Source organism: Rattus norvegicus, chromosome 19 (assembly GCF_036323735.1).
Source record: "Rattus norvegicus strain BN/NHsdMcwi chromosome 19, GRCr8, whole genome shotgun sequence".
Taxonomy (NCBI): Eukaryota; Metazoa; Chordata; class Mammalia; order Rodentia; family Muridae; genus Rattus; species Rattus norvegicus.
This window is the reverse complement of record NC_086037.1, coordinates 33,588,611-33,660,699: the sequence shown is the minus strand read 5'-3', so window position 1 is coordinate 33,660,699 and position 72,089 is coordinate 33,588,611. Positions and strand designations below refer to the sequence as shown.

The following is a 72,089-nucleotide window of genomic DNA, read 5'->3' as shown; positions in this document are numbered from 1 at the left end:
AACTCCATGTTCTCTGGTTTCCCTAAGTCTATATCAAAACCAAACTTCTCAAATATTGTGATGGGATTTTACATCAACAGAAGAATCGCTCCCCACTGTGGCTCAGCACCTCGCTCTGTGGTGTCTGATGGCACCTTTGTGAGAAGCCACCTTCGTTGTCAGCCTGCAATTAAATCAGTGCCAAGAGCCTTCTGTTCAGAACACCTCTCCATGGTGTTTTAAGAGATGATTGCTCAAGCACGAAGTGAAGCGAGTGGGGGAGATGTAAGCCTTGTTTGCAGGGAATTGGGCAGAAAAGGCACCAGCAGATATCTCGGGTCTACTTTCCCTCCTCAAAGGCTCGTCTTTCTACCAGGCGCAAAGTGGCCTTAACCGTCAGAGACAAAAGTATCTCTTACCCTGTAAAACACTGTTCTAGGTAAACAAGGAGCCATTTACTAGAGGGAGTGTTAAACCTCCCAGAAAGATTAGATAATGGCTCCCCAGCAGGGGCGGCCTCGCGGACTTCTGTGACCAAGAACTGAAGAAATCTGTGTGTGAGTTGATTTAAACCTCAAAGCCCTTACTGCGAATCAGGTACGAGATGCAGAGAAGCCAAAAGAATCACGAAGAGCAGGTATACCTGTGACATCTCACTAGGCCTGCCCTAGATGGCTCACAGGCCTGAGAAAAGCCAGGGGGAGCTAATGTGGATGAAATTGCAAGTGGAAGACAGCTCGAACATGATTAATAGTAGAAAAGAAAAACTTGCTCTGTGGCGCATGCTCAGAGGGACTTGAGCAAAGCTTGAGAGGCAGTATTGCCCGCTTGCAAAACGCTTTGACTCAGTGCTTGCTGAATTAAATCTGCTCTGGCGCCGATGCTCGGGTAGATGGGGTGAGTAGGGACTGGGCTTTCGGGTTGCCTGAGCCTCTGTGGCCTGTGAGCACACCTACATCCCACGCCCTCACTTTTCCAGGTATAGTTGCATCTCATGACCACGCGGGTGGGAATAACCATTCTTCATGACAGTGAGGACTTCGGTGCTATCACAGGTGTTGTGTTTTTTAAAACAAAACAAAACAAAACAAAAAAACCAACCAACCAATCAAAATGGTGGTATAATGCGGCGTAATGTGGTGGCTACTGGAACAACTTGGTGGCCTGGCCAAGGTGGTTTCTTAAACAGTCAAGCCATTCAACACACCTAATATAAAGATCTATTGGCAGTGGAAGGGAAGGGGTCTTGGAGAAAGGTAAAAGCAGAGAAAAGAGGGGAACTGAGAAGGACAGAAAGGTAGGAGAGAGGAAGAGAGGAAGAGAGAGGAAGAGAACCTAGCAAGAAATGTCCGTAAGTCAACTGTAGCTCTTCACGGTGATGGCACCCAACTTGGATTAGACACTTCCAGTTATGGCCTTTGAAAATTTCAGGGACAATGAGTGACCATATGGCTATGAGAGGTGTGGTCACCAAAGCCTGAGGAGAGAGAAAGGGATGCAGATTCGCCAGAGTCTTTGAAAGACCAAGTCTACGACATGGGAGCCATGATCATGCCCTCTTTTTCAGACTGCTGGGGACGTACAGTGGGCAAGTCTTGGGGTTACTGAACAGCCAGGGATGAGTTTGGGGTGTCGTATGTGGGGTGCCAAAGGTCCAAGATTTTATATCATACTTTACTGTATCCATGGCATGTTATGATCTAATCTGTGGGAGATAAGATTTTAGGAGTCCTTATTAAGAAAAGGTTCTCCAAGTGGCTGCGGTGTCTTAACCAGGAAATAAACAAGGCTGCTGAAGTCACAGAATCCTAGGGCTCATCTGAGTGACAAGCTATCAGTAAGTTACTGCCAGCACACAGTTTGCACTGTGTACCACTGAGGGCCTGAAGCCAACTGAGGTATTATGATTAGGCTAAGTGGGTACCAATGAGAGCTGCAGGCCATGTTTATGCTGGGTTGATAGGACTTTCAAAGACTGTAGTGTGTTTGTAACCTTGAGCCTAGGAACCCCTCAACTCTCCAAGGTGGTGGGTAAGAGGGGTCACAATGCAATAACATTCCCACTGGTACCCAAAGAAAGAAGCTGGCCTGGGAAGTGCTTGCACATTAGGATAATTCAAAACAAATCATAATTTCTTATCTTGAATTATGAAACAGCGTTCAGGATGAAATTGCATCTATGAATCGGGTTTATTTATAATAAGTGTCTAGTCAACATAGGAGACCTACTTAACATTATAATTAGAACTGATACATATCTAGTTGAAAACCTATCCAGTACCTAAAATACTTCCACAGGAGATGGCTACATACTTTGGCACAAGATCTCTCTATCCCTTCCAAAACATTTCATTTTTTCCTTCCGAAGGGAGGCTGCACATTTTCCCACAATATCATATCAAACAAGAGGGTAGTGTTATGCATTCAATGAGGCCCAGGCCCTGGCAGTCCCAGCATCAAATACACTTGTGTTGTAAGCTGAGCGCCAAGGAAACATTTATTTATTTAAAATATTTTTACCCATAAGTTAGGTAAACAGTAATATTTTACTTCACAGTACTTTAAGACAGCCCTGCAGACAGAAATCCCACAGACCACCTTATGATCCTTCTTACATCTGCAGACAGATTTCATTAATTTTTTCCTTTGAAGTCAGATATCTACTGAGGATTAAACACTTGACCTAGTAAACTTGGAATTGGGCTGTAGATACCAACTGTAGAGAAACCATGTAGAGCCCTTTTAGTGTGTCCATTTGCTCTAGGAATACGGCCAAGTGCTTCCCAATAGTGCGAGCTCCTTGGCTGGAGAGTCAGCTCAGCTGTTAGGAGCATTTGTTGCCTTTGCAGAAAGCCCTGGTTCTAGTACCAGCATCAACAGGAGGCCCACAGCCAGCTGTAACTATTTCCAGAGAATCTAACGCCCTCTTCTGAGTTTCTTTTCCGGACCCAGAGCAGTAGTAACAGGATATGGCCTTATTGTTCAGTGGCATCAACTTTAGCTGACTTGAAAATCTGGCCAGTTAGACCAGCAGTTATGGTCTAGAAGGTTCTCCAGTTGGTTCTGATATGAGCGATATCCTGTGATCCACAGGACTTCAGTATATAAGGTGAGAACTCAACCGTGGGTTCTCGGGAGAAATGTCAGTGCTTGGGTGACACTCTGCTCCTATCATTGTGGGAATACTGGCTAGGTCTCAGGTGAGAGCCTTTGCAAGACACAGTGGGGAAGACGTGAGTGCCGGCTCACAGCCTCCCCTGCTCTCCACATGTCCTTAGGGTAGGTGTGTCGACCTGTTTCAATCAGTGGTCATGGCTTAATGGTGGCTTTGGAGTGTATATGGCATCCAAATGCATGGACGCGTTAGAATTGCTTGCAGAGCACTTTACAACCGCTAGCTTCTTCCAATTTGCATTTGCTTCATGTAGGGCAGGATCATGCCCCTATAAAGTTCTTTAAACATTTTTATTTATGTGTACATGTGTCCATGAGTTTATGTCACATGAGCACATGTCCCACAGAGGCCCGAAGAGGACACTGGATCCCTTTGTGTTGGAGTTAAGGGCAATTTTGCACCACATGACATGCTGCTGGGAACCAAACTAACGTGCTCTGAAGGAATAGCAAGTGCTCTTATCCACTGAGGAGCCATCTCTCCAGTCCCGAGGGTCTCAATCTTCTTGACACTGTGACCCTTTAATACAGTTTCCTCATGTTGTGTGGACCCCCCAAACATAACATTATTTTTGCTCTTGTCTCTTAACTGTACCTTGCTACTGTTAAGAATCACGATGTAAATATTTCCGTTTTCCAGTGGTCTCAGGCGACCCGTGTGAAAGGGTCATTGAATGAACCCCCGGGTTGAGAACAGCTCCTCTTAGCTGATTTGTGTGCAGAGTCAAGGCTGAGAGTTTGGGTTCATATCGGTCCCGCCACACTACAGAACACTGTTTAGTGACCATTTTGTTCAATGGCTGAGATCTAGAGGCCTGGGATCTAATCCTAGGGAATCCCTTCTGGGCCTCAGTTTCTCTCTGTCTACTAAGATATTTGTCAAGTGATGATGCCTGTTGATGTGTTTCTAAAAGATAAAGAGAGGAGAGATATGCTCTATGAAGGTCTAGTTAGATATGGGGGAAAAGGGGTGCCTCGGAGGGCCCATGAGGGACCAGTCACACAACAGTACAGCATAGAATAGATTCAGGGCATCAGGAAGGGAGTTGAGAGGGTATTAGAGGCAGAGAAAGGCAGACAGAAAGAGAGAGAGAGAGAGAGAGAGAGAGAGAGAGAGAAAGAGAAGAGAGAGAGCAGAGAAGTAGAGGCTACCCATGAGCATGTGGAGGAAGAGGAGGGAGGGGAATGGGGAGAGAGTGGGAGTAGGAAGAAAGATCAAGACCAAGAGATGAGCAAGAGAGGGAGGAGGGGCAAGTGGCCCCTTTTATAGTGAGTCAGGCACACCTGGATGTCACCATCTAACTGTGGGGCAGAGCATACCTAGCTGTTGCCAGGTAACTGTGCGGTGGAGCTTAGACAGAATGCTAACACCTGTAGCACGAACTGCATCATTCTCTTCAGTAGACCTCAAGAACAGAGACCCTTGGAAGATGGAGCTGACAGTGTCTGTGAACGGGGACACCTAGGGAAGGTGTATTTCATTTCTCAGCCAGCTCTCAGTGTATCCATCAAACATCTGATGAACGGTTCTCATCATCCCAGTCTGCCTCCTCTGCCGGAGTGTTCAACATGAAGAATGAACGCTTTGGGCCTGGCGGGATGGCTCAACAGTTAAGGACACTGGCTAGCCGCTCTTCTAGAGATCTTGAGTTCAATTCCCAGCAACCACATGGTGGCTCACAACCATCTAGAAAGGAATCTGATGCCCCCTTCTGGGATGCAGGTGTACATGCAGATGGAGCACTTCTACATTTAAAAAACACATTAAAAATGAATGCTTTAATAAACTAGGAATCGTTTCCAGAAACCTTGGCAGTGCCTGGGCCACACTGGAGTATAGCAGTTTGGATGTAGTCCAACAAAGAGTACTGAAACCTCTGTTCTTTAAGACTACTCCTTACATAGACACTACTGAGTGCCCTCCACAGACACTCACTCTGGACTGTTTGAGGGAGTGACTCTTGTTCAGTCTCCTTTTTAAACAAATTCTCAACACAGAGAGATGATATATGGGTGTATGCTCAGGCCTATTTGTATGAAAAGGGTAAATAAAAATTGCTAGCACAGTTGAGGGCATTGGTGCAGTGAATGGATTGCCGAGGGACATTTACTTGGTAACTTACGGGATCTCATTTAATCATGACAAACCTGCGAGGTACTCTGTAACTGCTACCTGATACAGGGGAGGTCAGGGTCTTCACGAGGTTTGGGACTGGCCCACTGTCACTGAAAGAGAGTGGTAGTGAGAATCTCAGATCAGCTTCGTCTGAGTTGGGACTCTCGGCGTTCTACAATACGATGCTCCACTTCTCTCACCAAATGCCTCCGTGACATTTATTTTCTTAAAAAATATTTCGATTAGCTCTTTGAGACTGTCACACAGATATATTTTTATCATATTCATCTGACAACTCTTTCCAGATTCACCCACATCTCCCTACCCGCCCAGCTTTATGTCCTCTTGTTTTTGAAGCCCACAGAGTCTAATTTTTGCTATCCAAACAGACTTCAGTGAGGGGCCTGCCCTGGAGGGTCACTTATCTCACTACCTTAAGGAAAGCTGACTCCTTCCGCCAGCAGCTCTCACTTGCTAATGCCTCCCCAGCTAGGGATAAGACCCCTTATCCCTGCTCTCTCAAGTAGGGATTCGTCTAGCCTGAGTTTGAGTATCTCTTCTGCAGCTGTCCCAACTACTTTGAGTTTATATGTGCAAGTTCCCTGTTTTGTCTAAAATCCAGTCTCCTTATAGTTATCTACCACCCCTGGCTATTACAAACCTTCAGCCTTCTGGGAGGATTCCTTAGTCTTGAGAGGAGGGATACCTTAGAGATGTCCATTTAGGGCTGAGCTCTCCTTACCTCAGTCTCTCACCCTCTGGGTGTTGACTGGCTGTGGGTCTCCATGTTGATTGCCAACTATTGCACGAAGAAGCTCCTTCGACGAGGATTTTGATAGAATCAAATGTCTAGAAATACTTAATATCAGACTTGGGACCAGCCCCAGACGTGTGAAAGCGGTTAACTATGTTTCCGCCATCAAAGACTTCATAATCTTGTTGAAGGCACAGACATTCAAGTTATACAAATGTAAAATGTGTATGGGATGAGAGAGCAGAAGGATCTGCAGAAACAAAAGTCCGGGCGTTCTGCCTGCCTTATTTTGTGTGACCTTCAAGTAAGTCAGGTGACTGCTCTTACCTCTGCTACATTGTAAGGTGATGTTTACATAGATCAAGGTTTACAAAGAAAGGTGAGAATGCACACACCCACACCCACACCCACCCACACACACACACACACACACACACACACACACACGTAAACATCTGCATAGATGTTTACATATGCAATATCAGATGGATGCACACACCTGCCATGTTTCTTAAAATTTCCTGACCATAAAGCCTGTTTAAAATCCCAGCATAGACTGCCCGTCATCAAGGGCTCCAGGCCTTGAGTGCTAGCAGGATGAAAAGGAGAGTTCCCATCATGGCTTTGCTGTCCCTTTTCTTTGTGGGGAACTGTCAGCTTTAGGTTATCATTGTCACCGAAGCCTAACAGACTTCTTTTCTGAATTCACTATCATCTGGGATGTGACATGGCACAGGTGTAAAAGGACTCCTTGAAATACAAGTAAAAACCAACAGAGAACATACAACAGAGCCCCTGTATCACCTTTACCCAACACACACATACACACACACACATACACATACACACATACATACATATATGTGCACACATAGACACACATGCACACATGTGCACACATACACAGGCACACACATACATGCACACAGACACACGAGAGGGGGGACTTTAAATACATATAATTGATATACAAAGAGATACAGGTTCAGAGACATGCATACATGCATGCATGCACACACATGCATGTACATACAAAGAGACATACTGACAATGTACATACACAGAGGCACACAGGAACACATGCATACATACATACACATGCCTGCACACATACACAAGTGCATAGATACACATACACACACATACTAACACAATTAAAATTAAAATGAATCTGTTTTAAATGTGGATTTTGTGTCACATTTACTGAAAGATAGGATGACACTAGTGTTACAGTAGCTTTCTTGCTATGCTATCAACTTGAAAACTCCTTTGAGTCTAAGTAAGACAACAAAGGCACGGTTTTCAGGAATGTGATAAAAACTCTTCCTTTTACACACGGCAACCAAAAAGCAAGAACGAAAATCACTTGCTGCTGTAAATACATTCTGGAGTACTTGGTCTCTGGTCTTTTTTATTTTATTTATTTTCATTTATTTATTTTTATTTATTACTGTTTCAGCTCCATTTTCATCTCCTAGGTCTTGTTTCTGAACATTTCCTATCCAGGGTCAGCAGCATCTATAAACGCTTAAACTATTCTTTCCTTAAACTCAGCAGAAGAAGATTTCTCTGTTCGACCAAAATTCCAGCTTTGGGTCTCACTGATTGTCTTGCCCGGATCAGTCAGTCTCTCTCCATCTTGTGGCCTTGTGCTGGATATGACCATATTCTGGCCATGCTCATCCTTCCCCCTATGGAAATATTTTGAGCCCTGCTAGAAACACAGGAAGTAAAGCTTCGGAAGAAATGTTTGCTGTTAACAGCAGAAGAGAAAATGGGTCCCTGAGCAAAGACCACTGAGTGAAGAAATTTGCATCTGCATAACCCTGCTGGGAGAAATGCTCACCCACCCACAGCCATCAAGCGATGTGATTATAGCTCACTGTTGTTAAAAGGCAATTTTCCAAAAAAGAGAGGGAGAGAGGAGATAAGACTCTGACTCTCACACAGCTATACAGTGAACACATGTCAAAATTTTTATTTAAGTCATTAAACAAAATGAGCGAACAATACATATGTCACAACCGGTTCAGAGGAGATGCCAAAGAGCAGCTCCAGTCTCAGTTGGAATGATGAAAAGCACTTGCCAATGGTGCGAAGGCTGCTCTCTGTGGAAGGGCTCTCCGAGAGTGCTCCGCAGGGAGCCGGAGGCCCCGTGTATTCACAGCAGGGCATCGGGTCTCTGAGACCCCACACCTCACTGCCATGACGGTAGAAAAGCTGGGAAGCTGACCTCACAGCTCACATATGAAAGACCTTTCATGACTTCTTCAGGCTATTTCAAATTTCTTTATACTCTCCCCTCAAAGAAAGGTGGGACCTGATCTCAAAATCAGACTGCTCTCGTTAACTCCGGCCTGATTATTTACCTAAGGGCAGGGAGACCATAAACTTCCCACGTAGGCTTTCTTGAGTTTGCTTTTCTGGAAGTTTCCATATGAAATATTAGATTGGACTTTTAAAAAGCCTCCATTATTTGATATCCTGAGGCTAGGAAGCCAAGCCCCAAAAATGCTCTCCACCAGATTTTACCTGCGGTATTGTGAATGCCAAACTCCTCGCTTCAACATGTTCTAAAGTCCAGCAATCCAGAAAGAGCAGTCGTGGAGATTGGAGCCGCACTCCATGCCCAATGATGGCCTCAGGTACCTGGGAGGGCTTTCTTAGCTCTGGCTTTGTGAAACCATCCTTACTTCCCTAGACCAGGCACTCTCTTTACTTGTTATGGTTGTTGTTTGTTTGGTTGGTTCTTTGTTGTTGAGACTGAATTTTACATTATAACTCAATGTGATCTTGAACTTAAGGCAATCCTCCTGCCTCAGACTCCTGAGTTCTGGGATTATAAGCATGAGTCACATTGTTCAACACCATTCTTGATTCAGTGGGCAAAGCTTGATGACCCAGCCATTTTCCCTCATTTATCCTATGGCAAAATAAGAACAGATTCTTATTGGACCCTTGAAACTTTAATGAGTAATAATAAGCACTTATGATTTAGGGGGAGAGTGAGAATAAGATATTATTTTAAATGTTCTGTTCTCTTTCTGCAAAGTATTTTTAGGCCACGAGTAACTTGACAAGAGAGAGAACCAGCACTGTTATAAATCTCAAACATGAGACATTCAAATAATAGCGCATTCTGAGCAGATAACTCAAATCCCATGTTTCATTCCGCGCACTGGTCCACTCTTGTCTCATTGGATCTTGAGTTAGCAATCTCATGGAGACAGATGCTTTCACACTAAAAGAAGTCCCAGGGCCTAAGGAGATGGCTCAGTTGAAGTGTCTGCCGTGCAAACAAGAGGTAGATCCCTACTTATCATGGATCTGAAAACTGGACACAGAGGCTCACATCTGTAATCCCAGCAGTGGAGGATTGGGGTAGGGGGAACAAGTGGATCCCCAGAAATGTGGGAAATGTGGGTGAGGTGAAGGGTCAGTGTAAGAGCCCATCCCCATAAGATAGAGAAGGATCAAGGAAGACGGCTAGTATTGGACCCTCTGGTCTTGGCACATAGGTACATAAACCTGCATAGATAAATATGCATAACACACACACACACACACACACACACACACACGCAGAGTGATAGAGAGAAAGATAGGGACAGATAGACAGACAGACAGAGACAGAGAAGGTTCTGAAAGTTGTATAATCAATGGCATGAGTAGCCTTCACCAGAGTCTCTAGTCTTTGGAGTTTTAATGGTTGAAGTATCAACATAGTCATTTCCCAAGATGGGTCTTTTACTTTTTTTTCTACCACGCCCTCCCCCCTTTTTAGTGAAAATATAGACTCTATCTAGCCTAGAACTGATTACAGAAACAAGAGTTAAAAAAAAACAAGTTATCAACACAATGGACTTTAACTGGCCATGGTTAATTTATCGATAATAACTCTCAAAAGTGAAATAGTCTGATGACCACCTATAATAAGAAAAAAGAAATGACAAATTGACAAGGAATTGTGGCCATTCCTGTCTGTGTAAACGAGAAGACAGGAAGTCACTGCAACTTGTTGTACTTAAGGGCAGGTCAGTCTATTTTTAAAAGAAATCAGTAATGTCAAGTCTGACTTAAAATGAAGGCTAGGCTGATTCCATTGCTATGACAAAACGCCTGAAACAAATCAGCTTAAAAGAAGAAAGGTTTATAGCTGTTCATGGCTTCAGAGACCCTAGTCCATGGTTTCCCATTCTCTGTGCTTCTCAGTTGGTGATGAGGCAGTGCATGATGATTAAAGGTAGGAGCAGAGAGAGCGTGTGTGTGTGTGTGTGTGTGTGTGTGTGTGTGTGTGTGTTTGAGAGAGAGAGAGAGAGAGAGACAGACAGACAGACAGACAGACAAAATAGTAGAACAAAATAAGCATGCTGCATGTGAGTATATACCAAACAAACATATTGAGTAAATATATGTAATAATTATGTAACATGGGACATGGATATTCTTTTATAACAAAACCTCATAGGTAAGGCTATCGAACACGGCCTGATGTAAAACCATGTACTTAGAAGATGACAGATTCATATGCAGTTACAATGATCCAAGAATTTAAAGTAATATCAAAACCATGACAGATGGCTCCTGCCTCTTTGATGCCCAGGACTTTGTCATGAAGACATCCATGGATATCTAGAAATTGCGCACATAGCTCATACTTTCTGAATCATGTATGCTCCGGATCACTTATGCTCACACACACTTAGCAAAGGAAAGTCAATCATCTCTTCTGGCTGTGTGCTTTTTCCATACCACTTACCAGTAGCAACCTCTCAAATACATCTAATTGTTTCCAGCACATTCTCCCTTATAAGTCAAAATAACCAATCTCCATGGCTTACCACAGAGTTTCCAAGGACTCTCGGTTACCGTTTTAGATGCAAAAGATGAACATAGCCTTATTTTTTTATGTTATGACTTAATTCTGGGATGAATATAATTTAAAAGATGTCAAGGAGAACTGACTCTCGATTACAGTTGGGATTCTGGATGTCCAAGGCACTGCTCAGACAGCCTTTTAGTCAAGTCAACAAAAACCAGTAAGAAATAAACATTGGGAGATGGAATGGCTACAAAACACCCTTTGCTCTCCCATAATTGAGGATTTTTTTCCCTAATAAGCAAGGACTTAATAGCATTAAAATACTGCAGAAAGTCACTGTACCTCTGTTCCCTAAGCAATGTGACATAGACATAATACCCGTCCCCAACAAAGTCAGTAGAGACCTGGGAAAGACTCCCATCAAAACCATGAGAACCTTGGAAAAGAGTTTAGACCACTCCATGGCAATTTACTTTCATTCTTGGATCTCTGTGATCAGAAGCAAATATGAAACTCTCCTTTTAAAAGCTGACTCACCTCAGATATTTTGATAGGGCAATGAAAATCTGACTAACAGTGAACTTTTAAGTCAGCAGTAGCTTATCATCAACTGAGGCAAATAAAGTTCTTTTTCCAATGGCCACTCTCCCTCTGCTCTTTTAGCCTGGGGAACAAACTGTCAATTTAAGGCAGATCTCAGAAGGCTTTTGATGTCAGAAGCAGTATCATGGTGATATGATCTTAGTTATCCTCATAGGGATAATAACTCAGTAGGAGGTTATGTGTTCAGGATTTCTTTCTCCAAATTCATAAGGAACTACCTTCAAGTTTCTGTATATAACATTGCATGAGTACTTAAATCTCAGAGGGAAAAAAACCCCAAAACTTAGGGACCTCTAAGGCTTTAATTGGGTATTTTTCCTTTGAATGTGTATGTAGTATGTATGTACATACATGTAAGTATGTGCAGGTATGGATGCATGTGTCTGTATATATATGGCAGCCTGAGGCTGTAGCCAGCTTGCCCTGGTGATTATTCTGCCCCCTAAGCACTGGGATTACAGGTAGGTCGCCATAAAGGTTTACCTTCTTTAGTGAGTGGATTCTGAATTCAAGTCCTCAGGCTGGTGTGGGGCAAGCACTTTAACCACTGAGCCATCTCTTCAGCCCTGTGCCCAAGTCTAAAATGTTCCACTTCCCCCTAACATCATGGGGGTTGGGGATGAAGATGAGGTGTAGGATTTAGGAGACTCGATTAACAGCATGTCAACTTCTAAAGGACATACTTAGACCAAACAGGGTTCGTGTGTTCAGTTGTATTTTCCTGTTGCTATGACTTTTATTATTTTCATATTTATACTAACTGAAACTTCAATCAAATGACTGACTTGCATTCCATAGAAACAGAACTAAAGATGGTTAATAATAACTTCTGGTGCATTAGTAGTCAATAGTTAGACGTTTCTTATACAATTCCCTAAGTGAGACACTCACTCATTAACCTGCCCCCAATAGGCAACATTTCTATGGCAAACAAAGAGGAAAATAAGTGCACAGAGACTTAAAATTATGTAACCAATGTTTTCAATTTATGTTTCTTTGTTGTTGTTGCTGCTGTTGTTGTTGTTGTTGATGGTGGTGGTGGTGGTGGTGGCAGTGATGGTGATGGTGATGATGATGGTGGTGGTATTTGGTTGGTTTGTTGGATTTTTTTTTTTTTGGCATTTTCCACACATTGTGTATACCAATCACAGAGATCCCCCTGCCTCTGCTTCCTAAGTGCTAGAATTAAATCTGTGTGCCACTATGCCCAGCTACCAATGTTCTTCTTTAAAAACTACCATTTTAAAATTAAGTTTTAATTATTTGTTATTTATTTAATGTATATGAGTACACTGTAGCTGTGTTCAGACACTCCAGAAGAAGGCATTGGATCCCATTACAGACGGTTGTGAGGAACCATTTGGTTGCTGGGAACTGAACTTAAGACCTCTGGAAGAGCAGTTCTCTTACCCACTGAGCCATCTCTCCAGCCCCCTAAAACTACCATTTTATTAGGATATAATACACAATATGCAGGTTACCCAGCTAAGAAGCATAGTCGAAGGGTTTAAGTACATTTACAGAGTCAAGTGACCATCAGCACACTGATTCTGGGTCACTTTTATCACATACGAAAGGACCTCCAGAAACATTGGTGATCACTAGCCATTTCTCTCTTTTCCAGTTTCTGTCTTTGTCCTCCTGTCTTCTCCCTCACTAAGTCCAGGTAATCAGTCATCTCCCTTCTGTCTGTCCACACACACTTGTTCTTGGTAATTAAACAACATTCTTGTCATCAACTAATGTATTGTCTCTCTATCCTTATTCGCCAACCATTCTGTATTTGTGTGTGACTGACTGTCTTCAATTCCACATAAAGGCCAGGCTTGGTGGCACAATCCTACAATCCCCAAACTTAGGAAGCTGAAGTAGGAGGATCAAGAATTCAAGATCTAGGGACTGGAGAGAAGGCTCAGCAGTTAAGAAGAGCACTGTCTGCTTCTTCCCAAGGACCTGGATTTAATTCCCAGAACTCACATGGCAGCTCACAACTGCCTGTTAACTCCAAGATCTGACATTCTAGCATAGACATACATGTAGGCAAAACACCAATGCATATAAAGTAAAATAAATACATTTTTTAAAAATGAAAGGAAAAAAAGTAATTCAAGACCAAACTCAGCCACACTGGAAGTTCAAGACCAAGACTGATCTAAGCGAGACTTGACTTAAAAGGATTTATATCTGAATTTTATTATGCAATGCTTGTTTTTCTATATCTGGCTGCTCTCTGAATAACCTTTTTTTTTGAAAAGGGCAGCATTTGCTTGTTTTTCAAGGCTAGACTATTCCCTAATTCACACACACACACACACACACACACACACACACACACACACACACACACACTCTTCCTTTTACCCACTCATTGATGGACACTTAGGCTGATTTCATGTGTTATTCCAGGATAGCTATTTGAGATAGTGCTGTGATAAACAGATATCAATCTACTGGTTGCCCTACTGGCTTGGTATACACACCCAGCACTAGGATTTCTGGCTCACAAGACCATTTTGAATGCTTGGAAGATCGGACCTTCTCCACTGCTTTTCATAGTAGCAGCGCCAACTCACATTCCCACCAGAGCTGCGTGGGGTTTTCTTTTCTCCACATCCTGCCAGCAGTTCTTGCTTTTTGTTGGTAGTCAACAATCTAACAGTTGAGTTCAATAAGATCATGCTTAATCCACATCGGAATGGTTTGTCCTGGGTCTTCTCTTGTAGCATGTTAAACTACGCCAATGCTGCTCAGGCAAAACAAAATGTTTACTTAGTTTATAAATACTGTGGCTGTTGGGGAGTTTCTTCGGCCCAAACTGAGGGCTCAACATCCTTCCATTTCAGCTGAGGCTGCTCTGAGGTACAACTATGGCTTTCAGTCTAAAAGTGCATCCCCCAGAATGAGAATGAAAGATAGACTCCTTACTTCCAATTCCATGGTGACTGTGGGGATTTAAGTCACCTAGTAGAGCAGTTGAGGGACATGAGGAGGAGGTAGTGTTCCCTAGGTTTTCTCCTCTGCATGGTCTCCCAACACCCTTCAACGTGCCAATCTTGGCTTCTTCACATAGCATCAGTGCTACACCACCAAGATTGCAGCAAGAGTGTAAGCAAGCAAGACTTCTCTGTATCAGGGTCCTTCTTTTGCGGCATTTTATTGCCCAAAGCAAGAGACAAGGCCATTCCAGATTTCAGGTAGACAAGTTGACTCTACCTCTTGGTATGGAGGAGGACATCACCAGGACAAGGACACAAGAGGGGATGTGTGATTAATGCAATTAATTTACTGCAAACCTTAACATGTGGAAATCTTCTCTAGGGCAGGACAGAACCATGACATAACTACCTGTCTTACAAAGTAGACTTTGACAGATGCTGCCCTACAGGCAACCATCGGAATCTAATGGTACAATAGGAACAATCTAACTGAGAGAACCTGGGAAGGCTGTACAGGAGTGGGACAGGAAACACACTATGAAGAACAGCCATAAGGTTCCTGTCATATTCAGTGAGAAAGGGCATTAGTGGTGGTGGTGATGGTAGTGGTGATGGTAGTGGTGGTGGTGGTGGTGATGGTGATGGTGGTGATGGTAGTGGTGATGTTAGTGGTGGTGATGGTAGTGGTGGTGGTGGTGGTGATGGTGGTGGTGGTGATGGTAGTGGTGATGGTGGTGGTGGTGATGGTGGTGGTGGTGATGGTGGTGGTGGTGGTGATGGTGGTGGTGGTGTTGGTGGTGATGGTGGTGGTGGTGGTGTTTGTGGTAGTGGTGGTGATGGTGGTGGTGGTGGTGGTGGTGGTGGTGGTGGTAGGGTCATAGGCCTGTGGGCAGGACAGAAAATCCATAATTCACACACCTTTATGGTGCATATTTACAGAGTACAACCACAGACATGTATGTCCACAAGGAGAGTTTAGGATGTAACCATGAACAAACCTGATTCTGGACACTGGTGTTTCCCGCCCCCAATACAAGACAGAATGAAGTCGGACAAGTCATTCCCTCTCTGTTTTCTTCCTTCTTCATAAAGTCCCCACTCTCATTTCACTGCGTTAACCCTTACCAAAAGAAAAAAAAATCATGCGTGCGACCCTGCGAAACGAAACGAAAGTTGGACTCTGAAGATTAAGTTGAATGGCGTCTAATCAACAAGGAGTCAGTGTTAATGTGAGCCCTAGACATTAGTAAGAACAGGAGGAGTTGGTTAATATCAACATCTGTAAAGAATATGAAGAAGCAACTCAGTGAAAAGCTCAGAGTGACTGACTAGCTCACAGCAACATGCTGTTGTCCACTACTCACTGGGGGAAGACATAAACAGTGAATATTTTACTTCACTAAGCAGAAAAAATGTAAAGATTGAAATTTTTAGAGCTGGAGGTGTGGCTACTGTGCTGCATAGATAGTCGGAATGGAGCCCAAATTGGCATATAGCTAGTGGCCTATCTGTCAGACTGTCCCCCCAATTTAGGACTCTGTTTCATGAAAAACTTAAGAATAATTCTCTCCTTGCTTGTATCTTCTCACATATATCCACACATGTACAAACAGAATGTAAGTATGTGTGTGCATGTGTGCAGTCTACCCACAAAAATATTAATTCAACATTTTTTATACTGAGAGGAATTTGAAGCTATCAAAAATATCTCGATGAAAGCAAAGCTTTCTATGCCAACTGGGAAGAATATTTATGCTACTGAAGGGGAATAAAAGCAAATTGAGAAAAACTGGGCATAGCAAGTAAGTCTGTATGAGTGATATGTGTATGTGTATGTATGTATGTGTGTCACAGTGTGCTGTACTGAAATCCATGACCTGCCTCCTTGAAAGATTAGAGAGAGAAGCTTGTAAAAATGCTTTGTACGCTGCAAAGTGCGCCAGTGAGGTGTCTCCGTATCTGAATTTGACTTAAACATTTGAAAAGCAGACTGATATATTTCAAAGTTCTGTGGCTATGGATTCCACTGAAGATCCACATTTGCTTTTCGAAAAGAGATTAAGAAAATACACAAGATTCCTGGCAAAGGCTTCTGGGGGCTTTGGAAGTACAAAAACAACTGCCCCCCACTGGGCCTTTCCCAGTGTTTTCTAGGGGAGATACTCAATGGCAGTGATACTTCGCCATTTCTTCTCAGCCCTTCATAGTCTCTCAACAAACCGTTAAACTCCACAACAAACTAATAAAAAATAATTTGGAATCCAGGGCATGATTATGGTCAGGGAAGACACTGAGGATCATTTCGTGTTGTGATCTGGGAAGACCTAAAATAGAGCACTCTTCAATTACCATAATTTCTACTGTCATTGCGATTTCTGTACATAAAAGCATTTGGTCTGAGGCCCAACAAATTTATCTGTAAATTACACAATAAAGGGTAAGGGATGGACCTTCCTTTGAAAGAACAGGCAGAATCAGTCATTTATGAGGACATCTTCATGCTACCCAACGTGGGGGGAAAAAAACCCCAAATGTGTACTCCATTATTGTGCAAACTTCTGGAGACTGTCACCCCGGCCCACACCCACCCCTCTCCCAAGTTTAATTAAACCAGTATCACACTGAGACTGGAAGGAAAACACAAAGATACAACAATAAACAAACATTAATCATGATCATTACATACATTTTATTACATGAAATAAACAATACCGTGGAGCTCTCCCCAGACGACAGAGTTCTTCCCTTTGGATAACATCCGAAGGCAATTGAGGGGTAAAAGAATACTAATAATGGTAATAATAATTAGTATGAAAGGGGGGAGGGGCTTATCAACACATAAAGCAGAAATCATACCCCTCCTTCCTCTGTATTAATCTCATATTTGCTCATTTTGTCTTTTTAGGGTCTAATAAGGGTTTCTTCTCACTGAGTTAAATAAAGAAAATGTATTTCCTCATTTGTCGCCTTGCTTTAGTGTCTGTAACTCAACTCAGCTGCCCCAGGGCAAGTCAATACTCTCGGTCTGCAGCACAGAATTCCACCAGGAAAGAGGGGGAGGGGGTTCTGAGCCCTCAGGTTCAGCCTGAGACTCAAAACCAGAGCAAGAAAGAATGACAAGAATCAGGGTGACGCCTTTGCTGTGACTTGAGAAAGACCAAGTCCTTTTCTCAACAGAAGATCTTCCCCCTTGGACTCTGAATTAGGAAGGAGCCCCCTTAGGAGAAGGCCCTTTGTTTCTCTCTCCAAAGGGGCCCCTGACATTCTTTCATATAAAGAGCACACGGGGACCTACCACTAAATATATAACACGGTTGTCCAGTCCTATTGTCTCATCTCCACACTGGAAAGACAGGAAATAGGTCCTCTCCTGCCGAGTTACCCATTAAAGGCCATGACACCAGTCAGACACAAATCCTATGTAGTGGCTCCACTAATTGGCCAGTCCCGAGGTAGTTCTGTTGTGTGTTACCCATTTTAGAGACCCTGTTCCTGCACAGAAAGGCTCATCCTTGCAGGTTCTGCTATATGGGATAGTGACTCAGAGTAGGAAACAGCCTAGGTGTGTGTCTTCTTGAAGATGCTTGGACAAGTTACTGCTCAGAAAGGTGATGGAGATGCTGTTCAGACTCCTGGGGCTTCCAGGAGGAAGCTCCCCTGTCTCCCACTGAGAAAGGGGACTAAGCAGAGCATTTTCTCTGCGACCTTCCATTCCTGCTAAGAATCTGAGTGTTGATGGTTTACAGTCCAGGAGGAGACTCCGCTTCTGGATTCAAATGGTGGCTCTCAGTACAGCATGCAAGCACTCTCCGGTGGGACAGTGGCCTATTGGGTGGTCCTCTGGAACTTGTTAGAATGGCCCTCAGCTCAGGAAACAAGAGAAGCGTGCTTAATAGGGGATTGTTCTTCCTCAGAACAAGACTTTCTCCTCTGTGGAAGCTCTTGATGAGAAGGCTGGGGAGCCTCTATTGCTGCTAAGGGTTGGTCCTAGACACCAGGAAAGAAATCCTGAAGTGGGGCAGCTTTCTCTGGACATGGTGTGCATCTGGCCCTCTCTGCTGGAGATGAACTGGATGTTACATAGAACCCACAAGAGATCTCGGCCCCCATTCCTTTTGGGGGGAAAAAAGAAAGAAAAAGGTGAGCGTGCACCCTCTCAAGCCTCTTCCCTCTGTCAGTCCCTCAGGGAATGTCCCCTACCCTCTGCCTCTATCATAAATACTCTGATTAAAATGTAAATTTAGCCAACCTATCAGCTTCCCATTAAGGGGACTCTTTAAAAACGCTGTTAATCAGCTGAAAGATATGTAGTGAAATGCCACTCGTCAATTGTGACTGCTTATGACAGTTAACAAAGCTTTATATTTGTCCCAAACATGTGCTGATCCATCCATTACGCCAAGGTTCACTCTCACGCTAATTGTGCATTCTCCTCTCTAATGCATTTTTGCTGTTATCTCATAGGCTAATGAAAGCCAGGAAATCAATAAATATAAATTATACATGCAAAGAAGGACTGCTACGAACATAAAGTTTCTAATTAATTGCACTTGATTAATTTATATCCTTTAATTATCTTGCTAAGCCACAAACAACATAAATATCTTTGCAATCTGGTTATTGCTATGTCAGTCATAAAAAAGCAGACACAGTAAATCTATGAAATCTAGCAAGCCGTATTGCCAGAAAACATGAAATGGTATAGCCCATAAATATTATCGAACTCACTCAAGACACCGATGAATAATTTGAGGGTGACAAATTAACACTAAATATGTTGCATGGTTATTTGACGAAGGTTATAGTGATGTTATAAGTTTAAATGGTACATATGGAGTAAGCGGGGGGGGGGGGCGTGCATTTCTTACCTCTGGGCTTATAAAACTCTTTTCACGCTGAGGAGGAGTACAGTGTGTTGGGGACTCAAATGCAAATATCCTGTGTACTCTGGAAACAGAACTGTTTAGCAAGCCGGCCACGAGGCATATTGTTAAGGCTTTGTTTATCACTTTCTCTTGGCTAAGCTAGACCAATAAGGAATAATCCCCCTGTCTTCCGCAAAGGCAAAAGTAAAATGTGTGTTTCAAAGAGCAATTGAAATCCCAGAAACTGAATACAGTTTGGAAGAGCTAGATGCCGCGTGCTCCCATTGTCTTATGGGACTGAACTTTTACATGGAGAGTGGTTTCTTTTTTAATTTTATCTGACTCTCTGAAGCCAGCCATCTGTCACTTATCTGAAATCTAATCCCCTCTGTCTACCAAGCTCGCTCTTTGTCCTAGGCCACCGCATATTACCAAGTATCTATATCTACAAGTTTCATAAGTGTGTAAAAAGAAACTGTATCTGTCCTCAGCTACTCTCATACAAAGGCCATCTGTCAGCAACTGAAACTATTCTTTTTCTTTTTTTAAAGCATCCAAAGGGATTTGCCCTTCACCAAGTAAACCCACTTAACCCTTCCAATAAGATTAACTGTTATTTGTTTCCATTAAATAAAAATGACCACACTAATATACATTTAATAGTTCCACAACACTTGCGAAAGGATCGGCTCTCCTGTGGATACCTTTTGTAGATAAAACACACGCGCATATAAATATAGGAATTATGACAGCAATTAGATAACCCGGAAGGGTGGGGGTGGGGGTGGGGGCTGGGGGGTGCTCTCACTTCCTCCCTCCAGTCTGCAATTGTGAAAAGAAGGCAGCATAAAATATAGACGCCAGAAAGTATCGTGCCCTTCCCGCCCTCAATTTTACAGTAAACAGCACTTCTAGTTATAAAGTATGTCTGAATACACACAATTATTAAGATTCAGGGGACACCCTGTGACTCCTGCCCCTTCCCACTGTACATCCTTGGGGACGTTTTTATGATTCTTAGGCGAGGCCGTTTCAAGCCTTTATATGTGCGGTGTACAAGCAGAGTTTCACTCTGTGTCTCTGTAATTATGGGAATTTGGTCCGGTGGGGGGCGGAGGAGAGGACTGTATTTAATGGTACTAATGTGACCCTACAATAACATTTGGGAAGTTCTATCTCCTATTTCCATCCTAAAGATTGCCAACATCGTTCGGATTAGCACTTCGGAAGCAAAATAAATAATGCGTTTTCTTCGATGGAAGGGCCCCGGGGAAAGACGTTGGTCATTTTGGACTTTCAAGTCAGTTATAAAGAGATCAGTGTGCTCACACATACTCAGACAGGGAGGCCACACTCTGTCCGTGGGACAGCTGAGGTTTGAGGACAGACTCAGTTTACCTCCAGTTCCTGTAGCCTTTCTTACACCTTCATGTGTTGCAAGCTCCATGTTGCCAGCAGGACCTTGCTGGGGCAAAGGACAGGCGTTCGGGAGATGGCAGAATGGAGGTGACAGATGCCGTCAGTGGGCATGAGGTCGAGCCCACCATGGCCTCGCAATCCAGCTGTTGGTATATGCAGGGAAGCCAGGCACCTTTGTTTCTGCAAGGTGGTGGGGTGAGGTGAGAGTCACAAAACAAACAAGCAAAGAAAATGGAATTTATTTTCTTCCTCAGAGCTTCTAGACTTGTCTCCCCTAGGAAATCCTGAATGCCCGGTTTCATGAGAAGGTCCAGTTAAAATGGTTCCCCAGCCCGAACAGATACCTGGCATGTGTCAATCACAGTCCATTTCCTCTCTGCCTGGAGCTGGACCTATAATTTACCCTGACCGTTTTGCTTTTTTCAGGTGATCAGTTGGGTATCAGAACGAGCATCCATCCCAACCTGCCTCAGGCTCCTCTCCAGTCCCTCTCCTTCGAGGCCACAGCCCAGGCCCCAGACTTCAAGTTTCCCACCCGGTGAGTATCTAGGGAAACAGGAAGCAGCCTGGTGATGTGCTCTCAGCCAGAAAGGGGCACGGTACCTGCGGGAGATAGGTAAATCTCTTGACTCTGAAATCAGATCGGGTGAAGAGCTTTTCAGACCAAACTCATCCGCCTGGAGCTGGTGCTCTAAGGCAATGGTTCAGTGTGTGGAAAAGGCAGACCGTTGATAAGTATGGCTACTGTTCTTTCTCTTAGCCGAAGCGTGGAAAAATACCACGTGTCCAGCAGGAAGTATGTGTCCCCAAGGCAGGTCCCCAGCTTTGTCATTTTCGATTTAATGCACCTATGTAGCAAGCCGACTCACTAGGTTTGACTGCAATTACCTTATCTTTCCTATTTTTAGTGACAGGACCAGATTATTTTAAGTGCATTTTATAGAAAACCCTTCTTTACTGAAGTATAAAGACTGTAATAAAGACAATACAATGTTTTGAAACTGTTTTAAATCCTTCACTCAGCATTGCGTCTACAGATTTAACATGTAGGGGTTCTAATCTTACTGCTGCTAATTAGAGCTTTAGTGTAATTGTGCCAACAGGGCGCTTGGCATAATAATTACTATTGAGAGACTCTGGTGGCGAAGTAACATGCCTACATAATGCAGATATGTCTACGATTACAGTGCAGTCACCTTTGTATGTTGACTCAAGTTGGATTTTAACCAAGTAAGGGGTTATTTTGCCTTTATAATAAAGCTTAAGAGGCATATACATATGTATGATTTAGGTATCTATTTTTCCTCTCTCAGCCTTTTGAATATTAATTAGCAAGAACTTCAGAAGAAGGCAACGGGGACACATTTCGTTTTAAAGATCTCACAATGTGGGACCCGTCACTCTGCGAGTGGGATTCTCCATGCTGCTGTGTCAGAGTCTGGTTAGATGACACAGAGGCCTGCTCCTGGAATGTATGCGTGGGCGGGGGCTGGGGGTGGGGCATTCTGGAGGAAGGTATCCTATCGTTGCTTTGAGACGGACAGGGAAATGGGAGGCTCACGAAGTGGACCGGTAGAGACCTCAGAAACGGTCTGTTCTTTCCGTCTTCAGATTACAACCTGCGTTGGAGAAATGCCATCTGTTCCCAGGCTAGACCGCGCAGCTGAGTTGACAATGTCCTGAGTTGTGTACGGCTTTCTCTTAGGGGAACGTTTGAAAGGACAAGCCGAGTCGTTGCCTATAGTGTGCGTTATGTAGGTGCACACATAGGGTATGCACTGTTCACTGTCATCTTTCTCTAGGTAGGACACAGCAGAAATTGGGCCACTGGCAAAGGCCATTCTTTGTTCTAATATGTTTGTTGCTCTGAGGTACACAGCCTATTCCTGCCCCTCCTGCCAATCTGTATGCTGAAGTGGCATAATTTTTGGACAGGACGCAGCTATGGTTTTCTTTCTTTCTTTCTTTTTTTCCCTCTGTGTGTGTGTGTGTGTGTGTGTGTGTGTGTGTGTGTGTGTGTGTGCGTGCTTTGTTTTTTTGTTTTTTGTTTATTTTTTTGTATGAATGTTTTTTATTTTTGGCTCAGGTGAAAGAGTTTCTACAGAACTGATTTCTCAGAACAATAAGTCACCAGAGAGGGTCACTGGTCATTTAAAGTGCTCCAGAGAGGATTTTTTTTTAGTGTAATAAATATATTTTAAAGGTACTGCCCAATGGCCAAGAGCCTGACCCATAACTCCATTTTTAGCTCAACAGCCTTGTTTTTATCGCCCCTTAGTGCCTCACTTTTAAAGTGACAGGAAACCAATTTCTGATTACAAATCAATGGGTTAGGATGTCACCCTTGGACACTGAATGCAGCTGTAAATCCTCCAAGTTGCCCGTGATGCTGGGAAACTGGGGGTTGGGGAGTAAAGAAAGTTGCCTTGTACAAGGAGGGTGGAAATGCCTGTGTTAACGTAGTGTTTAATATCTCCATCTTGGGGAAGACCCAGGCTGTACCAGCATACGTGCAACTCCTTGCAGCCGACCAGCCCAGCGACTAACAGGGTGAGTTGACCATGCAGGCCAGAAGAGCCTGTAAATTTTCCATTTTGCTCGGGAGGCCGTGACCCTGTCCTGCTGAGGAGCAAGTGGGATCTCTGTCTCCTGGACACATTCCACCTTTGCCATATCATGTTAACCAAAATACCTGTGTTCTTGTCATGTAAGACACCTTTTGATGGTGCACCTTTTTTCCCTCTAAGCTTTTAAGGTAATCTTAGAGAAATCATCAAGCTATAAAAAGAAATCAATAAAAACAGAAAAGGTTCCCATCACCCCGAAAGAAATCCATAATGTTTGCATTTTAATAGAGACGCTACAGGGGCAGACCCGTCATTTTCTTTCTGATGTGGTCCTTTGATTTCCCTCGCAGCTCACAGGGCTCTTGACTTCTTTGAGAAAAGGGATTATTGAATTGTGTGTCTCCCTCAGATGTACTTGATCACTCAAGTATCTGTACTTACGAATGTTAGAGTCTGTTCAGCTGTTGTCTCTTTGGGAGCTCATCATGCCTGTCATCTTAATATTAATTGGGTTTTGTGTTGGAATCTCAAGCCCCACATTGAGTGGCTTTCAAGAGAGAAGATTACGCTCAAAGCCAGATACAAAGACAAACAAATTTAGCATAACAATTATCATAATTGCAGAAACATTCTGCCGCAAAATCTAAGTGAAGCTGATTAAGAGCCCTTCTGCGTTATCAAATATTAATCTGGTGTCTACAGTCTAACCTGGCTGAACCTAAGAGGCTTCGTATGGTTTTATGTATTCAGAGGCTTCCAGAAGCTGGACGGAGACAACCTAATAGCACGAGACGGCCAAGCCTGGATGGTAAAAGGATCTTTGCTGAATGTAATCCACTTAAATTGAAAGTAGTAACAGATAAGATCATAAACCTGAAATCAGAATTAAAACCTATCCTGCCAGTGAGACCTTTTTTTTTTGCGTTAATTCCAACCACATGGTCACTCTGAAATGTATTGCGGAAAAAGGATTCTTACTATGCTTTGCATCTCAAAAACAAGGTCAGTATCTTTATGGTCAGTCATCACAATAAAAGGCACAGTCACCCAAACCTTCCCTCCCAGGCTTTCCTGATACCCATACAATGTTGGAAGCTGGAGCGTTCCTGCTAAGTCGGAGAGTTCATTTTATTAGTAATTTTCAGCGGCTTTTAGTTTAATTGCACAATTTCCCCAATTATTAAAGTTCGCCCTGCGTACTTAAGTTCATTAGCCATTGTCAAATGGGCAAATTACTTTGCAATTTTAATATTTGTTGGACAAAGTACGCTAATAGAATCACTCTCCAGACCCAGCCTTCACTTCGCCACAGCTCGGAGTGCAGCTGTGATAGGTGCCTGGAATTCCGTCTCCTTTTCCTCTTTCTTTAGGACTGTCTCCCTCCTGCTCACGACTTCAGGCACACAGGTAGGCTTTTCTGTCTGTTGACTTCGGAGTAGGGGAGCCCAGGAGGCCAACAGTAGCACTGATAGCATTGTTGCCATAAATACATATGAAAAAAGTATCCAGGGTGGTCAACTTCTCAGACAGGAGAATCTTGCATAAGTAACATAGTCACGTACATGTATCAACCTATAGCAATAAGACTGGACTTGTCTGGACTTGTCAATAATCAATAAATCAGCTTTTCAGTCATGTACATTTAGATCACTGTACTAACACATCACTGTATTAGCTATGCTAACATATTTTGCATGTATGCTAACAAATTTTGCATGTTTGCTAACATATTGTGCACATGCAAAATATGTTAGCATAGGTAATACAGTGATGTGTTATATATATACACACACATGTATGCATATTTAAATTTTTCCACAGTCTAAGTGCTGACAAGACTCTCTGTGACAATTTCTCTCTCTCACACACACATTCATAACTCACTATATTACACTGAGCTGCTCAGTATGTGTGTGTGTGTGTGTGTGTGTGTGTGTGTGTGTGTGTGTGTGTGTGTAGGCTGGACTTAAATAGACATGCTTACCCTTGCAACCAAAACACCACTTTCTACTGGCTTTGCCCCTTGCATTTCTGAGAGCCCTCTCCGTGCCCCAGCACAGCTCTCATTTGATTAATGATGCTGGGTTTGCTCCCTGGCAGTGCCACCCCACCCATCCTCTAGGGATGCCGATTGTTGAAATGTACCAGTATCACTAGTCTAAAAACATGTGACCCCACCTGCTGCCGACTGTGTACCCTGTGCATAGAGACTCAACTCCAAAATATCTGGGTACTGAGGCTTCCAGCCCTAGAGGACAAAACCCTGCCAGCACGGCTTATCTCCCCAATAATTAGGCTTGTGTTTCTGCTTTATTAACTCCAATACAACAGCCCCCTGCCCTCTGTCACCAAGGAGACTAATAGATGACAGTCACTGTGATTTGGAAGCCATACAAATTAAATGACTGAAGTGAGAGGAAGGGAAGTTAAGGCAAGTGGTGTCAAGATAAGGCAGTCCATCATTTACATAGGAGTTTTTCTAACGTTAAGCGGGTGGGGGGGCGGGGCCGGGTGTGTGTGGGGGCGGGGCTTCATTTTCCACGTGTCAATGCTACAGTGTTAAAACAAATCATCCCAGCTTCCCCATTCGAGCTCAATGACAGGGAATTCCCAGATGTTTCTAGCAGTAATTGATGGTCGATGCCTGAAACCAGGATTGCCTTTCCTTCTCCCAAATATCCAGGCCTTTTTTTTTTTAAACTTTTCCCCAAGATGAGCTTTTCTTCTGTTTTCTGTGTGCGTGAGTCCATGTGCCATGTGAACCTTCTCCCACGGGGAGTCAACAGGTCTAAATCTTCATCTTCCCTGGGGCGGATTTGTGATGCATTTTTAACCTCGTGTTTTTCCTTTCAGGGATTTTGCCCCCCCACCCGCCCCCCCCATAGGGGGAGGGGAGACATCATCACACACCTTCTGTACAATTAAAACTACCCAAAACCAAAATATCGGAGGCGGTGGTGTGCATCCAGTCATGCCAGTTTCCACCAGTCTTCTTGGAGCTGTGTACAGTGATAGGATTTAAGCAGCCATGTTAGCTCTGGCTGCATAGCTGCCGGGGCTGGAGAAATCTGATGAGATGTGATTATCTCCATGCAGAAATACCAGGGTGGTTGGAAGATAATTTGAAATGAAGTTAAAAATGAAATGACACTAAAGCTTCTCTCCCTTGTGTCAAAACAATCACATCTTCTCTGTTCCTTTCTTCTTCTCCCCTTTCACTTTGATGACACCAGCTCACACTGGGGGTGGAGACACACCTCCTTGCAAACTGTAATCCTTGGCTAATTTTAAATTTCAGATGATTCTGTTTGAAAGACAGCTCTAAGTTTTGATCCAAAAAAAAAAAAAAAATCAGCTTCCGGAGATCGCAGAGAGAAGCTGCCATTCTGGCTTTACTGAGTAAAGCCTTAGACACTGCTATGACTCACAGACCCGAAATTTCCTTTCCCCATGCTAGCACTGTTCAGGTATGAATAGCATGTCTTGATAATAAATGACATTTGGTTGCAAAAAATGTCTCTGAACTTTAGCTTAAAGGAAGTGAAAACATTTAAATAAATTTAAAATGTTAAACACTGTACTTATTGAATCATTGCAAATGGAGTTACTGTGTCAAGTGACAAGTTTTTAAAACTATGTAAATACTTCTTACTTTAAAAAGATGTATTTTAGTTCTAGATATAAGGCTATGCATTATCTAAGCTGGTAGCAATAATTCACAATTTACAAAACCAACAGTGAGGGGTTGGGGATTTAACTCAGTGGTAGAGCACTTGCCTAGCAAGCGCAAGGCCTTGGATTTGGTCCTCAGCTTTGGAGAGGAGGTGGCATGGGGTGGGAGAGACAACATAACAAAATTAACAGTGTATATTGACTGCAATAATTAATATTATGCCCCTGTGCACAGATGCAGTAATCAGATCCCTTGATGAAAACTTTTTAAAATTCTAAAGTGAGATTTCGGTCTTGTGCTTTTTCTTCCTTTCTTTCTTTCTTTCTTTCTTTCTTTCTTTCTTTCTTTCTTTCTTTCTTTCTTTTGTATAAAATGTAGCTGGGTTCTTCTGCAAGCTTCAAAAGTTCCAGCAGCATTGTGGAAAACAAAGTTTAGAGTTAGTTTGCACAGGACTATACAGCTCTGTGTTCACTACAAGGGTGGGGGTCATAAAAGCAGAATTCACTGTGGGCAGAGGGAAAGTTTTTAAAGCTCTATGCACCCAGTCGTCAGTCACTTAAGAGTAGGATCTGCAGGCCCCCCCCTGCTCCCCCCTTTTCTTTCCATTCTGCAGTGCTAGAGATGTTTATACCGATAGAGGGATGACACTTAGTTATATTTACCCGTTCTAGGTCCATTTAATCCCCCGCTGTTTTCACTCCCATCAAATCCATTATCCCAAACAATGCTACATGTATCTTATTGGAGTTGCGTGCAGACTGGCCTTGTTTACTCTGAGAAGACAAATTTTATGGCAACAATTAATTCATAGTCCAACCTCACCAACGCAGGCCCTGGGCTAGAGAAGCTGCCCCAGTGGTTCCTCCCGTCTGCTCATCTCACTGCTGCTTAACTTGGTCCAACTCTGGGTCTGTCTCCCCCACGTCCCCAATTTTTCTTCACAGTTTTACATTTATGGTCATGGAGCCCATGTGTTTCCAGAGGTCACACAAAGGAGCCCCATCTTCCAGCAGCCAAAGGCTTTTTCTCTCTCTTTTCTTGAAAATGGCTTGATTTTATTCCTAATACAATTCAGGCTTTCTTTTAAGCCCAATTTTTAAAAAGAAAAGTTAAATAAATGAATTAAAAAATAAAGAAAAGAAAGAGAAAAGGAGAAGACATAATAATAATAATAATAATAATAATAATAATAATAATAATAATAATAATAGGGGAGGGAGAAGAGAAAGGGAGAAGGAAGAGAAGGAAGAGGAGGAAGGGAAGGAGGAGGAGGAGGAGCACTCCCTTGTTTGTTTAGAAAGAAAATCTTAGGTGATCTTCCTACTTACTTTTTTTCCTTTTCAGCACTTCTTTGTCTCCCAGAGCATGTTGTCTGCTAATATGGAGGCTGAACAAGCGATTTGATCAGAAAATGCAGACCTGCGCTAGCTCACAGCCAACAGTAAGGGTGAGGGTATCATGTGTGTTTGAAACTCCTGGTTTCACTAGGAAAAAGAAAGATGCCGTGTGGTAAACTTTAACATCGACGCCTTAGCACAGCCAGAACTAAGGCTCAGACTAAAGGAAATCACCACTTAATTCCACAAACATTGTTGCAGCCCAGGAATGGCACACAGACACACACAGAGACACACACTGAGACACACGGACACACACTCAAAACTTTTGAGAGGTCCCCTCCCCAGCGCCAGCCGAGCACACCAGGATCATAACGTGCTGCGCAGCGCCATCTGCTGGCGGCGGGTGCGTCACCTAAATCGCTCAGTGTCGCTGCGGGCTGTACTAGGTAAGCGTAAGGGTCTCAGAACCTTTCTCCCTCGGGGTTCGGGCTACCGGCCAGTCCTGCCCGCACAAAACCATAAAGAGCAGGCAAGCGGCGCTGTGTAGGAGAGAAAACTGGGCAGGAGAAGCCGTTTCTCAAGGCCTGTTGAGTGTGTAAACCCGGGAAGATGGATAGGTTTGTAAAAGGTCCTCAGAGATTTTGCCCAGGTTTTCAGCATCCAAGAAGCGAGATTTCTTTGCGTGCAAGCACAGGATGCCTCTCCCCTTTTGTTTCTGTCTGTCAGCAAGGTATCCACAGGCCTGTCTTCACGTGTACTGTGTGCCCCAGAGTTGCTGAGCAGTTCCCAGAAACAGCTTTGGGATCTAGGCCGTTGCTTTCCTGTTGCCTTTAGAGGGGAAAGGGGACATCAGGCTGCCTTCACTCATCCGGCTCACGAACCTCTGCAGGAGAGTCCTCCCCAGGGGCAGAATCTGAGCTACAGTGGACTCCGCACTCATACCTGGACTACATGGACCAGCAAGCAGTCTCTCTGAGGAAGCCCCTACTCCCACCTCTGAAGATGAGTACCATCTTATCCACGATGGCTCTTTAAGGCCCTCATGTGGGCAGGAATCTCAGCAGGTCCCCCTTGTCCCTCTCTCTCCTAGGTCACCCCAGGCACACAAAGCAGGTTTAGAAGCAAGGGCAGGAGCAGCTCCTTTCCCACCTTCCACAGGCCACTTGTTCCTACCCTGGCTGGGGTTTCTCTGGGATTCCTGGAAGACAGCGTTAAATAATTTCCCCAGTTGCTCTCACTTTCGCCCCAAACCGAGTTAGATTTTTTAGAAAGGAATACAAGGACTTTAGCCTAGGTTTAACTGATGAAACAAGCTAGGCAAGCAAATTTGAAATGCAGATGAGGAGCGAAGGTGTTTTGCTGTCACGGAATGTCCCTCCTGTTTTCCTTTCTCCCTCCTTCCCTTTCTTCTCTTCTCTCTCCTTTCTCCCTTTTTCCCTTTCTCCTTCCTTCCCTATTCTCTCTTCCTCCCAGCTTCCCTCCCTCCCATCTTTCCTCTGTACCTCTCTTCCTCCCTCCCTCCCTCCCTCTCTCCTCCTCTCTGCCTTACTCCTTGCTTGTGTTACTCTGCTCCCTCCAGCTCCCTCCCTCTCATCTTTTTCTATCCTTTTCTCCTTTCTTTCTTTGCCTCCAGCTCTCTTCGTCTCTCCCTTTTTTCCTCCTTCCCTCTCTCCTTGTCTCTTGCTTTCTTCCTTTTTTTTTTCCCTTCTTACCTCAATGCTCTGTCAGGGCCCTGTAGCACAAGTCTTTAGATGGGAACTGGACTTGACAGAGACAAAGTAATTTGCCCTGCTACACAGTGAGGTCAAGGTAGCCGAGCCAGAAATGAGTTCTCTAAATTCAGTCTGGGTCTTGGTCGCCAGTATTAGCTCTTCTCCTCTAGAACAACCCACAGGGTAGGACACCCAGTCACAGAGCCAGGCCTTACAGAGTCATCCCAGGGACCGAGAACCATCAAGAAAAATGGCATTCCTTTGTAAATACCCATCTGGTCACCTGAGCAACTTTACCACAGTGAGTTGTCCCATGGTGGCCCCTCTTATGGAGGAGCTCCAAACTTTTCTGTGACCGTTGTTCCAATTTATTTAAAGGATTTGTCTATCAAGTGATTCTAAACGCTTGCCTTACAGGGAAATGCTAACTGCCCCCCCCCCCCGATCAAAAGTCTTGTTTTCTTGGATTTTGTAGGTAGATGCTATTTGAATTAGACAAATTAGTTCATGTTGCTAGATACTATTCCACAGGCCTGCAATTGTTTCTATCTTGAGACTTCTACACGCGCAGCAAAGCTTGGATCTGTGTCAAGTGAACCCTGGGGCTGCAGGCTCGGTTACTTCCACACAGCCTTGCCTCTGCCACTTACTATGGCTAAGCTGTGTCTTCCTTCTTTTGAAATTGGAGGGATCAATTCTTGTATCTAATCCGGACCTAAAATGCTAGGTTTCTAAAAACCGTCCCCTTGCACTACCATTTGTTGATGTTCTACCTGGCATGGAGCAGGGAAAACTGCACCCCAGTCCTCAGTGGCACCGGGGACAATGGCCAAGCAGCCTGGGTTCCCCAAAGCAGTGGGCACTGAAATCGCATTTGTATTTAAAGGGAGAAAAATGGTGCTGATGAGGCTAAGTTAATGGAGGAAAAGGTCTGCTTCGCCCACAACACTGATGTCTACAAGGTAAGAACGTAGCTAACGAAGGCTCCTGAGAAGCAGGGACTGTGTCCTGGCTGCTGTGCTTGAGCACAGACTCTGGGGCTAAATGGGCCATAGCGACAAGAAGTTCCAAGATAATGGGCTGGGTCTTTTACAGCCACATCCCAAAGGCCCAGACATGGCTCCCCACACAAGGTTCTCCCGTTCTTCCCAACAGGAGAAAAGGAGCAGGGAGAGACGTGACCCCTTCTGCATCTGAAAGCTGAGGTCTCACAGTTTTCTAACACACCAGAAAGAGAAACAATCAAAGGTGTGGAGGAGGTGATAAAAGTTCGCTTCCCTCACTCGCTCTCTTTTTTCGCTCTTCTTCCTTCAGTCTCTCTGCAGGTGTCAGCCTTTATAGGGAGCGGCCCGGTAAAACAAAGATGGCGCCAACATCCAGCCCCGTCTGGATATAAACAACTTATCGCGCATGCGCAGGCTTGTCCCCTTGCCAGGGCGGCCATAGGTTATCCGGCGCCCTCCTGTGGTGAACAACAGTACTGCGCATGTGCGGGTTTGTACCTGGTGTCAATCTGGCCGGGGCGGTACCATGCTAATGGGGTGGTTCATGCTCTGCCAATCCCTGGAGGACAAGTAGCAGGGGTGCTAGTGCGGTGATTCGTGCTCCGCCAATCCCTGAAAGACAATTAGCATAGCCCCAGCCTGCTGTGTATATAAGGCGAGCGCTTTTGCCGCTCGAGGTCCCCATATCAGCAATGAGGTGGTCCTGCAATAAAGGCTGTTGAGAAGAGTCAGACCGTGTTGCATCTTCCTTGCAGGCCGAGGTGGGCGCGATAAGCCTTGAACTTCCTTCTGTGAGAAAATCACAAGGGGCAGTGGGGAGCCGGAAGGCTGGAGAACACAGGTTGCCTTTGCAAAGGGTGCCGCCTGTTCTTCGGGCCTGGTTTCCCAAGCCCAGACTCTGTTCATATCCCTGACTCCATAATGCATATCAAGCACTTGAGTATGTGCAGCACCTCACTAAAGGGGGCCCATGAGAGTGGGGTCCTTGCTCTGCAACATGGCAGCCGCACAGAGTATTTCTTCTGCAATGTCTTCCAGTCACTTGGAGCTGGTTCTCTAAGTCAATGGTTCCCAACCTGTGCACCACAACCCCTACAGGAGTGGCTTGTCGGACATCCTGCACGTCAGATATTTACACTGGGATTCATAACAGTAGCCAGACTATAGTTATGAAGTAGCATCAAAGTAATTTTACTTGGGGGTCACCACAACGCGAGGAACCGTATTCAAGGGCTGCAGCATCAGGAAGGTTGAGAACCACTGCTTTAAGGAGGGACTTTTGCTTCTTTTCCTGTTCCATTTGGAGAGGCTATTGGCCAGGTCTGAACTTAACTAAAAATGCACGCAGGGCCGGGCAAATGTTAACTATTGAATGACTACAATTCAAAGAACTCACTGAGAAGAAAGAAGCGATTGAACAGCTCGACCAAGGAGACGCATAAGGTTGCTTTCTTGAAGGTTAAAACTCCCTCTTGGTGCCGTTGGTGAGTATTTGAAAGACCTCACTGGGCAAGATGGGGTCTGCATTCAGACCGGATAGTGCTTTATCCCCACTTTAGGGAGGAGTAAATTGAGGCCTAAGGAAATTTAGAAACTAGAATAATCAAAATGCTTCTAAAGAGTGAGACAGAACCGGAAAGTCACTTCACTAATTCAAACATCTCCATTCTCAGTGAGCTCTGATTAGGGGCATTCGCTGCTGTGTGACATTCGCATTTACTCTCTGCTGTGGTTGTGGAGTGCTGGGGTGAAACTCGGTCTTTCATATGAGAGGACAACACTTTACTCCTGAGCTACCTCCTGTCTAGCTTGCTGTAGAGCATCTTAATAGCTCCCCAGGGAGCTAATGAAGCTGTCCGATCATTAGGCCCATTTTATGGATTCAAATTATGAAGGGCAGGGATGAAAGGGCTGGGAACGCCAGCCGCTAACCTGTTCATCCTACAGGATTCATGGATGTTGTTGCTTTCTCTTTCCTCAGTTCGTAGTGAAATCCTAGCTAGTCCATAATCTCTCTTTTTCTGTCTTCTCTACCCCTCTTCATTCTTTCTTCTCTTGTCTACAAACAATACACACACACACACACACACACACACACATACACACAGACACACACGCTCACATGAAAAAGAATGAAGGATGGATGGATAGACAGACAGACAATATTAATTCTTCATTGGTCATAGAGTCTTGCAGATGCAGTTTTGGGAGCTGTCCATAGTTTTGCAAGTAGGGGGGGCAGTAGCAATGTCAGTAGCAGCATTCCATTTCAGGATAAAGACACCAACAATGGCTGTTGGAGAGTGGAATCAGCTCCAAGTTGAGTAATAACATCCAGGCTGGCTGGCTAAGTCACCACCTTAAGCGGTTGGTGTGTACCGCAATCAAGGTTCATCACTAGCATCGTGACAGAGAGAAACCCGCGGACCTCCCATAGAACTTTTCATGTCAGAAAGCTACCTACTTCACAACTATTTATTTGCTACCTCCTATCACGCTTGTTTGCCTCATTTCAGGGGATTCACTCCCACCTCCATCGACATCTCAATACACTGGAGAGGGCAGGATACCAGTCTTGGGAGGGGAAAATCATTTCCATCCCAGAGAAGCAAGTAGCTTCTGTACAGGAGACTGGTGCCAGACAGAAACACTTTAGGAAAAGGCCCAAGATCTTTCTCATGGGTTTCCAGAGCCAGGGAGCAACTTAACAGTGTGCCAAAGCCAGGGTCTTGTAGGGTCCATGAAGGAGGTCTCTCCCTGTAGACAGGCTCCTCACTCTCCAGTGTGTACAGCCCCGTTGACTTTTTTTTTTCCGAGCTGGGGACCGAACCCAGGGCCTTGCGATTGCTAGGCAAGCGCTCTACCACTGAGCTAAATCCCCATCCCGTCCCCGTTGACTTTTGACAGCTACTCCCAACTATCTATCTCTCTCATCAGGGTACTGGATGGGTATAGAAAGTCAGGGTATTCCAGGAGCAAGCCTGAGCCCCACATTAGCCACTCAACTCCAGTGACTAGTGAGAAAAGAAAGGGGAATCATGTACTCACCTTGCAGAGGCACCGGGCATGGAGTGTGGACTGTGAGAGCAGGTTCCTTGTACCCAGCTTCCAAGACAACCATTCTATTCTCTTGGCTACCCAGTAAGGATAATAACACACGCATCACTGGGGATTTCTAGGACAGGTGAAGGCAATCACATCCAACAATTCTGCGCAGACCCTGACATACCATAAGCCACAGTCACTGAGCACTTTCTAAACATCCAGATGGAAAATATTTACTTGTTGTGTGCCATGCTGTGTTGGCCCCAACTGCTGGGAGCAGCCATTGTCTATATGGAAATCAATGTGACAGTGTTCTACTAAGTCTTTATTTACAGGAACAAGTAAGTGGCTGGCAAGATGTGGCTGTCATGTGTAGCTTTCTGACACTTGCTTGTTGGTGTTCCTAATGGCTAAATGTTGGCAGTGTCGATGATGGGCATCGTGATAATGAGCCATTATACACAGAGAATTGTGGGTAAATAACAAGACATGGTCTCTATCTTCTGGTAACCTGAAAGTGTCAGGGGAAGGGAAGCTTCTCTTCAGAAACCTACATAAGGTCCACTCTACCCAAAAGGGATATTAAAATTAACAGCTGTAAAATGGAGAGCTGTAGGAGTCACTGGAGTTACTCATTTTTTGTTTTGTAAAATCCCAACTTCACCCTAGGAAAAGTTAATCAGAACGACGTCCCACTTTCCAGATGTTATATTCCATTTAGAAACTTTTATTTAGAAACTTTCACCTTTTCCCAGGAAAGATCCAAGTGGACAGTGCTGTCACACACGGAAAGCAACTGGAGTAGCCCTCCGTGAAATAGAGCATCGCAGAGAAGGAAGCTGGGCTGCTTGGTCTGCACTCAGCCACTTCGCTCAAGTCAATGCTGGGGCAGTCAGAAGAGCAGCTTGATGTGTTCGGAGAGGGCTCTTGAACTCAGTCAGCAGCCTTGAGAAGTCACAAGTGGAACAGATCATCCATAATGCCAAGGCGGAACTCCAGAGATGTCTCCAGCAGCTGAGGGAGGGTGAAAAGTGTGTTAAAGACCACCTACCACCATCTGCCTGGCTATCGTCTCTCTCTCTCTCTCTCTCTCCTCTCTCTCTCTCTCTCTCTCTCTCTCACACACACACACACACATCTATACCAGTCAATATCAATTTATCATCTATCGTCTATGTCTATTACCATATCCTCTCTCTCTCTCTCTCTCTCTCTCTCTCTCTCTCTCTCTCTCCTCTCCCCCCTCTCTCTCTCACACACACATCTATACCAGTCAATATCAATTTATCATCTACCGTCTATGTCTGTCTACCATATCATCACTCTCTCTCTCTCTCTCTCTCTCTCTCTCTCTCTCTCTCTCTCACACACACACACACACATCTATACCAGTCAATATCAATTTATCATCTATCATCTATGTCTATTACCATATCATCTACCTCTCTCTCTCTCTCTCTCTCTCTCTCTCTCTCCTCTCCCCCCTCTCTCTCTCACACACACACATCTATACCAGTCAATATCAATTTATCATCTATCATCTATGTCTATTACCATATCATCTACCTCTCTCTCTCTCTCTCTCTCTCTCTCTCTCTCTCTCCCCCCTCTCTCTCTCACACACACACATCTATACCAGTCAATATCAATTTATCATCTACCGTCTATGTCTGTCTACCATATCATATCTCTCTCTCTCTCTCTCTCTCTCTCTCTCTCTCTCTCTCTCTCCTCTCCCCCCTCTCTCTCTCTCACACACACACATCTATACCAGTCAATATCAATTTATCATCTACCGTCTATGTCTGTCTACCATATCATATCTCTCTCTCTCTCTCTCTCTCTCTCTCTCTCTCTCTCTCTCTCTCTCTACCTGTGCCTCTATAGCTATATATTATCTACCTCAACTAGACTTCAACATCAGTGAGATCAGTTACATGCTAGGTGTTAGACAGTTGCATCACCTAGCCCTTCCTCTTCTGAGAAGACCTGAACCAAGCTTGATTTAATAGGAGGCCAGCTATTTTCCAAACTTACTTATCTCTCCCTGGCTGAACAGGTAGTGTCAGCATTTCCTGGACACACCTGCTAAGAGACACAAATGTAAGTTAAAAGTGGAGCTCATGCCCACTACAGGACACTAGCAGAAGTTCCATGGAAGGTTCACTGTGTGGCTGTCTCGGAGGGCCTGAGAAAGCAGCTAGACACGCTGAGTTCCGGTCAATGACTGGTATTTACCAAATTCAAATTCTTTAGGAAAGGACATTAAGGTTGGGGGTATAGCTTAGTGGCAGAGCCTAGGTTAAAACAGGCCACACTTTGGTTTCAGAAACTCACAGTAGCCAAAGTAAAAGGCAGTGACTCAGAAGACCAAGGCACTTTGCATGCACTTCTGGTATGTATTCCCCCCTTACTTCCACCTCTTCTGGTGGACTTTTCCCCTTGGAAACCGCCTAGGCTGTGCCTTTGCCCCGCCCCCAATGCATATCACCATTTACCTCATAGGGCTTTGTTCCTCCTCCTGCTCCATTTCCTCTGAGAGATGCAGGCCTTCCGTTTCTCTCTGTCACCCCCACCCTCCAGAACAGTACCCAGGTTCACCAACATGACTAGGTGTCCTGTACTCTCGATCCCTCCTCCCTCCTCTCCTGATGTTTGCCATTAAGCAGGCTTCTGGGAGGTGGGGGTGGGGGGGGCGGACTTGGGGCTTGGAGTTCTAAGCCCCAGCCCAAACTTAGCCAGGACTCTAATTTTCAAAGACAACCACAAAATGAATATCAAAGAATCTGCAGAATCCACATTGGGAAACCTGTCAGAAAATTGTTGGGAAAATAAAGTGAATCAATAGAGTGTCAGGAGACTCAGATGGAAAAAATATTGAATATTCATTTTCTCTGTTTCACAGGGAAGAGGATTTAGCAGGACCAAGGCAGCTGGGGGGATTTCCGGCTTCCCTTGCAATGGTTCAAATAATTTTTTTTTTCTGTGCTGCGCATTGGATTAGTATTCAATTAACTCTTTTAAATTATAATGCGCGACTTCAACACCATTGTTAACGAGTCTACAGTACAATTAGAGTATTTAATAGCCACCAGGTAAAACAAATGCATACGGAATTTCTATAAACAGAAATCTAAATCAAATCCAGCAACTGGGCTTCCATTTGCATACCCAGTCCATGTCAGATTCAGTGATAATGGCAGACACCAGAGAGAAACTACGGAGGCTCCTGTTATCCACATTTAGTTATCTGAAAACCTGATATCAAATCTATGCAGAAATTATGTATTGGGGCCTCTGGAAGTTGCTCAGTGGATTAATCACTTGTGCAAATGTGAGTGAGATCCCTGAATTCCACATAAAATTAAGGCAGGAGTGACAACTGACTATAATTCCGGCACACAAGGCAGAGACAGCAAGCTGTCTAGCTAGACTATCCAGAATTAGTAAGTTCCAGGTTGAGGTAGAGACTCAGCCTCAATAGACAAATTGGAGGGTGACTGGGGAAGACAATGAATGCCAACTTCAGACCCAGACACACGCATACATTTGCACAACATGTGCTCCCCTCTGCGTACTCTTAAAAAGAATGCTTCTTTTTGATGTGGTCGCAGTCCAGGAAATCTGATACACGACTAGAGCTAAGTAAGGGAAGTAATGGGTCCAGATTGTAACTTGGCATTGGCAGGGGTGGCAACTTTGTCTCAATATTGGCCCAGTGTTTCAAGTGTAAGCCTTCCATGGCTAGGCCAGTTCGTGGGTTTAAAATGCAGTGATTGGTCATCTGCATGCTGCACCAGACTGAAGACACAAATAGATACACATGCTGGTGTCTCTGTGAATATCTTACACACTTCAGATATCTACTCTCTCCCAGAGAAAAAGAGTGAATGGAAAACCCAAAGGAGGGCTGGGAAATTGTGGGAAGAAGATATGTGGCTTCATCTTCATGGAAATGTGTGAGAAAGTCTCTGGCAAAATAGAGCTACCAGCTTTCTGTACGTGTCTGCGGTCATTTATTGATTTAGGTTTTTAAGGGTCTTTTTGGAGACAGCATTTCTCTGTATTGTAGCCATTGACTGTCCTGGAGCTCACTCTGTAGAACAGGCTGGCCTCGAACTCAGAGATCCACGTACCTCTGCCTCCTAAGTGCTGGGGATTAAAGGGGTGCCCTAGTGCCACCAACGGGCATGTCTGAGGTTATTTTGTTTTGCTTTTGTGACCTGACACTCCAGGCTGGAGCTCAAACTGGCCCCACATTATAACAATCCTTCTGCCTTGATCTCCCACAGCATTTGAGTCATCAGCCCTGGCTTTGCTATTTTTTTTCTTTGATTTTTTTTTCCCTTGCAACATACTGCTTGCCTCACTTCTGGGGTGCAGTCATCACCGGCTACACCACCATTTGTCCCTCCAGGTTCATTTCTGAATTTCCACAGTTTGGACAAGCACATTTGAAGACGTTTCAGTATTTGCTTCAGTGTTAAATGAATTGTCTCCAGTGAAGAATTTTGCATCTTGATTTGATATATTGTAAAATATCTATGAAAGCCAGATTTAAGCTTAGACCCAATGCTCTCCCACATTCTATTCTTTGTGGTACCTGGTGACCTTTTATGAAAGAGTTTAACTGTGTGATGGAGTTATCATGGGGAACACATCTTTGTGCATGTCTTGGAGCATTCCCCTGCCGCTCATCCATGCAAACTCTCTTATGTCCCCTTCACAACACAAACCACAAACACAGCCACAAACCCGAAAGCACCATGTGGCTGTTTAAGCAGGTTAACTGCTCCTGATACTTTGCAATAAAGATGGGACATCTCTTTTCCACACCACTCTAAAATCTTCTCACCATTAACAAGTAACCACCCCAATAATAATAAAAATCAAAGGGAAAGAGTATTATTTAAATTGGTTTTAAGATCTGGTCTTCTCTGTTCTTAGGTAAGTTTTCAAACCAATGGTCAAGTCATTGAGGTAGGCCTTTTGAAGTCAAAAGGAAAAAATGGTGCCATTACTACATACTAAACGTTTGTTTGCAGCATAGAAAGTAGGAAGGAAGGAACCAGGTCACCATGTTTGAAGAACAAAGTGCTGTCTAGGTAGCTGTCAGTTAAACAGGATGCCTATCTTTAATTTTTAGTTCAAGTTTTCTTCCCTAAATTAAACTTCTTTTCTCAGTTACTCTTCCAGTGATGTCAGCTGCCATTCCGGCACGATTTGCTACATAAAATTTGCAAAAAAAGGGGGGGCAATCCGAAACATCTCTGAACCCACAGTTTATCTGACACTAAACATGTATCAAAGGGCTATTCATCAGAAAGTCATTTGGTTTCTGAATTGAACAGAATGTCTAACTATGTGATTTCAGAAAAAAAAATGCTGCCCCATTTCTCACAACTGTAGACCATAACTCCGTCATACTAACAATTCTACTGTCTCCAAATTAGGGTGTAAATCATCCCAGTTTCTCGTAATGTTTTTACTGTATAAAAGAATCACAATGCTAACGAAGGAGAATTGACCCATACCAAAATCACAAATGCTGGAAAAATAATAAAGATGTAAGCTTTTATAGGACAGATTAGAATGGTTTAGGAAATAGTGTGCCAATAAAACAAATAGACATCCCTGATAGGTTATTTCTCTGGTGCTGGTGAAGTGATCCAATTCAAACCAGGTAAGATTGCATTAAAGGCACGTTTATCAAGAAGCTTCTCTCGGACAAGTTCACTGGCCCCAAGGATTGAGGCCAGGTGAGTCACCGTGGGGTGTGGAGAAAGAAAGAAAGAAAGAAAGAAAGAAAGAAAGAAAGAAAGAAAGAAAGAAAGAAAGAAAGGAAGGAAGGAAGGAAGAAAGAAAGAAAGAAAGAAAGAAAGAAAGAAAGAAAGGGTGTGCACACACAGATGCAGAGAAAAATGAGAGAGAGAGAGCAAGTAAGTAACATTTGTCCATGGCCTCTGCATCAGCTCCTGCTTCCTGACCTGCTTGAGTTCCAGTCCTGACTTCCTTTGGTGATGAACAGCAATGTGGAAGTGTAAGCTGAATAAACCCTTTCCTCCCCAACTTGCTTCTTGGTCATGATGTTTGTGCAGGAATAGAAACCCTGATTAAGACAAATGAAAGAGAGAGAGAGAGAGAGAGAGAGAGAGAGAGAGAGAGAGAGAGAGAGAGAGAGAGAGAGAGAGAGGGAGAGGGAGAGAGAGAGAGATCTTTATGCCTTTCATGGTTTATTTCATGAAATTGAGAGAGCTGTTATCTTCTTTATTGTTTGTGCCCTTTCTTGGTGTGCAATGGCATTTCTCTCTTCTGAGTGGTTTTCCTTTGAAGTCAGTTTTAATCAGATATAATAATGCTGATGTTTGTTTGCTGCCTACATTTCTGGGTTAGAGTTCTGTGCACTGACTCAGGTGCTTTTGCCAGCCACGTTCCTTAGCTACGGCAGATAGTTGGGTCTTGTTCTTATTCCAGTCATCCTGTCTGTGTCTTTTTGCTGATGAGTTCAAGTCATTTGCATTTAGGGTTCTTATAAAGAGGGATTGGCCATTCCTGCAACTTGCCACTTCACATCATGGTTGCTTGTGCTCTTGTCCTCTCTTGTTAATATTAGGGCTTTGCAGGGCTGGAGAGGTGACTCAGTGGTTAAGAGCACCGACTGCTCTTCCAGAGGTCCTGAGCTCAATTCCCAGCAACCACATGGTGGCTCATATATGTAGTGGGATTTTATGACCTCTTCTTGGTGTGTCTGAAGACAGCGACAGTGTCCTCACATACATAAAATAGATAAATGTCTTTTTAAAATATTAGGGTTTTGCTGTGGTGGGTGCATTGGATTCCGTTTAGTCTGTCCTTCATTCATCGTTTCCTCTTATGGAACGTTCTCCTTCCATGTTTTTATTTGTCTCTTGGAGGTCTAATTTCCCTCTGTTTGGATCTGTCTCTACATTTGGGAAACTTTCCACCATTTAATTTGATAAGTTCCCAAAGACTTTAGACTTTTCTCTCAGCTTCTTACGACTCTTAGGTTTTGTTTCTTAAACATATATCTTTGACTTCTTGGAAGCCTAGGCCATGCTTCCCATCTTAACGTCTTTTCCCGATAAAAGCATTATCTAAGATAATTTGCTTACTTGTTCCTCGAACATTTCATAACTTTATAAGTGCATTTTAATTATATCCATCAGCACTGCCTTCCACAGTTCTCCCTGCTATTCCTCAACCTGTAGTTTCCTCAAATTTATGTCCTTTTTTAAACTGTCACTAATGTAACAGCCCTGGAATCCAATTAGTGCTACCTGTATGTTTGTGCACAGCTTTGTGGCCTTCCACTGTGGCAAGGACAACCTACCAGCAGCCATATCCTCAAAGGAGAGTGACTCTCCCTCCTTCAACAGCCACAAACTTCCAACGACTCCTCTGTTAGGAGTGGGGATCCCTCCCATCCATGCTGTATTTATCGAATGTAGGTCTTACAGCTACTATAGGGTGACATGTGTAACAGCCACACAATTTCCAGAAGTCTGCATTTTACCGCTCTTCTGCCCCGTCTTCCATAATATTAATTGAGTCTTGGATGGGACAAGGATGCCCTGTCTACAACTAAGCCCTCACTTTTCCTAAGGACTTTGACCAGTTTGGAATCTTAAATTAACAAGTACCCAAACAAAGAGAAGTTTTCTGACCGAAGTTGAGAGCAACACAAACCTTTATGTATAAATATAAATATTTAAGAGGTCGATTGACAATATGACCATTTAACAGAACACCAGTAGGTTGCCTGCTAGAATCTATGATACCTTCAGTCATGGACTTTTGACTGGGATTATAGTAACAAGCATATAATCCTTCCTGTGGCCAGACATTGTAACTAATCAGAAAAGCAGTTGGTTACTTCTATAACTGCCAGGACATTATCAACAGCAGTGGGCACATTTTTCTGGGCAGGTTAGTGTTGTAACATTCAGAATTCCAAGTTTTCACTCTTTTCCTACAACCTTATTTTGTAGGTTCCACCCTTATCCTCTTCTGACCCCAGTCTCCCAATCCCAATTTTTAATCCCAACTAAGCCCCTTCTTTCATGGTGCCTTTGTTCTAGTAACCTCTCTAATTAAACATTTTCTTTTTGGAAGAGAGTACGTTTCTATATAGCTTTTCCACACAACCTTCATATTTCTTAAGACTTGCCTAACATTATAGCAGTTTTTTAAGTTTAAGTTTTTTAAGTTCTCTGTATATTCCTGACATGAATCCTCTGTCCTATTGTACAGCTGGCCAAGGTTTTCCTTCATTCTGTGGGCTTTATCTTCTTTTTAAAGTTAACTGCCTGCAAAATAGAGCCATTTGAATTCAATGAAAGCACATCTGTGAATTGGGGGGTCTTAACTTCCTGTATTACCAAAGTCCTATTTATGAATTGCTTGCCAGTGACTGTAAGTTGAAGTGTATTGCCCAATTTAATTCATATTTTATCAGTATCATGTCCTATGTTGGGAACTTTTATCCATTTGGGGTTGATTTTTGTGCAGGGTGAGAAGTAAGGCCCTAGCTTTCATTTTTCCGCATCCTAAAATCCAAGCTTCTTAGAACCTCTTGTTGAATACACTTTCTTTTGTCCTATGTATGTTTGTAACAAATGTAATAGCCGTAGCCATGCAGCCCATGATCCTCAGCTCTATTGGGTTGATCCACGTGTTTGTTTTATGCCAGTGCCATGCTGTTTTGATGATAGTGTCTCTGTAGTATAGTTTGAAATCAGGTAGAGGGAATGCTGAGCATAGTCTTCTTCTCATCAATATTGCTTTGGCTATCTTTTATTTATACATTTTGAGATTTTTTTGTATCTGGGAAGAATAGCCTGGTATTTTGATTTGGGTTGATTTGAATCTTTAGATTGCTTTTTGGTAGGATGGCTTCTTCACAAGATCAGTTCTTCCAATACCTATGAATGGGAAGTTTTTATTTTTCTGGTATATTTTTGATTTCTTGTATGACTTAAATATTTTATTGTAGAGGTATTTCACTTCCCTGGTTAGGTTTATTTCTAGATATATTGTTGCTGCTGCTGCTGCTGTTGTTGTTATTATTATTATTACTATTACTACTACTACTACTACTACTACTACTACTACTACTACTACTACTATTGTGGCTATTGTGAATTGAATTGTTTCCCTGCTTTCCTGTTCAGGCAATTGGTATAGGAAGGTATATAGAATAGGTTTATAGGTATATAGGTCATTGATATATAGGTATGTATATAGAATAGGTATATAGGTATTTAGGTCATTGATATATAGGAAAGTATATGGAACAGGTATATAGGTATATAGGTCACTGGTATATAGGAAGGTTACTAATTTGTGTGTTTTAGCTTTGTACCCTGCCACTTTGCCAAAGGTTTTTTGTGTTTTGGGGTAGAATCTTCTGTAATTGATTGTCAGGCCCATTTAGTTAATGATGTCATTTAATTTCAATGTTTCTCTGTATATTTTTTGCCAAGATGACCTGACTGTTGGTGAGAAGGGAGTATTGAGGTCACCCACTATCACTGTATGAGTGGATTCTATGTTTGATGTGTACATGTTCTATTCTCTCAATAGATTGTTGTTTTAATGGGTATCTGGGACGGACTTACATGATCTCTTCTGGCTTGATTTGCTTTAAGTCTCTTTTACCAGATATTAGACTAGCAATGCCTACATTTTGTTAGTTCTATTTTCTTGGGATACCTTTCTCATCCGTTTACTCTAAGATGAAGTCTTAATATTTATTAGTGATAACGAAATTTATTTCTTAGAGGTAGCAAACAGATGGATCCTGTCTTCTAATCCAATCTGATGTTCTATCTTTATATTGTGGAAATTGTGACCATTAATAGGATTATGAAAGTTGGGTCACATGGCCATATTTGCCTATGTATGTGTTGTTTCCTTAGATATCTTTTGATTAATTATTCTAATATTTATTTGTGCCGTAGCCATCTGAATGTGTTTATTCTTCTCTTTAATCCAAAGTATTTATTCCAGTATCCTAAGTGGAGATGGCGTAGCCATCTTAACTTTCTTTATTTTATTTTATTTTATTGTGAAAAGTTTCTATCCTTCAATTTTACTAGATAATCTTGGTAGGCAGTTACAGTCTTTCACAACTTTGGATCATCTTTCTAAGAACTCTTAGTCTTCAATTTTCTAGCCCACAGTCAGCTGTTATTCGAATGGAGCTGCCTTTATAAACGGCTTGACCTTTGTCTTTTGCAGCTTTTAATATGCTTCTTCTATTCTGTGTTTTTAGTGTTTTAATGGTAATATGCCCTGGGAAGTTATTTTTTCTTTTTGATCCTACTTGGTGTTATGTAAACCTCTTGAACTGTACATTTAGGAAATTGATTTCTATGATTTTCACTGAAAACATTCACTATACCTTCTGAATGTGTTATGTTTCTACTTCCATAATTTAATATTAGGCCTTTTCACTCCTTCCCACAGTTCCCTATGCTACATTCTTTTTTTTTTCTTTAAAATTCTCATCATTGACCTGGAACAGTGGCAGGGTTTTGAGGAAAGAGGCTAGGAGATGAGAAAATAAAGAGGAAAGAAAAATTTGGGACTAGGAGGTCTTGCCCAAGCTGATGGCTTCATGGAAGTTCAAGCTTAGTAGCAAGTACAGTCTGTAGAGGAAAAATAGGTCAGAGTCAGCAGAAAGTCTTCATATTATGGGATGAAGTCAGTAGGAACAAAGGAAACATAGGGTACCTCAAGTGCATCACGGACCATGAACAGAGGCTTTGGGACTAATAGTCTGATGGTGGGGGGCAGGGAGGTCTTGGCCTCAGACCCAGGCTGAACCTCACCTATCCGGGCAAGAACATAGAACTAGTGTTCTCTTTTTCTTATCATCAGGACTTCTGAGAAAGCTTTAGGTCAGTCTAGCTCTCACCACTTGACCTTTCAGGTTCATGGACGCTGAGAGTTCCCTGTACTGCTTTGCGGGAGCAGGCACCTGTACATTTTACTTCTGTCCTCCAGAAGCAACAGAGACACTGGTTGAGGGCAACATAGTTTATAGATTTCTTAGAGCTATGAGTATCAACCAGCAACGGGCAACACGAGGATGAAATGGAAAAGTGGGAAGGGGGAAAGGAACTGTGATTGAGAAAGAAAGTATGTGGATTGGGGGAAGAGAGAGAAGCTACTGTAGATATTAAACCAAAGGGAAGAAGAGCTTCAGAGACACCTCAGAAAAGTAAAAATCAACCCCTAGAAGTTAAAACATGGCAGATTAACTATTAAAACATCAAATTGTGAGTAGTAATGAAACAACAAACTTTGAAGAAAAGCACAATGCCATTCTTTAAAGGTGGTGACATGGAGGTGGATGCTCTCAGCTCAGCTTTGTCTTCAGTGGGACAGGACGCCCCCTCCCCTGAGACTTCCATTTGTAATGGTGGCCAAAGGCAGTGGCGATAACCTAGGATTAGTAGTTCTGATACATTGTGCCTGTGTCTGAAGGGGATTTCTTGCAATATAGGCCACTTTCTGGTGGAATTTTCTGGCCAGAATCTCACGTTGTACCTTGTCACAGCAAATATAGTCTTAGGCTTAGTGATTCAGACATGCAGTGTTCGAAGTCAAGGCCTATGTGATTCAGGCTCTGAGGGGGTGTAGCAGGCACACCCATCCAAGCCCCTTTGTTTGTTGGCCAAGTTCTGGGCTCCGCAGAACAATTCCTGCACATGCCTTGCCTTGGGCAGTGTCAAGGAAGGGGAATCTTTCCTCAGACTGTCTGTCTGTCTTGTGTTCAGGTCCCTGGCTGTACTTTGCTGGCTGCTCTCGTTCTTGGGCTTCCCCTGCTCTGTCCACTCTCTGTGCTTGTTTTTCTTCAGCCCAGCCCTTCTCTTTCTGCAACTCCTGTATGTAGCTCAGGTGCAAAAATGACTGTCAGTGGGGTGGCTGAGGTGACTGTGGGCCCAGTGGTAACAGGAAGTCTATTTGTAGGAGAAGTTTGCTAGCGGTGTCAATCCTGTGGGCTGTTTACTGACAGACATGTACTGTTCGACAGCAGGATAGCTCTGGTGGCCACAGCCTAGAAGCTGTCCTGTGTAACAAATGCAGTGATAGAGCTCAGGGAATCTGCCATCTTACCTACATGTTCTGTTTTTAATCCTCTGCATGTTTCCCTTTATTCCAGATAGCCGTTTACTCATCACAGACAGAATTTCATTCCCTCCATCAGCCTAGGAACTATCCATTCTTATTTCCACTCGAAACACAGGATCCTTTGCAAGCCAAGATGGCTCCCAGCAAAATGGGGAGGGGCCACACGGCAGAGAAAATTTCCGTTGCAGGACAATGCTGTGCACAGTTTCTACACTAGCAAAGCTGCGTCTGGTTTTACCATCATAACCCAGATAGTGTTGATCCAGATAATAATAATTCTCTCTCCTCTCTTCAAACATCCAGCTTCTGGGACGTTGTCTTCAGAATGGGAAAAATAACACACTTCTTCCTTCCCCGAAGACACCAAACAAACCTCTGGGGAGAGTCACTCCAATTCCGTTCTGGCACCTAGACACTTTGCACAGAAATACAAGTTCCGAGGTTTCCCTAGAGCTCTGAACACACAGGATGCAGACAGTGGCTGAAATAGACATGCAATCTCTTTCTTTGATGACACGATCATCTACCTGGAGTCCTTGAGTGGATTTGAGAAAGCCCAGAATCCTTGTGACATGGGCCACATCTACATCGATGTACTCTGTGCATTGTGTGAGGGGATGATTGCTTTGCTAAGATTCTCCAGGGAGAGCTTGACTATCGAGCTCTGAAGAGCCATTTACCTGGTTCTCAGCCTTCCTATCGGTGCGATTTTTTAATATTATTCTTCATGTGACCCTCAGCCACGAAATTATCTCATTGATCTCTCTCAACCGAAATTTGCAACTGTTAGGAATTTTAATGTAAGTACCTGATATTCAGAATATCTGATAAGGGACTCCCACAGGTAGAGAACCCCTGGTCTAGAAGTTTCTCCTCCCACCTCCCCAAGCTATATAAGAGGAAAAGCAAGATCATAAGAGAGTTTGCTATGAAGTGAGGGAAAGAATGGTCATGAATAGAATATGTCCAGAAGTTGAGGACAGAAGTGAGAATCACACATTCGAACAAATGCACAAATCTTTCTTGGAGAGGGCTCACGTTGAGATCTTAATTATTAAAGGAAATAAGACATTCTATATTGAATTATAATTGTTTCCAGCTACCCCGAAGCACCACACATTTATACCTAGGAGAAGGAAATACCCTGCTGGCTAATTGAGCCCGTTTCAGTGATGCGTCCACTTTCCTATTTAACACTGCTTCTCTCATATCCACTACTCATTTCTTGCCTGAGTACACATGGCCCATTCCTTATATTTTTTAATAACTGGCCAAATTATTACTATTAGTAATTTAGGGAAGAGGAGAGAAAACATAAGTAAGGGAAATGGTTTCCATGGCAACCGGAGCCAGGTGAGACCATTTCCAGCATCTACCCCATGACTGTTTCATTAGTGTTCTCTCAAGAGCCTGCGCCCCATTAAACCATTGATGGACCACATAGTCCTTTGAAGACACCACTCACATTGTTCCCATACTTTGTGTGATGCCAGTTTGTTGTTTTTTTATAGATTCATAAATTTTGTGACCAGAGCAAACGTATCTGTGTTCCTCCCTCCTGTGTGAAGAGGCCCTGCCTCTTTCTAGCATCTTTCAATGCTCCATGAAAAAGGGTGTGTGGAAACGTGTGTTAAGACGAAATGTAAATTCCTTAACGACAGTCATGTTTATGGACTGTTCACTTCCTTTCCTTTGAGGAGGTGTGGTGCAGAAGCCTAATTCAGCAAGGGCATGGTGGGTAGTGCTGTGGTAACAGGCATTCCCTGTCATGTTTACTTATTAGCTTGCAGGGTACAGTGCTCAGCTATTTGATCAAACACCAGCTCTATAGCTGGTTCAATTCCTTCAGGTAGCCTTTTAGTAGAAAAGACTATAGTCTCCCGAAGAAGACAGTTCTGTATCCAGTCCAGGTTGCCTTTACATTAAGGCTACCTTGGTGTCTGTTGGAATCTCTCATTTGACAGCCTGCTCTGCATGCACAACTCTGAGCTGCTGGGCTCCGTAACCGTATGGCCAATCCAGCATTTATTCTTTTGCATTCTCTCGCTCTCTTTCCTTTTAACACCCACCCCCAGATAAACTTTGTTCTCCACGTTGCCTGGCTAGACCAACTTAGGACATTCAAGCCGATCAGTCGAGGGCCCCAGCTCGAAACCTCATCTCAACCACACTCCCAGGGTCAGCTCAGGTGGGGAGGGGAAGTGGTACGGGAGGTCCCATTCTGCCTCTCAACACTTCGGTCAGGAAGTGATGTCCGTTGCCTTTCCATTCGCATTCCCTTAGACAGAGCAGGTTTGCAGGCGTCTTAACATCAAATGAGGCAAGGAGCTGTAAGTGCACAGAGCGTGGCTGAGGAGAAGACAGGTATGACCACCTGCTGTGTGGACATTGCTGGAGCAATTTCTGCTGTGGATGGGTGATACATTGTCATTCTCCCTACATTTTCCAGTGACAGTGGGAGTTCACACCTCACTCCCTCCCCCTTACTGCAGAGAACACTTTCCAGCCTCTTCTCACACCTTCTCCATTTATGCCAGACAGCTATGGCTATGATTCCTTAAAAACATCCCATTTCCCATTTACCTCAGATGCTGGCATTAGTCACTTCCCTCCTGGCCGTCTGCCATAGCCTTATCCAAGGCCACCTTCCTGTCCACGCAGACTTCTGCAGTAGCCTCGGGACTAATTTTCTGGCTTCCATGTCCTGTCAGCTCCAATTTGTTTTCTCTGGTTTCCACCAGATAATATGAGAGAAGAGACAGAGCCTCATGTCTAAGGAGAAAACAGCATCTCAACACAACAATTCCTGGAGTCGAATTTCCACTCTGCTGCTTGCTACCCGTGTGGTCTTGCAAAATTGCTGAACAACTTTGCTATGCCTCAGTTATCCCTATATGAAAAATGGGAATAATATTACTTACTTTCTAGGATTATTTTTACTATTCAGTTGATTAATAGCAAATATGAAGAAGTGATTTCTGGGATGATAAATACTGATTTTTTTATTCCTACTTTAATAGGAGTTTTTATAATAATATTTTTCTTAATAGTGTATCTTTGCCTCCAAATACAAAACAGCTTTATTCAGTAGTTGTTTGATCATGAAGTAAATATATTATATTACAAAGAAATGAATTCTTAGGTGTGGTAGGCCTACTCTGGTGTCCAGGGACCTCTGCCTGCTGGCATTTATATCCCAGAGTTCAGCTAAACCTAGGATATATCTTGCAAATAAAAGTCATTTGAAGTGAAGGGATGGAGTGTCACTTAGGTCCCCTTGGAGTCTTTTACCCCTTCTTCCTTCTTCCTTCTTGTTCTCTTTCCAACCACTGTTGAGGAGTAAAAAGTTCTGTCAGCAGCCATCATTTGGACTTGGTAGTGTGGCCTCTTCCCATCTGCCTTTTGAGACAGGAAGCAACGCTAAAAGAAACCCTGATCGTAGCTCCTGGGACTAAGCCAATGGATACAGCTAAGTCGCCTCTAGACTCTTGTACCAGCATGGAAACCAAGACAGAGAACTTCCGTTTACTCTGGTGAGCTTTGGGATCATTTTTGCACAATGAGGGATAATTAGTGCACTGAGAAAGATGGCTGTGCAGAATGGCATGCACCGGGGAGTCAGGGAGATGGCTTCTTTGAAATACAGGAGTTCCAGTTCTTGGCTCATGAACCACTCTTTAGCATCTCCAGAATCATTATGCCCACCCTGCCTCCCTTGATTCTGTCTTCTCACTACTTGCTTGAGACATGGAGACAAATGGAAAAGCAATCAAAACCTACTTCATTTGATTCCCTGTATACATACAGCCAAGTTACCCTGCTACTCTGAGCAACTCTTATCACTTGAGAGATGGATGTAGAAATGTCTTCCTCACCAGACAGCAGAGGTTACTGCAGTGGCAAGACCATACACGAGACCACACAGACAAGACCCTACGAGATACACGGAGCATCTGGAGCTTAGAAGGCCTGCAACGAGTGCTGGCTTCTGTCCTTCAGAGCCATTCAGCCATGTTTTAAAAATGGAACTATAACCAGCATCCTTTTCGGTATCTTCCACAGGGAAATAAGTCCAAATGTCCTATCTTCTCACACACCCAGACAAAAAAGTTCATCTCGGAGGTCTTGCAGATTGGGTGACGAGTTGCAGCCCCCATGGAACAGCAAAGTCTAATGAGGATGTTCTAAAGTTGGATCCTATGGAACAATTTTCCACAGCCACATTCTGAGGGCTGATACACAACTTGCTGTGAGTCGAATATGAAATGTCCCCACAAGCTCACATGTTGGGTGCCTGACCATAGCTGGTGTTATGATTTCTGGAGGCTCTGGGTACTTTAGGACATGGGGCTGAGCATATAGGAAGGAAGTAGGTGCCCAGGGATGGGTTCTAAAGGGTATTTTATCCATAGCCTTTTCCTTTCTACCACCCTCTGATTCTTGCATACTATGAGGTCAGAAACCTTTGCCATATGTCCCTCAGTCATGATGTTTGTTCTGCCTCCCGTGGGCCCAAACACACCAGGCTAAAATCTATGATAGACTAAACATTTCAAAAGTATAACATATAATATATCTTTCCTCCCTTAACTTATCCATGTTCCCTCTTCTTATCACCCCATTCTCTCCTGACCAACCAGGCTGCTGTACGATGCAGAATAAAAGTGACACTCTGGAGACAAACCCTCCATTGGGGATTAGAGAGGCCATAAAATGTGTGCTACTGCCTGAGAAGCCTGGGGAAGTGTATCCTGTAGTTACCGCTCAGTCCGAACAACAAGCAAGGAAAGCAGTGTTCAATCACAACGTGAAAGTTTGCCTTTCCTGGACATCAAATACCACAGTGTAGAGTTTGCTCTTTAATAACCACAGCCTTGAGCATATAAGGGGCCAGGCATTGCTCACATATTGTTTCCTGCACTGCTCAGCTCTTATTCGTGGACTTAGGAAAGCATCAACCACAAACATGTTGCTGATAGAAATTTCCTAATGCAAGCAGTCTTTATAGATCTCTGCTATTTCAGTGTAGGTCTCTGAGGACCATTTGAATCCATATTAATTTCCTTTCTGGCAGTTATGCCGCTGACTATGAACTGCACTATTTCACTTTTAATCTGTCAGTAATTTAGTAATGTGTAAACTAATTATGCACAGATATTAATGTAATCGGTTTGGGGAGCTATAAAATCAATGTGTTTTTACAGACTGCATTAAAGGGAACTGTGGTATTATAATCACATGTCAGTTACAGAAAATGTTATGGAATTAAAAAATGGATCTTACCCACACTTCAGGGAAAACCCACAAGCCTCGCCAAATAAGGACAGCCTGGCTTCTGCAATTTTTAGTAGAACAGAAATAATTTCTTTAAAATCAGTGTCAAACCCTCTTGCTTTGCTCTGACCCTGATAACGTCATTAACGCAAACCCCACCCTCTTTTCACCCCTCCCTTTTTCTTTGTTAAATAAAATCTTCACTTCTGAATCTCAGATGATAGGGTCACATGATATCTTTCTTCAAGAAGCCATGCCGTAAGATTGGGGAATGGATGTTTTCTCCGTTGGGTGAAGCCTGTATTGGTAGATAGAGCTCAAGGAGCAGGAAAGAGAGACTGTCATGAAACACAAGGGTTAGGAAGAGTCATAGCTGTCTCGGTGGAATATTTTTGTGAGATATGGTCAGATCAATAGGACCAAAGGCTTTTGCTTTGTCCCCTGGGTGTCCAGTCACGATGTCCACATCGAATAGCAGGAAACACGCCACTCCATTGTAGCCCTGAGTTCCCCAAGAGAGCTCTCCATTGAGGGGTTGTGTACAACCTTCCTGTACCTGTGTTAATTTGTCCTTCCAAGAGTAGTACTCTGTGCCCCCTTCTGAAGCTTAAGCCACTCTTTTTCCGTAGCCTTAAATAGGACTAATGGCTCACCTCATCACTTCTCTAGGGGAACATTACAGAGGCCCCAGGTGGGTCACCGGCACTTTAGGGCACATGGGGGTAGAAAGAAAAGCAGACTGAAGTAGAAAACAGGCTCAGCTCTAGGGCAACAGCCTTGCGTGAGGCTGAGAGTCTTGCCAGGAGTCACTGTGACTCTGACAGTCCCCATGCGAGTACTTGCAGTATCAATTTGAACCTTAATTTTTGCAAATGCCCCATATTTCACAGAGGATAAAATGGAGATCGTTCTGTGCTTGAGCCAGAGTTAATACTCAGCAGATAGGACCACACGTAGTAGCGATGGGATTTGACATCCGGTACTTAACAGCTTTAGAGATAATTCCTCCCCAGTAGTCATTTTTGACTCCTGGAGGCGATGCACCCCATTAATCCACTTGCAAAGAAGATTCTCGTATGGTAGATGAAGTGGACCAGCTTCTGGCTCTCTGAAATCTTCCCACAGTGCTCCTATTTCTATCCACACATTATTGTCTTCCCTCCCCACCGCTGTGTAGCTTCATGATTTGTCTGTCCCTCCTCCAGCCTTCGGTGAGCATCCTGGGCAATGCATGTGAAGTTAGTTGGCTCATTTGTTCGGTTGTTCCCCAAATATCTATTGATATCTCTGAGGGAAGAGCAGGATATTAAGGGGGAGGGGTCACTAGATCATACATGGCTTTAGCACCTACACACTTAATTACTATTGGCAAGATAAGAGAAGTCCACAGTAAATGTTATTTATTGTGTCTTTCAAGTCCTTTGCTTCATGAAGTCTAGAACTCCCTTATATGTTGACATTTCATTTCCCATCTAGAGGAGGCTATGCCTCCCTTCATGCCCCATGCCCTTGCATGGCCACTGTCACAACACTCTTTGTTATTTCTTTTTAGTATTTCTTATGCTATTTCATACATTTTTACCTCAGCCACGGTTTATAATACTGAGATCCAAGAGTCATAGCCAGAGGGATCATGCTGGTTAGTTGTCATTGTCAACTTGGCACAGCCAAGGGCCAGGGAAGAGGGAACCTCAAGGGAGGAATTGCCCGAATCAGAATGACCTTTGGTTTGTCTGTAGGAAATTGGCTTGATTGGTGACGTGAGAGGACCCGTCTTCCTATGGGTGGAGGCATGCCATGGCAGGTGGGTCTGTATATGAAAACTAGCTGAGCCTGTAAGTGAATGTAACAGGCAGCCTTCCTCCGCGGTTGCTGCTTTGAGCTCCTGTGTTGAGTCCAAGCCCCCGGTTTTCCTGTACTTTGGACTGTGATTTGGAGGCATAAAAATCAAATAAACTCTTTCCTTCCCTTGTTTGCTTTTGGTCAGAGAGATTGGAGATAGCAACAGAACGCAGAGAAAGAAAGACAGCACTTATATTTAGGCACTGATGCATTTTAAAATCAGCTCTCTCCCCCTTTCTCTTCATTCCCCATTGTTTCAATGTATTCAACGGTCTTACTGATCCAAACATCTCCTTTCTCAGTTGTACCGAAGGTTGACGAAGCACAGGCCAGCTGCCGAGCTACTGCAGTGCTCCTCACTGAGATAATAGATAGAAACCATAAAGAACGGCTCATGGCTCTTGGTAAATACATGGTGATGTCAGTTCCGTGCTCCCCTCATTCTGTTGTTCAGAATAGCAACACCTTGTCAAACAGGAAGTTATGCACACACCAATTAGATGTGTTCTTCTTGGGGACAGGATGCTTCTCTTGTCCTAGGAGTTAAGAACAGATTTCCAGAAAGATATTTGTTATCACAGTCCATCCTTGACAGACCACCGTAGAAACTAAACAGAGCAGAGAACACAGAGTAGGGCGTACCTTCAGGCATTTGGCTTTTTATGAGAGATATTTTATTTATTTTTATTTTATGGGTGTGGGTGTTTTACCCACATGCGTATGCAGTGCAAAAGGAGACCGGAAGATGGCATTGAATCCTCTGGGACTGGAGTTGCTGATGGTTGCCAGCCATCACGTGTTACTTGTGCAGAAATTCGAAAAAGAAATTAAAAAGAAAATCCTAAAAACAGATATAAGGTCCCAACTTAATTCCCACAGTCCATCTGTGTTTTATATATGAACACAGGTTCATTAAGCTACTTGTATACATATTGTGCTGTACAGGGCTACAAATGTAGAATTACAAGAGCTGGTTCCTTTGTATCACTTAAGTGGTCTACATGAGTAATATTGGTAACGTACCACTATTATTGACGGTATTAAAATCCACCTCACATGAAAGGCATTTCCTCATCATGTGAAAGTATTTCCTGTATATTGATGAAACCCCTAAATTGTGTTAGTCAACCAGAATCAAGAATCCTCTGAATTGTTTTTCTCTTCCCCAAAGATTTCAGTAAGTCATGACACTTGACTGACCTTATTGCTATCTATCATATACTCTCTCGTTAGGAGACCCCAAGCATTACCGAGATATCCCAGTGATGTCACTAACCTGAGATGGATGTTCTCTCCCTTTTTCCCTCCCATGTCAATCTCTTTGGATGACAGTGAGGTTCTATCCCACCCATCTGACCCTCACTCCTGGCTGCCAAAAGTTTCCCTTCTCTGCAGCAGTTGCTCAAAGAAAGTTCTGAAACAATTACCAGTAATAAAGGGACACAACTAAGGCTCTCATAAAACTCGGGCTCTTCATAGCTTTCACTAAAGCAAATTATGGCAATGGCTTTTCCATCCTCTCATCAAGAATATCTCCCAGAATGGATTTTTCTGTGCCGGGTTAGTAAGAAATAAGCCCCCAAGGGTTCTGTGTTATGATTGTCAGGACATGGATTATTGAGAAAGGAATTAGAATCATCAACTCTGGCCCTGGAAATCTGAGCAGCGGAAAGGATTCATGGGCAGTGAGGACTTTTATGGTGAATGATTGGGACTGCTGCTTTGGCTTCTCTGCTCCTCTGCTCTGCTTCATTGATGGAGTTATGAACCTGGGGTTTTATCATGGATAACTCATGCACCACTGAAGTAAATCACTACTGGTTTCTCCACGGATGGGAACCTGTCGGCAAGTTAGACATTTGGAGGGCCAAGTGTGAGCTTACTCCCTACAAGTCTGCAAAGCTACAAGGCCATTGGCTTTGGGTTCCGCACAAGTAGTTTACTACAGTGGTCATGAACCACATGGTTTCTTTTGAATTTAGAGTTAAGTTTGTTAAAATCAAGTAAATTATGAATCCAGTCAGATGTAGTAACAAATACCTTCAACTCCAACTACTCTGGAGTCTGAGGAGGTTCTAAGCCAGCTTAGACAAAATACAAAGTAGGGTCTGTAAATGATTTTTTAAAAGTAATACATTTGCCTATCATGTACAAAGTCCTGGACACACACACACACACACACACACACACACACACACACACACCAGTTCCCTAGTTGCCCTGGCTGTAATTCAAGTGCTGAATAGCACCATGTGTCTGGGTGCTACTGTTTGGATAAAACAGCTCTAGTGTGAAGATAAATAAGCTTTCCAGGTCCTACTTTCCTCTAGTTAAATAAAGTCAAACAAACTCTGTCCATGTACCCTGAAACGATGACACAAGACAAGTCAACATGAACGATTTGATATAAACTGAATTCTTAGTATCGACACAGGTGTCCTGACCTTTCCTAATTATGTACATCACCACCATATTCATATTTAGGTTACTTGGTGGAGTTTTGAGAAATCTATCTGCTTCCAATTACTGCCTTCAGAAAGCTGGGAATGAGCTAACCCCTTCTAGATTATCTCCAGCCCTTGATGCTCCAGTGTCCGGAAGATGCATGTTCTGGTGTCGTCAGTGCATTTTCAGTGTCTTACTTTGGTTTTAGAACTCAAGAGCTAGCAGCCTGGGAAGTAGCAAAGTACTATTTGGGGTGCATTTTTAATCAAAAGGAACTCAGAATCCCGCCGGTCATCAGAGGCTTCAGGTGACACCCATAGGAACAATGGGGGAGGTTTAATCCAAGTAGTTATCAAATTGTGGGGGTAAGGGTGAGGGGTGCTGGTGACCCATATCCAGAAGAACTTCACAGGATGGTAGCATTTCTTTGCTTCTTCCTGGTTACTAAGGGGATGTGGTGATTTGAATGTGCTTGGCCCAGAGAGTGGCACTATTAGGAGGTGTAGCCTTGTTGGAGAAAGTGTGTCACTGTGGGGTGGGCTTTGAGAGATCTTCCTCCTTTCTGCCTGGAAGCCAGGCTTCTGTTTGTCTTCAGAACAAGATGTAGAATTCACAGCTCCTCCAACACCATGCCTGTCTAGATGCTGCCTGCTTTCCGCCATGATGATAATGAACTGACTCTCTCAACCTGTAAGCCAGCCCCAATTAAATGTTCTTTATAAGAGTTGCCTTGTTTATGGTGTCTCTTCACAGCCATAAAAATTCTAACTAAGAAATTGGTACCAGGGACTGGTATATTGCTGCGACAGACCTGACCATGCTTTTGTTTCAGGGAATGTGGAATTTTGAACGTTGGATTTGGAAAGCAATGGGATGCTTTAAATGGGGGCTTAATGGGCCATCCTAGTAGGAGTGTGGAAGATACTGGTGCTGAAGGTGGTTGGTCTGGCTCAGGATGTTTCAGAGGAGAAGAATGTTAGTAGGTGGCCTACAGACTGTTTTTGTAATAATTGGCTAAAAAAATGTGGCTGCGTTTTGACCTTGTCTGAAGAATCTGCCAGAGGCTAAGTCTAAGGTGAAGAGAATCAGATTAATTGCATTGACAAAGGAAGTCTCAGAAAAGCCCGAAGAGACGTTGTTTTCTGGTTTAGTCTCCTGAAGAGCGTTTTGATCAAATGAAGCAAGCTTCAAAAGAAAAAGTACAAAATGTACGGTTCAAAGAATAAAGGAGCACCAAGAAGTGGAATGGAGTTGAATCCTGTGTTCAAGGAGATAAACAGATTAAGAGAGTAGTGACCTCGGGACAAGATCCCACCCAGCTAAGTTTATTGTTTATGTGTTTGCAACTGGAATAACTATATAATGTTAGGCAGTATTATCTGGTTACTGTTTTCATTTGGACTTTTAATCTGAAATGCACAACAATCCAGAAATGGAGGATATAGGCTTTAGATCTGGATTTCGAAAAGCTTAGGTCCAGGCATGGTGATATACACCTTCAATTCCAGCATTCAGGAGACAGAACTATGCAGATCTCTGAGTTCAAGGTTAGTCTACAGAGTAAGTTCCATGACAGCCAAGCTTAGGCCATGAAGGAGCTGGAAAACAGAAAGCTGGTGATGATGTAATTGAACAAGGGAGGGGAACATGTTCCAGGCCCAGCAAGCAGCTTTGGCCAAGTGGCCCTGGCTTGAGAGTCAAGGATAGAAGGGACTACTGGGACAATAGATTCTGATTAGTTGGAGCTAAGAAATTAGTGACAATTAAGAGGAAACCAGTCTCAATGAGGTGAAATCTTCTGGGATGTGTTTTCTAAGAGCACAAAGAAGCTGTGTTCCAGGGATAGCCAAGGTTGTACCTCGTTCTACAGCTGGATTGGATAATGTGTAAGAGTCACCCAGCTGATGCTGGTTTTGAAAGCACGAGGGAGTCATGGGGAGCAGCTGAGAGTCTTCATACTGTGAGAGGCCACAAAAGGCCATTGGTTGAAGGTGCAGCCTCTGTTGCAGTTAATGGCCCAGGAAGTTGGGGCTTGGCACCATGAAGGGAGCCCATGAGAGGCTTTTAGTGAAGCCTAGTTGCATCAGAAGACCCCAGCATACTGGAGATGTCAGTACCATGGAATGATTACCAAGAACAGCAGCAGCAATGGAGCAGAGGCAACCAGAGTGCTATAGAGGGCAGAGCTGAAGAAGTGACCCAAGCCCTTTGGAGGAACTCAGAAGATCATACGTGGATCCCAGACACTAGAACAAGAAGCTGTAAAGTTGAAGTTTCCCTGGATACCTCAAGACATGTCAGAGGCATGGGAAACCTGCTAAGGAAAGTTGCTAACAGGGAGTGGAACCAGCCCAGGAGAAAGAAGTGTGTTGCAATCAGTAAAGCTGAAAAAAAAATTGGACATCAGACATAGAGTTGCAGAATTGGGAGTCTGCCCGGCTTCCTTTAGATCTTGCTTTGGGCCTGTAGAGCTGGCTCAGCGGTTGAGAGCACTGACTGCTCTGTCAAAGGTCCCAGCAACCACATGGTGGCTCACAACCATCTGTAATGAGATCTGATGCCCTCTTCTGGTGTCTCTGAAGACAGCTACAGTGTACTTATATATGATAAATAAATCTTAAAAAAAAAAAAGATCTTGCTTTGGTTCAGTATTTCCTCACCAGTTCATACTGAAATGGTAATTATATTTTGTATGATGTTGGAGGTATGAAATCTGTTTTTTTATTATTCTGATTTATTAGGGGATTACACTTAAGAGATTGCATGAATCTCAGAGACTTTGAACATTGTGAGACTGTTATAGGCTATAGGACTTTTGAAGTTGGACTCAATGTATTTTGCATTATACTAGGATAGATATGGCCCTCATAAACTCCTGTGTTTGAAAAAGCCTATGGAGGCCAGGGAGTGGAATGTGGTGGTTTGGACGTTCTTGGTCCAGAGAGTGGCACCATTGAGAGGTAGGGCCTTGTTGGAGGAAGTGTGTCACTGTAGGGGTGAGCTTTAAAAGACCTTCCTCCTATCTACCTGGAAGCCAGTCTTCTGTTTGTCTTCGGAACAAGATGTAGAACTTTCAGCCCATCTAGCACCGTGTCTGCCTAGATGCTGACATGCTTCCCCCGTGATGATAGTGGAATGAACTTCTGAACCTGTAAGCCAGCCCCAATTAAATGTTGTCCTTTATAATTAGAGTCACCTTGGTCATGGTCTCTTTTCATAGCAATGACCCTAACAAAGACAGAAGACAATGGAAACATTATTGAATTTGGGGTTTATATTACTTTACGGTTAACTTTGCCTCAAAACACATATCATGTTTCTTCATCTGAGTCAAACTTAATAATGCCCATCTCATTTCTGAAGATATGACAAGAGATCTGCCACTGTTTGCTCCATGGATACCAACACTTTGAAAAAAAATGACTGTAAGAAGTAAGTTCAGGGGATGGAGAGACAGCTTATCAATTAAAAATTCACTGTTTTTGCAAAGGACTTTGGCTCAATTCCCAACACCCAAATTAAGCAGCTCAAACCACTCCAGTTTTAGAATATCTGATGCCCCCTACTGGCCTCTCCAGGGGCTCATGCATATGGTGCACATAAACTAACACAGATATGAACATACATATACAAATAAATAAGTAAATTCCTTTTAAAAGTTAATGCAAGGAGAAATAAAGTGAGAAAAAGATTTCTGGGAGGCAATTTGGGAAATTTTGCCAAGAACTGAGAGGCAAAACAGCTGATAATCTCTCTTAGTTTTAAGAGGTGGGCAGTGAGCATTTCATTGTCAAAGGAAGGCAGGCAGAGCAGATGCGACCACCTGTACCACAGACCACATTCTTTTCCATTCATACCCAAGTTTACAAACTAACTCTGACATTGAACTATTATGAATATCTGCTTAGGGCAAAAGCTTTGGCTCATTCCCACTAGTTTGTGTTACTTGGTTATTCTATTTACTCTATTCTTAGTCTCTCCGTGGGCTTAGTTACCATTCCTTGAGTTTCACGTGACTGTCTTCCTTCTGAGTTTGGGGTGAATCTCACCTGTGCCTCCTATCCTAGAAATCCAAATCCTTTCAGTTTCCTGAAGCTTTATCTCCCTATTTCCTGCCTAAGCTCACAAGCCAATGGTCTTTTATTGACAGGTGAAGCTTCCACACGTCGAACAAAAGATTCTCTCTTTAGTCCTCCTCATCATTACCATTGCCATCAAACCTTGCATTGACTAGTTGGTCTGAAAATGCCTTCGTGAGCATGGCACTGCAGTAAGCTATGCAGGAAGTGCACCACACTTCTTTGGCTTTGTCTGCTTGATATTCTCTGACTTATTCTGGTCACCAACCTCATTCATTCTGGAAAACCACCCCTTCTTTCTAATCCCCACCTCTAGGTTTCAAAAAAGGTGAAGCCATGCTAAGTCAAAACATTAAATTACTTCCTAGGCCATGGAAGGTCAGGTGACAACATCTAGCTAAGTTCAGTGGTCAAGTAATGATGCGTGTCTATCCAGTGAAACATAATCCTGGGATGTCACCTTAGACTGGTAGGGAAGGGAAGTTTTTGCATTATGGGGTCACTAAACATAGGGTGCAATTGGAACTCCATGAGATTTGCTTGGTGGGAGATGTCTCAATGGCTAAAACTGGCAAGGAAGTTAGCTTGGGTTCTGAGGACATAGTCTGAGCACTGGGAAGTCTCATCAGTACAGGGTAATGTCATCTTGGACTTTTTTGTGTTGGAGCCGGTTTGCCCTTTTTTTTTTTTTTTGATAGAAATCTGCAATTAAATCAGAGAGAGAGAGAGAGAGAGAGAGAGAGAGAGAGAGAGAGAGAGAGAGAGAGAGATCTATTATTTCTGGCAGATTCAAAACTACTGACCAGGCAACACCCACTCAGCCAGGCTTTGGGCCACTTCATTGTCTTTGAATATGGATTTTCCAGAGAGTTTTCAAAGTGTGTGAGCAGGGAGGATGGGAAGGAAAGGGTTGGCAGGCTGTAGCCATGAAGAATGTTTAAGGGTCTCATTAAAAGGAAAGGGAAAAGGAGTAAGAACAGACCCAGGCTTATGACATTATAGGTCTTCTGGGACAGCAGAAATGCTGAAATTTGCAAATACGTAAGAGACAGCAGATAACCAGAGTCGAGTTCGCTAAAAGAAACAGTGTTTGAAAATAGAATGGACTTCAGCAACGGTGGCACATACATCCTCAGGGGAAATTCCCTGCCTGGATCTCTTCTGAGTATTTTATAAATAGATGTATACAGTGCAGCAACATATACAAAAGTATCCTTTAATATCCAAACACAGCATTTGTGTGTGTATAAAATCTCCAAATATAGTATTCAAATAGTAACAGAATACAGGGATGTTTCTGATGGGAAAAGTTCATGTTGCTTCTCAAAGTTCTGTTCTTAGACCATTAGTGTCTTCAGCAATTAAAAGATCTTTAAGCCACGCCCACCCAAACCTCCTGGATCAGAAACTCCAGTGGTCTCAGCATGACATTCTATGTGATTCTGACTCCTGCTAAACCACGAGTATCACTACAACGAGGGAGTTGAGCCTGCGTGTGAGAGCACACACGCGCGTCCGTAACATTATTTTTGTGTTTACCTGTTGTTAACCCTAAATGCTTTGATGAACATGTCGAGTATCTAAATTGCCTGAAATTATCCCAGAAGGGAAACCTGGATTTGTGTGCCCCACAGCCATAAAGACAAGGTGACACATCCTGGTTTGGGTGTAACTAATCTGGTTTCATCTTGTCTTAGTCATACACTGTTTTGGGGGCAGAATCTTAAAGTTACTCTTCCCTTCAAGTTTCCTATCGCAGGGGCAAGAGAACCCCCTCTCTTGTACATTATATACATGCATGCAAATGAACTTACACAACCTTATACCGTAAAGGGGGGGTGGAATAAATTTTTCTATTTCAAGGTCTTAAAAATAATCTCCATTTCCTGGTTATCTAGTCAACATTTACTTAGATACTGAGGTGAAATGAATTTTTAAATATCATACAAATCCCCTAGTCATCTAGCTTGAGGGTAGGGAGGTTACTTGGAAGGGGAAGGCTCAATCTTGTGAGTTTTGAAGAGCAGAGCTTGTTCTCTAGACTCATCATATCGCTGCTAACTAGTGAGATGGAGGAACCCTGAAGTGGGACCTCAGGCCTTCAAACACAAGAAGCTCAATTCTTTTATTTTTAAAAAAGATTTATGTATTTATGTATTTTATGTATGTGAGTATACTATGTATGTCCTCAGACACACCAGAAGAGGGTATCAGATCCCACTACAGATGGTTGTGAGCCACCTTATGGTTGCTGGGAATTGAACTCAGGACCTCTGGAAGAGCAGTCAGTGCTCTTAACTACTAAGGTCAATTCTTACCACAACCTTAACAAATGTGTTGCTAGATTTTTCTAAAAAGTCTGAGAAGAGAATCTCTGCTTGACTAGTGCTTGACTGAGGACTAATTACACTCAAAGCCCAGAGTGCAACTACGCAATAACTGACTTTAATAGGTTATTAAATTATGAACTAATTGATGGGTGTATTTTTCAGCTGTTCAGTTTCTGGTAACTTAAACGTAGCAGTAGGAATCGAATGTAGTTTGATAGAGAATATTACACTTGGAATATGGAATTCAAGGATTTAGAATGACAAGATAGCCAATCACTAAGAACTTCAAGACAACACAGTTGAAATGAAAAAGAGTGGGTGGACCTGTGGGCAAAGACCCAGCTCAGTGAAGAAGACAAAGAACATTGGGAGGAAATCCAGTCGACTATTGGCTAGATTAGAGATAGCATTGCAAGCCAAAAAGAGGACACAATTATGTAGGCTGAATGGACACTGAAGGGACTCATGCTGTGGCATGGTAGGGACTGCCCAGCCAGCTGATGACTCAGAATCACATTCCTATAGCACCCCATAATTGAAAGGCATGGCAGAGATGGCAGAGACTATGACACTTGGTTATTTCTGTTGGGCCAAGTATCAGAATATATATATATATATATATATATATATATATATATATATATATATATATATATAGTTTGACTGCAACCAAACACCAATCTGGTGCTGTCTCTGGATTCTGTAACACTTTCTGTACTAGAGCAACCCCTTCAACATGGAGAAATAGCAGTATATCTAGTTGTGGAGACTAGAAGAGAGGCCAGCAGAAAAGAGCTACACCTTGGGTGCCACAGTCTAGTGAATTAATGCAAACCAAAACCTGATGGCCTTTGCTCCACAGCTATCTACAGTTCTGTTACAAAGACAAACTCAACCAGCAAGCAGGGTATGCTTTGCTACAGAACCTCAAATCTGTTTAACAGGTTAAAAGCACAACCCCTGGAATAAGAGAGATGATACTGGGAAAGCTTATGCCTGGCAACAAAGGGGCTAAAGGATAATCAGGTTGGGCAGTGGGACAGGAGACAGGTCTACCAGGTACATAAACTAAGCTGTGTATTCTTTTCTGTCACACACACACACACACACACACACACACACACACACACACACACACACACACAGTGTCTGGACCTGCTAGGTCACTTCTCATCTATATGATTTTGTTTATTAAATAAATGATGGTTTATTAACCCCCACAGGAACACCTTCTCTCCCCCAAGAAACTAAGCAGAATTAGTCTACAAAAGAACCTTTGGCTCAGATGGAGAGAGAAGTCACCCACCGGCTGCTATCTGTTTCTGTGGCAACCAAAAATAAATATTGATACTGCGTTAATGGTCTGTGTCTCACTTAAGCTCCATTAAACTTGGAGCACTTGCAAGAAAACAGCCCATTGATGGCCCAGCTGAGGGAGGAGGAAGAGGTTTTATAAAAAGCAACAGTGTGGAAGGCACATGGGGTGCAAGCAAGTCTTCTAAGCACTTCTCAACCAGGAAGCTCTTTATAGAATTCTTCCAACCGAGAAGACCCACTTATGTGCTGGCGAAGTTGCCGGCTGAGATGGCAGCCCCTGGATGAATGGGTTCCTGTGGACTTGTCCCTTTTACATAAAGAATAGCTGTGTGTTTTGGAAAGCAGACAGTATTTTCCAGGAACACAGATACCCAAAGCACAGTGATCAGATGAGTTGAACATCCAAATAACAATATTTCTTTCTCTTACATTTTTCCTAAGTAACAGACATACAGACATTGGGGAGGGGGTCAGCATTGCCGCCTTTCATATTTGTAATCCTCCTCTTAGGGGCAAACTATTTGATTTATTGTGTGATGGTATTTTACAGCTTTAAGTACTGTTACTCCTTGGAATGAGGAACATCACAGTCTGCTTAATTTACACAGGGGATGTTAGGAGTATTTAATGGCATGTAAACATTTTATGGGGTAAGTTCGAATTGCAGGTGATATTTAATATACATTAGCAAAATGGACCACAAACAGATTCCACTTGTTATTTATTGGCCCAGTCTTTCTTACAGCATCAAAAGTGAATTGAGTTTTAAAAGGTGTTTAGAGTTTTCAGTACAGTTTAAGACATTGGGCACAATAGATATATCTGCCTTTAAAAGCAGCATGTGAATTAACTCCAGAACCAGCCAGGCTACAAGCTTTCAAATTAGATTTTATTACATGCCTTCTGGGGTGCCATCAGAAGGAGGTACCATGTCCTTGGCCCTGGGAGAGTTCAATGTCAAAGGTTTACCTGCATAGCTGCTGGAGAGAAGATGTTTCAGAGATGTAGGCTTATGGTTAGGAGAAATCACTGGGAAACAGCTTCACCATCAAGGCGGAGGTGGACTATCATTAAGGTAGATCATCAATAAAGTCCATGACTAAGTTTGACTTGAGGGTTCTCACTTATGAAGTGTAAAATGATGTGGAGTGGCCTGTACCTACTGCTTCCCTAGAACGTCTTCAAGAGCACTATCTACCCACCTTCCTTATTAGATGCGTGCTTTGATGGGCAGGACTAGAGCATGAGTTGAGGATGCTGTTATCATTGAAGGTGCAAAACAAGCTAGTGACAAGAAAGCATCTGCAGATGTGACTGCTTGTCTGGAAAGAGGTCTGTATTGGAGAGCAGGCCTTGGCCACTCTATCTGGGGAAGAGGATGCAGCCCAGGCCAGAGGATAGCAGGGCAGGGCAAGACATCACTGTAGTGTGTTGTTTCTATTTCCCTGCTTTAAGTTCTGGGTAGACCATGCTACAGGCCCTGCCCAGGTTCCCTTAGATCCACATACACACACATTAGGTTATTTTTAATATGCTTTCTAGCTCAATGGCTGGATACTTCTAAGCCTCTTGAGGCTAACATGCCCTTATCTTCACTCACAGCTCAAAACCTCTAACTCTGCCCTCAACTCGTTGCCCAGTTGTCTTCTCCAAGCTCAGCACCCTAAGTCTGCCCTCAGCTTAGTTGCATTTCTAATCTCCCTGCCCAGTCTTGGCCAATGGCTACTCCACTTGAGCTTTCACATGGCTGGTGGCTCTTTGTCCCGCCAAAGAAGAATGGCAAATCCTTTCCAACTCCTGCATCTGCTTGTCTGCCTGAGGGAACACAGAAGTCCTGCCTATACTGCCAGCCATTGGCTGCTAGCATCATTATCGATCAAGAACCAGTTGGGGAACAGGACCTTCAGTGTTCACATGCAGATTCCTGATCAAAGCATCAGAACCATCCCTGAACATCACAAGGACACTGTGTTTCTCTAATTAAGTCTTCACTTTCAACCCTGGTCACCTAAGTTCTCTGAGCCAATGCATCCTATATTTGACCATTTTTCACTGTGTTCAGTCAGGGCTTGTTACCTGCCATTCATAGTGTTAGAACAATCCTGAAGCCCATCAGTGGGAAAGGATGGGAAGACAGCTCCTGTGGTAGTAAGGTTAACTGACAGGAGAAGCTCCTTATTGTATTAGAGGTCATGTACTCTTGTCTTAGACCTTATTTCTCTTCTTATATCCCATAAAAAACAAAAAACGAAAACAAAATCCTGGATATTTCTCTCAGGCAATGACTTAGCTTTTTTAGTTTTCTTGAATCTGTTGCTGGCTCAGACAGTGATATTTAGTATCCATCAGTCCTTTTGAGCAGTTGCTTCAACTGTATATAACACATGACACCAAGCAGACAGCTCCATGTCTTCTCTAAACCTTCTCACATTCCTATTTCCAATTGTCTAGAGAAGGTGATCCAGTCACCCTTTCAAAATCAGACAGAAGCCCATCTCCAAGCAAGAATAAGGGATTGGGGGTAGGAGAGGAAATCTCTGGTTTCTTTGGAGACTCAGTTGTGTCATGTTATGTTTTCTGGAAACTCTCTCATAAGAGGATATTTTAGTTCTGGAAGTCGCCTGGAAATAGGCACAGATGCTTGATGTTTGGAAAGGATATAAGTAAAATCCAACAGACAATGGAGGATGCTGTGGCCTTGGTTTGCCTTGCTACTTTTGCTGACATTCTTTGGGCTTTGCTGATGCTGGTCTTCACTGATGGCACTGTGACACTGGTTTACCTTGCCTTCTTTGTTGATCACTGTTTGTTGTGATATTGTACAGAGAAACAAACCAAAGTTCCTGTGATATTCCATCTGCTTTTTGCTGATTCCAAGGACTTGAGATGATTGGCAGAGCCTCAAGGTTTCTTCTGGATAGAACTGCCATTGCTAATTCATGAATGGTGTTTGTGAATGGATCGAGCTACCACCACTGATTTGTGTAAATTGGACTGCTGATATTCTGACAACCAAGATTGGAATTGTCCCAAAGAACTATTTCTAAACATGTCCACATCCTTCTTTGTCTTATTCACTTTTCCTTTCCACAACCTCTGGTGGATGGTGGGCTAGAAGGAAGGTTAACATGCTTAAGATCCTTTATTAAATTAGGTTCTGAAAAATCCAAGCCTATAACAGTGGCTCAAGCAATAGATGGTGAGTTTCGTTCTAGTCTTTCCAAGCCCCAAGGAGGACAGGTCAACACATCTCTCCAGCACCCTTTTCCCAAGCTATCTCCTTAAGTCCTCGTGACAACTTCATGTCATCTCCGTGTATTACAAACAGGGAGACTGGAGGCCAGGATGAGCTACTCAGGTTCATCAGAATTTATATCTAGGTTCTTCTAGTCAACAAAAGCTATTCCACTTTGTCCTCACTGGGGAAGTGGACAGGTCAGAATGACAAAGTCCACTCTCTTTGTAAGTTTTCCTAGCTGACCATTTATTGAAAATTCCAATGAATGGTCTTTTAGGTTTCTTCAATATACTATATACATAGAAACAAAGCAGATACTGGGAAAGCAAATGCTAAAATGAATGATATACTGGTAAGACATCAGATACTATCACCCCAGAACTTCTTATACTTTGGCTTTTTAGTTCCAGTACTCAGCAATCAACTGCTCTCTAACAATATTAAATGAAAAATTATAGAAACAAACAACTCATAATGCTGTGTTTATCTGTAGAGGCAGGATGCCTCCTCATATGGCTCCTTGTCAGAGAAATAAACCATGGTTGTGTCCAGGGTATGCAGACTGCATATACCTCCTGCCTATCAGTCACATAGTGGTCATGTCTCATGTCAAACTGTTGGTATAACACTGCATTGCTCATGTCTGTGTGATTCTCACATATGTAGTATAATATTGTACCATGAGCCTATGTTTTTTACCTCAGTTCATTTTATCATGTAGACATCATGCTATCTCACACTACCAGAGACTGTGCAATATACAAAGACAACTACTTTATTGGGAATTTTTCTATAATTTTCTATTTTGCCTTTAGTCATTAATCATTCACGATGTCTAATTTTACTATAGTTATGTAGTTAAAGGAAAACACAATACTCGCAGGAGTTTGATGTTGCCTATGGTTTCAGACATTTATTGATGGTGTTGGAATCCCCTGCAAATGTGCAGAAACTGAAGAGCAATGGAAAAACAGAGAGCCTGGATGGTGTTGGGGCAGGGCTACAGAAGGCCACTGAAGATATGATATTTAAGGCACAATTTAAAGAATTGGGTTGTACTTTATCTTGAGCAGGGTTCTGGAAGCTTCTCTGTGTGCATTTTTTTTCTTGGCTTAGCTTCACAAGTAAAAATGACACTACATGTAATCCTTCCTCCATTTGGAGATTCTCACTTTCTCCTTATTTGGGCTTCAGGGAACACTAATGTATAGCTGTCAGGATTTCCACATGGGCACCTGGCTTCAGACTGGTCTATATTTCATCCACAACTAGAACTCTAACTAGGAGACCATTAGCAGTCATCTAATTAACACTGCAGAAGACATACTGCATAAGAAAAGGGTCACACAAGTACCAACTACAAAATTTACGAGGTACTCACATTCAATGGAGTCGGTGAATTATCAAATTTCTCCAACTCTCTGGCCCAGTTAAAGTGGAACAGAGAAGAACAATCTGTTTGTCTCTCCACATCCTCCAAGGAGAAGGTGAACCAGGTAATTTATACCTCTGTATTTGGCCACTTACTCTGTCTAGAAGGAGATAATGAGTTTGTGTTTACAACTGCAAACTTTTCCTGGCCAGGACCGGAGGAAGCAGACTGCTGTCACATATGTTCCTTATCCAGGCACCCCTGCTTAAGAGAAGATTTACTGGTTAAGAAAGGCCCATGTGATGCAGGATGTTTACGGACAGGGTTGAAAGGCCTCTGCTGTGTCTTCCCTGACTTTCTCCGGTACGAAGACAATGGGTTGAGGGGTACAGGTTTACTTATGTTCCCACTACCAGGTCTCTCAAAACAGTTGTAAACTCATATAGGCTACAAGGTAGATCAGCTGTGTTACCCATTGCCTTGAAGCCTTCACCATTCTGTACACTGAACATGCACCCTGGCATTCTGTTATGAAGTGTATTTCATCACCAGAAGTCCAGTCTCAAAGGCCAGACAATCAATTCACTTACTAAAGAAATAAAATCCATTTTCAGAAATGTCTAGAAAGCAAATGTCTAGTCACTTAAAATTAAGCAAAGCTTACTATTGTCTTATAAAATTAGGAGCATTTTTATTCCTCTGAACTGAGAGTTTCACTGGATCTGGCTATCAAGAAGGGATGAATTTTGACCCATGAGGGTTATTTGGCCAAGCCTGGAGACATTTTGATTACCACAATGGAAGAATGCTACAGGGTTAGTAGTGGTCAGGGATGTTGACAAATGCCCTACAATGCTCAAGATAGTCACTATGACAACTGAAAGGGATCTGGTCCAAAATATTGATGGTATAGAGGATGGTGTAGAGATATCATGGATGCAAGAGAAAAAGAGGACCCTGCCTGAGATGCTTGGATTCTAGTGACATGAACAAATAGTGTGTTTTTCTGTTATGGTGCTAGAGACCATAGACATCAGAAAGGAGGTATAATCTGTCCACGGCCACATGAACTAGGACCAGAGCAACATAGTTAGAGACTTTTGTGATTGGATCATGAATGGTGGGGCTGACAAATGGTCCCTTAAGTCTATGTCTAGAAAAACCATTATGAGACATAAGTGTTCCTTCACTGGACAGAATTAGCAGACAGCAGAATTCAATGAACAAAATATAATTTAGCAGTTATCAGTGAGTTGATAACTTGGGACTTGATCAGAAACTGCAATATATATATCAACAAATGTATCCTAGTACCAGTAACACAGTAACCTATGTGAATGGAAATTAATAGGTCTTAAGTGAGAAACTGGTGAACACTTTACACCAGACCTACAACATAACTATTCTTTGCTCATTTCATAAATAAGAAACCTAAGACATGGAAGTGAAGTCAGAACCCCAGATTATGGAGACTGCTCAAGCAGGTCCCAAAGTTCATCCATGTTATTCTTTACTTCCAGTCTTGCTTTAATACACAGGGAGTGGCTCGTGCAAAAGGAAGAACAGACTGAAGCTCCAGGTTTGTTCCAGTACATGGATACTTGCTAGAAGAGCTCCTCCATGCACAGACATTCAATGTTTCAATGAGGAAGAAACAAAAAGGACAGAACTCCAATATATGCTGGTTTCTATGTCCCCAAAAGTTCAGCTTGATGAAGAGACTTAATCCTGCATTATTCATTAAGCCTCCCAAAGTTCTTCCAGTAAATCTCTAGACTTGGGTTTAAATTCTTGGTCCACCATCTTCTGTCTCAGAAGAATCACCGTACCTTGATTGTAATAGAATGTGTTAGGGAAGGTAGTCACGTCTAGAACCAGTAAGTATGAGAATAAAAGCAACAGCAATAGACAAAAGGAAGTACTTCTGAGTGCACCAGCCCAGTAATTTAAGAATCTTCTATTAGGCTCTGCTTCTTACGAGTCTGTTCATAACGACCCCAATACCACCACTCTGGGGACCAATCTTTTGCATAGAGATCTTTGATCCCACACTCATAGTAACAAGGCTGTTTATATGAAATTCTGTAAATATTGTAGAAGCAAATTGTTGGAGCAAAGCTAGTACAGAGAAAATTGTTGTTAACCCTAAGTCCTTGTTGTCTACTTTTCTTATTCAGAAATTTCTTGGGATCATTATGAGGGTCTTGTAGTTTCAGATAGTTTTGGATTTGTGATATTTGCCTATATACAATGATACATTGTTGAAAGTGGGGCCAAATCTAAGCATGAAATGTACGACTGATCCATACCTTATATCCATAGGCTGAAAGTAATTTCAGACGGTTTCTTAAGTGGGGCTGCATTCTGACTGACCTGTCACATGAGGTTGGGTGCGGTTGTCACCACTTGGACGTAGTGTCGTATGCACCTTCAGTAAGTTTCGGATGCTGGAGTACTTCAGATCGCATATTTTGGGAGTAGTGATATTCACCCTGTATTATCACCATAACCATGTCCGTTAGATGTTAGAATACTGAGACAAACCACGGGAGCTGGTTATAGTAGGTAAAGAATGAACACAATGCACGACAGGAATTGTGGTAACTCCGGTGGAATGGTAAGAGCCCATGGTTTCCAAACATTAAAGTCATAATACCAATAACGCTACTTCTACCACAAATACCTCAGTGTTGCAATTACCATGAGTCAAACACCAGCTTATAACCACTCTTATAACCCATTTTTTTTCTTTTACTATAATTATGAGGAAAGAAAGACCTACTAGCTGAGACAGGGAGTTAATGACAGTGTCAGGTGAGAGATGCATGACTCCTCCCCCCGCCCCTCCCCCCAGCCCTCGATATCACACCACCTCTTACAGCAAGCTCTTAAAATCTCAGTTACTTAGCATGTCTCTTTAATACAAATGGTGGGAAAATCTATAGAGTGAACCCAGAGAAGTAAGAAGAATGAACAGGAGCCAATGAAGCAGGGTCATAAGCAGTGAAGTTTCAGGACACGTTTTCTTTTCCCTTTTTAGGGAAAATGTGCAACTATTGGCAAAGGTTAGAAGACAGAGCCCTCCCTTCCGGACATTCCTGTTGACATCGAAGATGAAAACAGGCAACAATACATAATTCTGAAACTATCAGCACAGGGGGTTTCGTTTACAGCCATATTCAGGGGTTCTTACCTGTGTCTCCAAAGAGCGAGCTATCGATCTGACTGTGGGGCTGCAACAGTGGAACAATACTCCCCTGACTGCCCCTGCAGGGTTGCCAGGTATTATTTATTGAAGTAAGCTGAATAACAGAGGGAAGGCTCTGCCCCAGTAATAAGTGGTAATTGCCGGGAAGTGAGGCATTGCCGTTCTCATTGACCCCTGCATCCTGGTATTTTGATGGATTCTATGTAACTCCATTAGGATTGGCATTGTAATATTACACCAGCTGAGCTGTAGAACAACAGACCTCCGTCTGGATCATTGATTTTTGATTATACAGCTCCTCAGCATACCCCACAAGCAATTCCCATCGCTGGAGCTAGGATATCAGAGATGATGTGGGGAACAGATGGAGACTCCCTACCTTCGCTTAACTCCACAGGGCCAGAGACATGCTTCCCCTGGAAGCCTGAACCAGGGAACAGTCACAACACCATGGCCATGATTCATACATTATCAGTCACCCTCTTCCTCCCCCTACGAGGCTCATGTATTAGGAGCTAGGTCCCAAAGATGGCAGCATTTGAAGGTGGTGTGGCACCCTTAGGAGATAATGACTAGTAGTAGATCTTAGGTTCTTTGAGGGGAGGTGGGGGTATTCCTTCGAAACCATTAAGGTATTACACACAGAAGTCTCTGCTGCTTTCTTACCTAAGCCTAAGCTGCTTCCCTCAGGCTTCCTCTGCTCCCATGCATGTTTCCACCACTGCAATCCACAGTGAATAATGCAGCTGCATGGTGGCTCATACCGTCTGCATAGAGGAGGCCCTACCTCAGACTGCACCATGCTGATTTCACCTC

The 72,089-nt window shown here is 43.2% G+C and overlaps 2 long non-coding RNA genes across 10 annotated transcripts; one reads left to right on the top strand and one right to left on the bottom strand.

Annotated features, from left to right (window-relative positions):
* Window positions 1-17,053: 17,053 nt before the first annotated feature.
* LOC102553117 (uncharacterized) lies at window positions 17,054-31,358 on the bottom strand. 8 transcript variants are annotated; one of them, XR_005496749.2, is made up of 6 exons: window positions 29,961-30,116; window positions 28,237-28,392; window positions 27,571-27,681; window positions 20,648-20,848; window positions 19,253-19,331; window positions 17,054-18,496 (listed from the first exon to the last, which is right to left on the bottom strand). It is a non-coding gene; the product is annotated as an uncharacterized LOC102553117 (long non-coding RNA). The 8 variants fall into 8 exon arrangements; XR_005496747.2 differs by having other exon boundaries at window positions 19,253-20,848; window positions 29,961-31,233; XR_005496748.2 differs by having other exon boundaries at window positions 17,054-19,331.
* On the top strand, window positions 30,129-36,858 carry LOC120098500 (uncharacterized). Of its 2 annotated transcripts, XR_005496750.2 has the most exons (4): window positions 30,129-30,261; window positions 30,847-30,922; window positions 31,116-31,165; window positions 31,275-36,858. It is a non-coding gene; the product is annotated as an uncharacterized LOC120098500 (long non-coding RNA). The 2 variants fall into 2 exon arrangements; XR_010060425.1 differs by having other exon boundaries at window positions 31,116-36,858.
* Window positions 36,859-72,089: the final 35,231 nt, after the last annotated feature.